The following is a 69,259-nucleotide window of genomic DNA, read 5'->3' as shown; positions in this document are numbered from 1 at the left end:
GGTGACTTCCGAGCTGTAGGAGTGGGGGGACAGGCCACACCTGCGCCAAGTATAGTAGCCCTGAGAGCACCTCACACCTGATGACCAGGTTCTTGCCTGTTATCGACAGGGAGCGCCCTCCCCATGGTCCCAGTTTTTGTTTCACCTTGGCAGTCCGCTCCTGCCAGTTCTTATTGCATGCCTTAGCCCCTCCAAACCAGATCCCCAACACCTTCATGTGGTCAGACCTGATGGTGAAGGGGACACTGGATCAGTCGGGCCAGTTGCCGAAGAGCATGGCTTCGCTCTTCGTGCGGTTGACCCTGGCCCTTGACGGCAGCTCAAACTGGTCGCAGATGCCAATCAATCTGCGAACTGACCTCGGATCAGAGCAGAAGATGGTGACATTGTCCATGTACGGGGAGGTTTTCAATTGGGTCCCTCCACTGCCTGGCAGCATCACCCCTCTTATGTCCTCATCCTTCCTGATGGCTTCGGCAAACAGTTCAATGCAGCACACAAACAGGATAGGGGAGAGGGGACAGCCCTGCCTGACTCCAGACCTGATGGGGAAGCTGTCTGTTTCCCACCCGTTGACCTGAACTGCACTACAGATGTCTGTGTAGAGCAGTCTGATCCAATTCCGGATTCCCTCCCCAAATCCCATTTTGGAGAGCACGTCCGCCATGTACGTGTGCGATATCCTGGTGAAGGCTTTCTCCTGGTCCAAGCTGACCAGGCAGGCGTCCACCCCCCTGTCCTGCACGTAGGCGATGGTGTCCCTCAGCAGCGCGAGGCTGTCTGAGATCTTCCTGCCCGGTAGAGCGCAGGTTTGGTTCAGGTGGATCACCTGTCCCAGAGCAGACCTGACCCTGTTGGCGATAGCCTTGGACAGGATCTTGTAGTTGACGTTAAGGAGTGATATGGGCCTTCAATTCCTAATGTCCTCCTTTTCCTCCTTCTGCTTGTAGATAAAGATGATGATGCCCTTCCTCATGGATTCTGACATGCTGCCGCTAGAAGCATACAGAAGTACACTTCCAGTAGGTCTGGGCCCATCCAGTTCCACAGAGCCGAATACAACCCAGTCGGTAAGCTGTCACTTCCAGGAGTCTTACTCGACCCAAAGGAATGGATGGAGCCTGTCAGTTCGTCCAGGGTCAGAGCCTGGTCAATGAAGAGGTAATGCTGGAAAACTGGAGCAACACACTGAAAATCTGGGGTGGCATGTTAGTGTAATGACTAGCACAACACTGTACAGTACCAGCGACCCAGGTTCAAATCCCACCACTACCTAGAAGGAGTTTGTAAATTTTCCCCATGACTGCATGGGTTTCCTCCAGGTGCTCAAGTTTCCTCCCACATTCCGAAGATGTACCAGTTGGTAGGTTAATTGGTCATTGTAAATTGGCCCATTGATTAGACAAGGATTAACTCGGAAGATTTTCTGGACGGCATGGCTCAAAGGGCTGGAAGGGGCTATTCTATGCTGTATCTCAATAAATAAATGGGGGAACAGCTTGACAGTTCAGGCAGCATCTGCGGAGGGAAATAAACAATTGACAATTCAGGCTGAGACCCTTAGTCAGGGATGGAAAGGAAGAGCACAGAAGACATAAAAAATAGGTAGAAAGGGAGGAGCACAAGCTGGCAGGTAATAGGTAAGTCCAGGTGAGGGGCAAGATGGCCGGGTGGAGTCAGGGTAGAAAGGGGTGAGAAACTTGGAGCTGATAGATGAAAGAGTAGTAGGTCTGAAGAAGAAAGAATCTGATAGGAGAGGACAGTGGAATAAAGGGAAGGGTGAGTGGAACCAGAGAGAGGTGATGGACAGGTCATGAGGGCAGGGGATTGGAAAGGGAAGGGTTGCCACAGACAAGTTAAAGGGGGAAATAGAAAACTGATGGGAATGATTACTGTACGTTAGAAAAATCAATATCAGTGCTACAGGATTGAGACTTCCATAGAGTTTTAGTCCATCTAGCCCATATCACACTAACCATGCCATACTATTTTCCCTAATCCCATAAGCCTGCACCTGGACCATAGCCCTCCATACTCCTCCCATCCATGTACTTTTTGAAACTTCTCTTAAATGTTTCGACCAAACCTGCATTCACTACTTTCACTGGCGGCTTATTCCACATTCATACCACCCTCTGAGTGAAGAAGTTCCCCTTCAGGATCCCCATAACCTGTAACTTCTGGTTACGGTCACACTAAACCTCTGTGGGGGAAATGCTGCTTGTATTTACCTTACCAATACCCTTCATTTTTATATAATTTGGTATTCATCTATCAAATCTCATCTCATTCATCTACATTCCATGGAATAAAGTCCTAACTTATTCCACCTTTTCTTGTAGCAGAGGTCCATAAGTTCCAAATACATCCATCTAAATTTTCTCTGTACTCTTTGAATATTATTGATATATTTCATGTAGGTACACAATTCTCCAAATTTGATCTCATCAATATCTTATACAACTTCAACATAACATCCCATTTTCTGTACTCATACTTTGATTTATGAAGGGCAATATGCGAGAAGTGCTCTTCATAAAGTTATCTACCTATGATGCCACTTTCAAGGAATTATAAATCTGTGTTCCCAGATCCCTCTGACCTACCATACTCCTCAGTGTCCTAGTATTCATTGTGTTAGTCTATTCCGATCTGTCCTCCCAAAGTGCAATACTTCACATTTGTCTGCATTAAATTCCATCTGTCATTTTTCCATCTGGTCCAGACCCCACTGCATGCTTTGACAGCCTTCCTCACTTTCCACTACACCCACAATCTTGGTGTCATCCTCAATTTTTTTTCACCCAGTTTACCATATTATCATCCAGGATCACTTTTGAATGCCTCTCACTTACCAAGCATTCTTTTCCCTGAAAGCAACCTATCCCATTTCACACTTGCCAGGTACTTCCTGATGCCATCAGAACAGGGCTTTTTCCTATTTAGAATCTCAGCCCCAGGACCAGACCTATCTTTCTCCACAATTATTTTGAAACTAATGGCATTAATATCACTGGATGTAAAGTGTTCCCCTACACAAACTTCTGTTACCTGTCCTGTCTCATTCCCTAATAGTAGATCCAGTATTGCACTCTCCTTAACTGGGTGAACTGGTTAAGCAAAGTTTCTCAAACACATTTGATAAACTCTATCCCATCCAGCCCTTTTACAGTATGGGAGTCCCAGTCAATATATGGAAAGTTAAAATCACCTATTTCACAACTTTAGTTTACTTGCAACTGTCCGCTATCTCACTACAAGTTTCTTCCTCTAAATTGACTGATTGTTGGGTGGTCTGTCAGATAATTCTATTAACATGGTCCTCAGTTCCACCCATACAGCCTCAGTAGAGGAGCCTTCCTATCCGGCCTGATTGAGTTTTGCTGTGACATTTTCCCTGGCTAGTAATGCTACCCCTCCTCATTTAATACCTCACCCCCTATCACATCTAACTCAACTAAATCCCAGAACATTGAGCTGTCAGGCTTTCCTTTCTCTCTTTTTGTATTTGCACAGTTTATTGTTTTTGCAACAAACTCTCACTAATAGCTAAGATGTCAAAATTTCATGTGTTGACATGAAAATTCAGATGATTTAAGCTCATCTGCCACCCCTACAATTCTCCTCCATTGAAATAGATGCCACTCAGAACAATATTCCTCCCCTCCCCCATGCTCAACCTTTCAATTCCTGTCTTTGTATGTAGGCTCAACAACATCTTTTCCCGCAACCACTCCACTATCTGCCCTGGCACTCTGGTTCCCATCCCTCCTGCAACTCTGCTTCCTTTTCATTACTGCTCACCTCTTCTTCCCCCTCTCCATCCCTTCTGAATCACAGAACCAGGCTTAGTGTCAGAGACCTGACCGCGGAGCCTTACCTCTGCTAGGATGTACACCCCACCCCCAACAATATCCAGAGCAGTGTAATTGTTACTGAGGGAAACAGTCATAGGATACGCTCTACTGGCAGTTATCCCCCTTCCTTCTCCCAACAGTCACCCAGTTACCCATGTCCTGCACCTTAGATGCAACTAAGCATCCATCAACAGAGACGCCCACCATTCAGGCCATATCTTCTTCTCACTGCTGCCAACAGGAAGAGGGTACAGGAGCCCCAGGACTCACACCACCAGGTTTAGGAACAGTTACTACCCCTCAACCAACAGGCTTTTGAACTAGAGAGGGTAATTTCACTCACCCCACCACTGAACTTGATTCACTTTAAAAGGCTTTGTCTCATGTTATTGATACTTGTTTATTTATATATTATTGGTATTTTTTATCTCTGTCCCTTTCTTTTTGTATTTGCGCAGTTTATTGGTTGTTGGCCTGTTAGGTGTGGTCTTTCATTGATTCTATTGTGTTTCTTGTATTTACTGTGATTGCCGGCAAGAAATTTAATCTCAGAATTGTATCATCTCTCAGTTAACTCCACAGCCTCCTGAATGATCTGCAGTTCATCCCACTCCAGTTCCGGTTCCCTTACACAGTCTATGAGAAGCTGAAATTTGTACATTAAGTTGCCAGAGATACCAGAGGGACCAAGACAGAATATGTGGAGTTACTCCTCCAACCTGCATCTGGCCTCAGCATGGCAGTATATGCCATGGATGGGTATAATGCCATTTTTCAAGTGGGAAGCAGAATTGAAAATGGTAGCTACCAGGAGATCCTGCCTGTTGCTGCAGATGGAGCAAAGGTTTTTGACAAAGCAGTCCCCCAATCTATGTTGGACCTCACTAATGTAGAGGAGGCTGCACTAGAGCACCAGATGCAGGAAATGATCCCGATAGACTCACAGGTGAGTGTTCCCTCACCCAGAAGGTCTGTTTAGGGCCTCGAATGGTGGTGAAGGAGGAGGAATAGGGGCAGGTGTAATACATAGCATAGTTGCAGGGATAAATTCCTGAAGGGAGATTGGTGGGAGGGCTGAGTGGAGAGGGAATCACGGAGAGGGTATGGGAGGTGAAGATGTGTCTGATGGTCCAATAGGATTAACACTGATTTCTCCAACTTCTGGTAACCACTCACCAAGGTTTTCAATTCCCCCCTTTTGTTTCTCCCCTTTCATGTGAACCGTCTTCTCTTCCCCTCTCCTGCCCTCAAGATCTGCCCATCAGCTGCCTTCACTTTCAGATTCCTTCTTCTTCAGCCCTTTGCCTCTTCCACCTATCACCTCCCATCATTCCCTTTTAACCCCCTTACCCACCCTTGTGCCTTCTCCCCCTCACCTATTTCCTGCTAGCTTATGCTGTTCCCCTTCCCCCAACATTTTATTCTGGTTTCTGCCTCCTTCCTTTCCAGTATGAAAGTTTATTTCTCCCCATAGGTGCTGACTGCTTGCTAAATTCACCCAGCTTCTTGTGGGAGTTGTTGGATGTTACATACTTGGATTTTTAGAAGGTCTTTGACAAAGTGCTCCACTAAAGGCTGCTGAAGGAGAGCCCATGGTGTTAGAGGCAAGGTGCTAGTGCATGGATAGAAGATTGGCTGATTAGCAAAGAGCAGAGAGAGGAAATAAAAGGGTCCCTTTCAGGATGTTGTTCCACAAGGGTCAGTTTTGGGACCATCACTTTTATTCATTAATAATGTTTATAAAGGAAGTGATGCCATTGTGACCAAGTTTGCAGATGATACAAAGATAGGTAGAGAGGCAGGTAACATTACAGAGGCAGAAAACTTGGACAGGTTGGGAGAGTCGGTACAATTTTGGCAGATGAAATGCAGAGTAGGGAAGTGTGGATTTGTACACTTTGGTAGGAAAACTAAAGGTGTATTTTTTTTTAATTGGGAGAGCATTCAGAAAACAGAGGTGCAGAAGGACTTGGGAGTCCTAGTTCAAGATTCCATCAAGATTAACTTGCAGGTAGATTCAATAGTAAGGAAGGCGAATACAATGTTAGCATACATTTTGAGTGGACAAGAATATAAAAGCAAGGATGTACGACTGAGGTTTATAAAGTATTCATCGGGCCTCATTTGGAATACTGTGATATTTTGGGCCCCATATCTAAAGAAAGATGTGCTGGCCGTGGAGAGGGTCCAGGGGAAGTTTGCAAGAATGATCCCAAGGATGAAAAACTTAGCACGTGAGGACTATGAGGAGCATTTGATGTCTCTCGGCCTGCACTCAATGATGTTCAGAAGAATGGTGGTGGGGTGGGGTGGTGCGCAGGGATAGTGGAAACTCATTCAGATCTGCCAGATACTGAAAGACCTGGAGAGGCTGGCCATAGAGATTTATTAGGACAGCTTAGTATTTGAGGATACTGTTTCAGAATAAAGGACTGTCCCCTTAGAACTGAGATGATGAAGAAATTTATCATCCAGATGATTGTGAATCTGTGGAATTTCCTCCCACGGAGACTTGAGGTATTCATGGCAGAGATTGATAGGTACTTATTGGTAAAGAAGTTGATACTTACAGAGAGAAGGTAGAAGAGTGAGTATGAGGGGAAAGAAGCAGCCATAATAATAGAAGGGCAGGTAGTTTTGAAAAAGCAGGGAGTCTGCAGAAGGATTTAAACAGATTAGGTGAATGGGCACGGAAGTGGCAGATGGAATATAATGTAGGGAAGTGTATGGTGCTGTACTTTGATAGAAGGAATAAAAATGTAGACTATTTTCTAAATGGGGAGAAAATTTTAAAAATCAGAGGTGCAAAGGGACTTGGGAGTCCTTGTACAGGATTCTCTAAAGGTTAACTTGCATGTTGAGTTGGTGGTAAGGATGGCAAATGCAATGTTAGCATTCATTTCAAGAGGGCTAGAATATAAATGCAATGACATATTGCTGATTCTTTATAAGGCAATGGTTGGGCAGCACTTGGAGTATTATGAGCTGTTTTAGGCCCCTTATCTAAGAAAAGATGTGCACCATTCAGAGGATGTTTATAAGAATGATTCCAGGAATGAAAGGGTTAATGTATGAGGAGCATTTGATAGGTCTGAGCCTGTACTTACTGGAGTTTAGAAGAATGGGGGTGAGGGGAGGGAGTCTCATTGAAACCTATCAAATATTGAAAGGCTTACACAGATTGGATGTTGAGAAGTTGTTTCCTTCAGTTAGTCCTGACGAAGGGTCTCGGCCTGAAACGTCGACTGCACCTCTTCCTACAGATGCTGCCTGGCCTGCTGCGTTCACCAGCAACTTTGATGTGAGTTGTTTCCTGTACTGGGGCACTCTAAGACCAGCGGACACAGCCTCACAATACAAGAATATCCCTTTAGGATGGAGATGAGGAGGAATTTCTTTAGCCAGAGGATGGTGAATCAGTGAAATTCATTGCCACAGAAGGTTATGGAGGTCAAGTCATTGGATATATTTACAACAGAGGTGGAAAGGTTCTTCATTAGTCAGGACATCAAAGATGAAGGCAGGAGAATGGAGTTGAGAGGGATAATAAATCAGTCATGAAGGAATGCCAGAACAAACTCGATGGGCTGAATGGTCTAATTCTGTTCCTATGTCTTATGATCTTATGATATCTCTGCTTCAGAACCTTGTAGAAATTCCTCTATACACCGAGCACCCTCCTAGGTGGCACATGCTGATGAAGTACTCTGGAGGGGTGGCTGCCTTCATGATCTGCAGGGGTTGCCTACTGTCTACTTGTTGTTGAGTGCCGTCGAGATTCCGTTGGTCGACTCATGGCAACCCTATGGATAGTGCAGTTGTCCATAGGGTTTTTGTAGCATATTGGGGTCTACTGAAAACATGGTTGCCTCGCTGGGACCTGGCTGACGGAACAACCAACCTCATCGGGTATTGGTTCGGATCAGACGTGTGGAGCAATTCCGCTGAGTCAGAATTACTTATCGGACCCAGGCCCCGAAATCTTACTTCAGAGCTGGTACCACACAACTTGAGCCATATCTCATCAACACCCACAATGCCATTCCAAGGTGCAGTTAGGAAATACCTATAGGGGTTACCACTTCGTACCCTTCATTTCTTTGCCCACTTCCCCCCCTTCACAGTCCATACATACCATAAATACTTTCAGTATTTTCACCTGGGAGTGAGTGAGTTCCCAGTGGATATTCTGGTGTCCTTCCCTTGTACATTGGAGTCCTGGAGTGGAGGCTGCTACACAGAGTGGAGCTCTGTAATAATTTTATAAGCTTGTACACGGAGTGGCGAGGCTGCGACCCCTATTTGCCTATCTTCAGGTGCACTTAGCCTTCTCATTGCATTTTAGCCCCACCTTCTTTATATTTGTCATCCAGTCTAGAAGGGGCGGAACAAGAGGAGGATGTCCTGGTAAACTTGCTCCTGGGGATGGCCAAATTAGCAATCTGTGGGTCCTGGAGGTATGTACCGAAGGGGACCGCCCAAACTGACGGGCAATTTTCCAGGGAATACACTTGCACCCATCTATAGCTGGAGAAAGAACACGTCATATCGACGGCAACCATGGAGGTGTTCCGGGACAGTTGGGCACCGAAAAGGTATAAATGGTACCCTGGATGATGGGAATATTTTAATTTGGTGTTAGTTATTATTATAGTTTATAGTGTTTCTGTTGTAGTGTTGGCACACTGGAAATACACTTTTTCAGTAAGGAAACGTTGATAAGAGGACGAGGATCGTGACTGACAGAAAAATGGAACGAGGTCGGTTTATGCAGGACAGGCACGTTGGGGATCTGGGCTGGTCAGATTTAACTCCGGGCAGTGATCTAGTGTAAGAAACTGCCTGGCCATATACCCTGCACCCACTGTTCAGCTGCGACGCCAAGATGTCTACACCCCCGCCCCCACGTTGCAGTCCCAACGTTGTTTCGCCGAGAGGGGTTTACTTCCCCCGGTGTAATTGTTTCAGACAACAGGAGAACAATTATCCCGGTATAAACTCTCTAATTGCGATCTCGGTGTGAGTCAGGACCCGCTCAGTCACAGCCCTCGAACTGGCGTGAATTGAAGGTCGCGATATGTGAGTTAAAGCTTCGGCTTCCAACTGCGGACATTGTGTCCACTGGTGGGCGGGAAGCGGCTGAACACACTTCCGTTTCTAGGCAGGAGATATTAGATCATAAGTCCATAAACAGAATTAGGCTATTCTGGAGCAGAATTAGGCAATTGGCCCATTGAGTCTGTTCCATTATTTCATCACAGCTGATCCGAATTTCCTCAGTCCCAATCTTCTGCCTTCTCCCCATATAGCTTCATGCCATGACCAATCAAGAATCTTTCAAGCACTGTCTTAAATATACATAAAGACGTGGTCTCTACAGCTGCCTGTAGCAAAGAATTCCACAGATTCCAAACAAGGGAAAAACTGCAGATGCTAGAAATCCAAGCAACACACACATTTTGGAGGAACTCAATAAGCCAGGCAGCATCTATGCAAAAAGATCCCTTTTATGGGATCCTTCTATGGCTGAGAATCTTCATCAGGTTCCACAGACTCGCCGCTCTCTGGCTAAAGATATTCCTCCTCATCTCCGTTCTAAAAGGACACCCCTCTATTCTGAGGATGTGTTAGGGTCACACAAACCATTCCCCACCCCCCGGGTCCCCTTATTCTCTGTCCAACTCTGGAGCCATCAACTGGGACCCTGCTTGGGGAACGATCGCCTATCACTGACCCGGGATTAAACAACGCGGTACAACAAACAGACGAACAGACACAGGTTACTGAAGTCAAGTATTTATTGCTGCAGGAATGGCTTCAGTTGGGTTGTACCCGTTGGATTCGTGGAGTAAATGCTAGTCTCACAAGTGGGCTGAGATGAACCGCTAGGTGGAGGCAGACGCTGGGCGGGCCCTGGACTGTTAATCTGGAGGAAGAAAGAGAGGTTAATAAGGACATATCTCACAGAGGATAATTTACATCGGGAGCCTAATTCATACTGATATCAAGAGGATGTTGTTGGGCCTCAAGATCATACTAGAACCTGGCAACTCATTGCAAGCTGCTGTCAGCAGATTTATTCATTATCATGATGTCGGAAAACATAGAGGAGGCTTGACACAAACATGGAACAGAGGAGACAATTTAGCATGAGTATTGTGTGCAATTCTGGTCACTACATTACAGAAGGACGTGAAGACTTTAAAGAGGGTATAGAAGAGTTTCACAAACTGGTTGGCTGGATTAGGGAGTATTAATCATAACAAGAGGTTGAATGATCCTGGCAACACACACAAAATGCTGGAGGAACTCAGCAGGTTAGGCAGCATCCAAGGGAAAGAGTACAGTTGACCTTTTCGGGCCAAGATCCTTCAGTAGGACTGGAGAAAAAACAGATGAAGAGTCAGAGTTAAAAGTTGGGGGGAGGGGAGGGTGAAACACAGGGTAATAGGTTAAACTAGGAGAGGGGTGAAGTAAAGAGCTGGGAAGTTGATTGGTGAAAGAGATAAAAGGCTGGAGATGGGGAAATCTGATAGGAGAGGACAGAAGGCCATGGAAGAAAAAAAGGGGGAGGAGAAACAGAAGGAGGCTATGGGCAGGCAAGGAGATAAGGTGAGAGAGGGAAAAGGGAATGGGGAATGGTGAAGGAGAGGGGAGGGTCATTACCGGAAGTTCGAGAAATTGATGTTCATGCCATCAGGTTGGAGACAACCCAGACAGAATATAAGGATTTGTTCCTCCAACCTGAGTGTTGCCTCATCACAACAGTAGAGGAGGCCATGGATTGACATGTTGGAATTGGAATGGGAAATGAAGTTAACATGGGCAGTCACTGGGGGATCCTGGTTCCTGATCCTGGTCAAAGGCAAATCATTCTGATTGTATTCATTGAGGAGATAACAAAATTTATTGATAAGGACAGTGCAGTGACCGTGGTGGATGCAGTGTATGGTACTTGACAAGGTCCCCCATAGGACACTGGTCCAGAAGGCTAGGGCCCATGGAATGCAGAGCAAAGGGGCAAATTGGATCCAAACTTGACTTGGCAATAGGAGACCGAGGGTGATGGTAGTGGGCTTTTGTGAATTATTGCCTCTTAGAGGGCTGTGTGCTGAGCTTATGCAAGACTACACAGCCACCCCGAGCAATCCCATTGTCAGGTTCACCAATGACATGACAGTGATGAGGCTCATCACCAACAATATTATAGTCATAGTCATAGTCATACTTTATTGATCCCGGGGGAAATTGGTTTTCGTTACAGTTGCACCATAAATAATAAATAGTAATAGAACCATAAATAGTTAAATAGTAATATGTAAATTATGCCAGTAAATTATGAAATAAGTCCAGGACCAGCCTATTGGCTCAGGGTGTCTGACCCTCCAAGGGAGGAGTTTTAAAGTTTGATAGCCACAGGCAGGAATGACTTCCTATGATGCTCTGTGTTGCATCTCAGTGGAATGAGTCTCTGGCTGAATGTACTCCTGTGCCCACCCAGTACATTATGTAGTGGATGGGAGACATTGACCAAGATGGCATGCAACTTGGACAGCATCCTCTTTTCAGACACCACCGTCAGAGAGTCCAGTTCCATCCCCACAATATCACTGGCCTTACAAATGAGTTTGTTGATTCTGTTGGTGTCTGCTACCCTCAGCCTGCTGCCCCAGCACACAACAGCAAACATGATAGCACTGGCCACCACAGACTCATAGAACATCCTCAGCATCGTCCAGCAGATGTTAAAGGACCTCAGTCTCCTCAGGAAATAGAGACGGCCCTGACCCTTCTTGTAGACAGCCTCAGTGTTCCTTGACCAGTCCAGTTTATTGTCAATTCGTATCCCCAGGTATTTGTAATCCTCCACCATGTCCACACTGACCTCCTGGATGGAAATAGGGGTCACCGGTACCTTAACGTTGAGATGGCCTTGTAGAGAGGAGGTAGAAGCTCTAAACCTGGTTTCAGGCAAATAACTTTTTCCTCAATGCCAACAAGACAAAGGAGATGGTTATGGACTTCAGGAAAATCTGCACCACTCACATCCCTCTTCATATCAGTGGCACAGTGGTGGAAATTGCAAGCGGTTTCAATCTCCTGGGAGTGCACATCTTGAATCATCTCTCATCGTCCAAGAACACTTCCTGTACAGTCAGGAAAGTTCACAAATGCCTGTATTTTCTAAAGATGCAGAAGAGAGCATAACTACGCACATCAACACTCAAGACCTTCTACAGATGCAAAGTTGAGAACATGCTAACATGTTCCATCACCGTGTGATATGGAAACTGTACTGCAGCAGACAGGAAGGCTCTATGATGGGTAACTGAAACTGCCCAATACATCACTGGCACCAGCCTACCCATCATCAAGGACATATATAGAGAATGGTGCTGGGAAAAGGCCAGCAATATCATGAAGGATCCCACCCACCGTAGTTATGGACTGTTTGTCCCTCTCCCATCAGAGAAGAGGCTAGCAGTCATGCAGGGAACACTAGACTGAAAAACAGTCCCTTCTCCACAGGCAGATCAATACCTCCACCTATTAACCCACCCTGCCACCACCACTACTACATCTACATCTACATCACTCCACTTCACAGCCCTTCAGCACCCTTCATTCCCCCCATGCAATGCTTACACTCCACACCTCAGACCTACATAGACACAGTGACTGTCCTACTCTGTCTTCATATACCCTGCTGCTACCTAGGAGAGTTCCTCTTGCTAAAACTATGGGGAATGGTGAAGGAGAGGGGGGTGAGGGGCATTACCAGAAGTTTGAGAAATCGATGTTCATCCAATCAGGTTGGAGGCTACCCAAATTGGATAAACTGTCTCCAGAGATAGAGAAAGAGAGATCGCAAAAGGGGATGGAGGTGTCAGAAACAGACCAGGTAAATTTGAGGGCTGGTTGGAAGTTGGAGGCAAAGCGGATGAAGTCGATGAGCTCGGCATGGGTGCAGGAAGCGTTAATGTAGCATAGGAAAAGTGGGGGACGGCCACCAGTGTAGACTTGGAACATAGACTGTTCCACACAGCCGACAAACAACCAGGCATTGCTGAGACCCATGCAAGTGCCCATGGCTACCTCTTTTGTTTGAAGGAAGTGGGAAGAGCCAAAGGAGAAATTATTGAGAGTGAGGACAAGTTCCACTAGATGGAAGAGAGTGGTGGTGGAGGGGAACTGGTTAGGCCTGGTGTCCAGAAAAAAAGAGAGCTTTAAGGCCTTCCTGGTGGAGGATGCAGGTGTATAGGGACTGGACATCCATAGTAAAAATAAGATGAAGGGGGCCAGGGAACCTGAAATCACTGAAAAGATCAAGAATGTGTGAGGTGTCACAAATGTAGGTGGGATAAAACAGAATTGAGGAATGCCCATTTGAGTTTATTGTTACAAGCTGAAACAATGGGTCCACCTTGTCAAGTGGGTTTGTGGATCTTGGGTAGGAGGTATAAACAGGAGGTGCGGGCTGCAGGAACTATGAAGTTGGTGGCGGTGGATGGGAGATCCCCAGAGTCAATAAGGTTGGTGATGGTGTGGGAGACAATGGCTTGGTGTTCCTTAGTGGGGTCCTGTTCAAGGGGTAAGTAAGAGGAGGTGTCTCAGAATTGATGCTGAGCCTCAGCGAGATAGAGGTCAGTACACCAGACTACTACAGCGCCTCCCTTATCTGCGGGTTTGTTGGTGAGGTTAGGGTTAGTGCGGAGGGAGTGGAGAACAGAACGTTCGGAAGGAGTGAAGTTGGAAGGAGTGACTTGTGTCGAAGTCTAGACGGTTAATAGCAGTTGGCAGTTGGCAACGAAAAAGTCCAGAGCAGGCAGAAGACCAGGGCTGGGTGTCTAGGAAGAGGAGAATGGTTGAAGACGGAATAAGGGGTCATCGGTGCAGAGTGGAGATTCCTTGCCAAAGAAATAGGCTTGAAGATGGAGGCAGTGGAAGAAGAGCTCAGCGTCATGGCGGGTGCAGAACTCACTGAGGTGTGGGCGCGGAGAGACAAAGGTGAGGCCCTTACTAAGCACAGAATGTTCTGCTTCAGAGAGGGGAAGGTCAGAGGGAATAGTGAAAACCTGGCACGGATGAAAGCTGGGATTGGAGGTTGGTAGTGTCTGAGGAGAAGGGAGGTTTGGGGTGTTCAGGGATGGTGGGGTGAGAGGAAGATGGAGTCTCCATAGACCCAGGAACTGGCAGTGGGACCTGCGAGACATGGGATTGTGGAGTGGCGGTGGGAGAAGGGGACTTAGTCCTGTACCTATTGTCACTTTATGTACATATAATTAGTCTATGCATATAAACTAATCTTATGCATATACAGCCACACTTGTGAATTGTGCTTTATAGGCTTGCCTTTATATTTTTATTTATTATGATTTTTATGCTTATTCTGTGTTTTAAATACTGCATTGCATTCAGAGTAACAACCATTTATTCTCCTTTACATTCGTGTACTGGGGAATGACATTTCAGGCCCTGTAACTCTTACAAGTGTAAAGAACTGGTGCTGGGACCTCTGTTATTTGTGATGGAAATGTAGATGGGTAGATTAGGTGGTACCAAGGTTGGTGGAGTTGTGGACAGTGTAAAGAGCTATCAAAGAATACAGCAAGTTATAGATCAGTTACAGATATGGGCAAAGAAGTGCCAGAGTTTAATTAAAGATGAAGCCACACTCAGGTTGGAGGAACAACATCTTATGTTCCGTCTGGGTAGCCTCCAACCTGATGGCATGAACATTGACTTCTCTAACTTCCGCTAATGCCCCACTTCCCCCTCGTACCCCATCCGTTATTTATTTTTATATACACATTCTTTCTCTCACTCTCCTTTTTCTCCCTCTGTCCCTCTGACTATACCCCTTGCCCATCCTCTGGGTTCTCCCCCCCCCCCCGCCTTTGTCTTTCTCCCTGGGTCTCCTGTCCCATGATCCTCTCATATCCCTTTTGCCAATCACCTGTCCAGCTCTTGGCTCCATCCCTCCTCCTCCTGTCTTCTCCTATCATTTTGGATCTCCCCCTCCCACTTTCAAATCTCTTACTAACTCTTCCTTCAGTTAGTCCTGACGAAGGGTCTCAGCCCAAAACGTCGACTGTACCTCTTCCTAGAGATGCTGCCTGGCCTGCTGCGTTCACCAGCAACATTGTTGTGTGTTGCTTTCTCCACCTACTCGGCTCCTGCTCTCCAGTAAGAGAAGCACACGGTATTGGGGGTAAGGTATTGGTGTGGGTGGAGAGTTGGTTAGCAGACAGGAAGCAAAGAGTGGGAATAAACGGGACCTTTTCAGAATGGCAGGCGGTGACTAGTGGGGTACCGCAAGGCTCAGTGCTGGGACCCCAGTTGTTTACAATATATATTAATGACTTGGATGAGGGAATTAAATGCAGCATCTCCAAGTTTGCGGATGACACGAAGCTGGGTGGCAGTGTTAGCTGTGAGGAGGATGCTAAGAGGATGCAGGGTGACTTGGATAGGTTGGGTGAGTGGGCAAATTCATGGCAGATGCAATTTAATGTGGATAAATGTGAAGTTATCCACTTTGGTGGCAAAAATAGGAAAACAGATTATTATCTGAATGGTGGCCGATTAGGAAAAGGGAAGGTGCAACGAGACCTGGGTGTCATTATACACCAGTCATTGAAAGTGGGCATGCAGGTACAGCAGGCGGTGAAAAAGGTGAATGGTATGCTGGCATTTATAGCGAGAGGATTCGAGTACAGGAGCAGGGAGGTACTACTGCAGTTGTACAAGGCCTTGGTGAGACCACACCTGGAGTATTGTGTGCAGTTTTGGTCCCCTAATCTGAGGAAAGACATCCTTGCCATAGAGGGAGTACAAAGAAGGTTCACCAGATTGATTCCTGGGATGGCAGGACTTTCATATGAAGAAAGACTGGATGAACTGGGCTTGTACTCGTTGGAATTTAGAAGATTGAGGGGGGATCTGATTGAAACGTATAAAATCCTAAAGGGATTGGACAGGCTAGATGCAGGAAGATTGTTCCCGATGTTGGGGAAGTCCAGAACGAGGGGTCACAGTTTGAGGATAGAGGGGAAGCCTTTTAGGACCGAGATTAGGAAAAACTTCTTCACACAGAGAGTGGTAAATCTGTGGAATTCTCTGCCACAGGAAACAGTTGAGGCCAGTTCATTGGCTATATTTAAGAGGGAATTAGATATGGCCCTTGTGGCTACGGGGGTCAGGGGGTATGGAGGGAAGGCTGGAGCGGTGTTCTGAGTTGGATAATCAGCCATGATCATAATAAATGGCGGTGCAGGCTCGAAGGGCCGAATGGCCTACTCCTGCACCTATTTTCTATGTTTCTATGTTTCTATATATTAACCTTTTCATTTCTGAGATCATTCTTGCAAACTTCCTCTTGGCCCTCTGCAATGCTCACACATCTCTTTTTTAGATCCAAAACTTCTCACAATACTGTAACTGTGGTCTGACCAAAGCCTCAACGTTATATACGTGACTTCATATTCTAGTCCTTTTGAAATGAATGCTACCAGTTCATTTACTTTCGTTACTAGTGAATCAACCTGCAAGTTAACCTCTGAGAAATTCCCTGGCACTTCTGATTTCTGAATTTGAACCCTACTGGTGTCTCTTTTCAATTGACTTTGTCCAGCTCCTCTGTTATGCCATTGTGGTTCCCTTTCCTCCAGTGTAATACTGATACTTCTGATGATAGCTTCTCCCTCTCAAACTTCAGGGTGAATTCTATCACATTAGGATCACTGCCTCCTTTACTTTAAATTCCTTAAGGAAATCCAGTTCATTATACAACACCAAATCCAGAATTGCCTTTTCCCTTGTAGGCTCAACCACAAGCTGCTCTAAAAAGCCATCTCGAGGAAATCTGCGGAAGCTGGAAATTCAAGCAACACACACAAATAATGCTGGTGAACACAGCAGGCCAGGCAGCATCTCTAGGAAGAGGTACAGTTGAGATAGTCAGAGATTTGAAAGGGGGAGGGGGAGGGAGAGATCCGAAATGATGGAAGAAGACAGGAGAGGGAGGGATGGAGCTAAGAACTGGAAAGTTGATTGGCAAAAGGAATATGAGGCTGGAGAAGGGAGAGGATCATGGGATGGGAAGCCCGGGGAGAAAGATAGAAGCGGGGAGGGGAGCCCAGAGGATGGAGAACAGACAAGGAGTCAGAGGGAGAAAAAAAGAGAGAGAGAAAAAGGTGGGGGGGGGGAGAGAGAATGAAAATAAATAAATAAATAGATAAATAACGGATGGGGTACGAGGGGGAGGTGGGGCATTAGCGGAAGTTAGAGAAGTCAATGTTCATGCCATCAGGTTGGAGGCTACCCAGACGGAATATAAGGTGTTGTTCCTCCAACCTGAGTGTGCCTTCATCCTGACAGTAGAGGAGGCCGTGGATAGAAACATCAGCCATAATCCTCTCCCTTCTCCAGCCTTGTATCCCTTTTGCCAATCAACTTTCCAGCTCTTAGCTCCATCCCTCCCCCTCCTGTCTTCTCCTATCATTTCAGATCTCCCCCTCCCCCTCCCACTTTCAAATCTCTTACTATCTCTTCTTTCAGTTAGTCCTGACGAAGGGTCTCGGCCTGAAACGTCGACTGTACCTCTTCCTAGAGATGCTGCCTGGCCTGCTGCGTTCACCGGCATTTTTTGTGTATGTTGCTAAAAAGCCATTTCATAGCCATTCTATAAATTCCTTCTCTTCGGATCCAGCACTAACCTGATTTTCCCAGTCTATCTGCATATTGAAATCCCCCATGACTTTTGTAACATTGCCTTTTATTACACGCCATTTCTACCTCTTTGCATCGCCAATGTCCCATCCCCTTGAACAGCTCATTCTTGCTGGTCCTCACCCAGCAGTCCTCTGGAGCACAAAGTCTCCATCCATCAATGAATGTGGGAAGCGGCAAAGCTTCACCTTGTCCACACCTGTGCCTTGCAGCAGGTGGCAGACAGTGGGAGGTGCAGTGATTACTTGAAAACATACCAAAACTGAGATACTAAGTGAGGGAATCAACATTGTATGACATGCTTCCAAATAACTGAGTTCCAAATCGAAAAAAGTACATTCAAACCTTTATTAAAAAACCAGCAAAGATGAACTATCTAATATAGAGATAAAAAACTACCAAAATTAGTGTAGCAATAGTAAAATAAGCAAAGTTAACAATCAACAAAATAAATCCATGACCCTACTAATTCTCTCTCTAACTTAAACTAAATACACAAAGTGTGAATACATGGTTATACTCATTTGCTTCTACCATGCCCCAACCCACATGACAAATCACCATAACCCATAATAAAACCATGCAACACAAAATACAATACAGACAGACAGAAAATAGATACATGGTTCCTACAACCCTGCTCCTAATTATTACACTATGATAATTACAACTACATGCTACAAAAATAGGAGCTGAAATCTTCAAGGACGGCATCTTAACTGTTATGCAAGTATCTGCTTTCTTCTTCAAGCCTAACCATGTAACAATCATCTAGGCCAGAGGTTACCAGCACTTAGCCCTGTAAGAGTGACTTGAGTCAGTAACTCAAGTGAAAGTCATGAAGCCAATCAATATGAAGTGAAGCTTCTAGAACTGTATTTCATCAAACTTCTGCCTCCTGTAGCAGACAGATATTGGTTATAGACCTGTCCAGACAGCTGGTGAACATATCAGCTTCTGTCTGGGAAGACTTGAATGACTCTTCCTAAGATCCATAAGTCGCAAGTTACTGTGTCATCAACTATAAACACAACATCTCCTGGGAGGAAATTGTGCTTTATACCTGAACATCTTTGATGTACTGGAACTATGTTAAGTACTCTTGACCCACCATTTCAAAAACCAGTTTGACATGTTTTGGACCTGCTTCCACCTACAACAAGCATTGATGACTTCCTTTTGGAACTCCCCTAGTGGTAATGATGGTGAGGTCTTCAGAAGGAACATATAGTTGAGTGTTAATGCTTCCAAATCATAGGGATCAGAGGATGCCTTAGTAATTGGATGACCATTGATAATAGCCTCTACTTCATAAAGGACTGTGTGGAAACCCTCTTTGAAAAGATTCTGTACTTGCATGGTGGAATTGAGGACCTTTGACATAAACCTGATCAACCTCTCCCATGTTCCTCCATGATGTGAGTCAACCAGAAGGTTAAAAATCTGCTTGATTACTTTCTGGAGAAGGACAACACCGATCTGTGAATGGATCCACTTCTCAATGGCTTCTCTCAATTTATGCTCAGCACCAACAAAGTTTGTTGCATTATCAGAGCACAGTTCACAAACCTGTCCTTGTCTTGCTGTAAAGCATCGAAGTGCATGAACAAAGGAGTCTGTGTCCAAAAAAGATGCCACGTCAATGTGAACAGCTCGTATAGCTAGACAGGTAAATATTACCCCATACCTCTTCACTGTACTTCTGCTCTTCACTGCAAAAGTTCCAATGTAGCCCACACCTACACATGTAAATGGAGGACCGTCAAGAGAGAGTCCATCCAGAGGTAGATCTGCCATCTGCTGGCATCCTGGAGCTGTGTTCATCTATCAACAGACAACACACAGACAGGATTCTTCTTATAGCTGTTCTAATGCTAGGAACCATGTAAGTTTGGTGCAACCGGGACAACACGTGGTTACGGCCACCATGTCCCACCTCTTGCTATGCATGCCTCAGAATGATGTCTGAGATATGAAGATCCTTTGCCAGTTAAACAAGATATACAGACTCTTCAGGCATAGCTATCCTACTAAGCTGTCCACCAAGATACTACCTTCAAGTACGGGATTAAGCTTGAAAATATGGCTGTTCATTTTCACGCTTTCTCCCCTTTGAAAACTTGAGAATTCATCAGCAAATCCCTCTCTTTGACAAAACCAACTGATCTCTATTTCATCTTTTCTGAGCTCCTCCATCAAGAGACAATCTCGGCGATCTGACCACTGGCCGCCTCAATCTCTCTCGCCAAAAATATCATTGTTACACTCATCCAAGCCAAACCGAGCAAGAGCAATGTTCAATGTTCAATTGCTTCCTCTTCCAACTAAGAAACAAGAGCAAGTTCTTAAATTCAAAATCAAGTCCAATGTCTTCCTCAAATGGGTCCTAGATGAGAAGTAATAGATTATACATATTACCAGGTCCACCTCCTCTTCAATCTGCACAGCGTTGATTGTAACATTACTCTTGACTTCCGGATCATGTGGCAGGAGTTCTCCAGAACAACTGAGATTTCAGGCAGAAGAAGATATTGAGGCCCTGACACCCATGCTTCATTCTTCAGCGATGCTTTCACCTTCAACCCACTAGAGGCCACATCAGCTGGGTTGCTTTAAGTGTTTACATACTTCCATTTAGATGCCTGTGAAACCTTAAAAATTTCTGTTTTTTAATGAAGATTCAGAACCTGGAAGTTTCGTTCTTGATATACGTCTGTACACAGGTACTATCAGTCCATAAACTGAATCATGAAGCTGTATGTGCCTTCCTCCACAATGTGTCCATACAGCTTGCCATTGTAGCAGCAGTGAGCTCCTTATGGGGGATGAAAACTGACTTCAGTGGAGCTATCCTAGACTTCCCATGAACAAGGCACTTTGCACCAGAGAGCACATGTTGTGCAACAATAGGCAGGTCTCTCCTCCATTGCCTTCTTCACTTGTGTATGTAGAGTGGTGTAACTGCAGCAATAACTTCACCAAAATCCAGGAGCTTCACATATTTAACAACTTTGAAATCTTCCAATCGTCAGAGTTCTTCCAGCCAGCTTGTCCACTCATGAGCAACTGATGTTGGTATAATGTCATCCCAGACAAGTTCTTTCTTACATAGACCTTACAGGATCTTCTTAGCAGATAGCACCTCCAAGCTCAAGATTCCTAAAGGATCATAGATGAAACTAACTGTGGAGAGGATCCCCCTTCTAGTGAGTGATCGATCTTGGATCATGATCTTAAACTAGCAAAGTATGTTTGTTGCTATCTACTTTGTGTGTTGAAAGCTACCTTTAGCACAAATGGATACCAGGTCATGATAGAGAAACATCACTTCTTCCTCAGAGAACACTGACACAAGGCAGTCATCAACACAGAAGCAATGCAAAACCTTACCCACTGTCTCACAACTGAACTGTTCTGCATTGTCTTCTGTGCATTTCTTCAGGGCAAAGTTGGCACAGCTCAATGTAAATTCAATCTCCTGTCTATAGTACACCATATCTTGGCTGAGGTCACCATCAGGCCACCAGAGAAACCTCAGTAGATCTGCATATTCTGCTGGTGAAACTTTGATCCAATATCAGTCATGATCACCACTGGTTAGTTTCCGAATATGGCTATGACCCCAATCAGTGAGCTAGTAAGATCTTGTCCCTGTAAAATCTGAGCATTAAGTGGCATTCCCTGAAAAGTCATTCCACTGTCAAACACAACATGAAGTTTTCCTTTTCTGGGGTGGTAAACACCATGATGTGAAATATACCAGACTTTCCCATCACTGTGTTCCAGATCCTCTGCTGACACTCTTTTGGCATAACCTTTGGAGATTACATCCTCATGAAATCTGTGTAGTCAGTGAGAAATGACAAATCCTTCCTAAACCTCTGAGATTTAGAGCACACTGTTCTGCAATCTAATTGTTATTTGGCATGTTAACCGTTTTTCTGGTAATGGCCATCCACCAGTTTTGCAGAATTTGCAACTTGCTCCATGAACGTGATCTTCTCTTGACGAACCAAGTTGTTCATCTTGACTGCATTCAGGGAAGTCTGCCTTGAAATGCCACTGGCAAACCTTATCCAAGTTCAAAGCTGAGATCGTGTTAACTGTCAGCTCAGGCTGTGCAGAGTCTTTCCTATCACCATCGTCTCCACTCACAGTCCAGCCCAACATTGTTCTAATTGCATAAGGTCCATTATTAACACTGTGAATCACTTGCAACAGCTCCAATGCTTCATGCACATTTGTCCCTATCAGCAGCTCAATCTCTGAATCTATCTCTGGCAAATGGACATGTTTCAGGTGAGAATATCCCTGGAGATCCCTCCTACGTGGAGTTTTCCCTCTGTGGACACGTATACTTTCCAGGTAGTTTACAATAGCTTTCACCATCTAAGCCAGCCACTTCTAATCCTGAAACAATGTAGCTACTCATTACATTCTCTTGACCCATTTTGTAAAAGAATGCATGTCCTTTTTCCTGTGAGGTTGAGCTTGGTCATGAGGTCCACTGTGGAGAAAACTGTTGTACTATCTTGATCTAGGAAAGCATAAGTAGCCACTGTCTCATTACCCTTTTTAGACTTCACTTGTACTGGAACTATGGGAAGTTTATAATCATGATTGCCAGCCCCTGCAAGGCCATTAGATACCAGGGCACTACTCACTGCTGCGTCTGATTCTTTCACAGCTTGTTTGGATTCTAAACCCTTTTCATCAGAGTGAATACGAAGTATGCTGGGATGCTTGCCACTGCATACCCTGTATGAACTATGCTTCCTGCAATCCTTGCTGATGTGTCCTGTACACAAACAGACAAAGCAGACTCCTGTTGAAGGGTCTTGGCCCGAAACATTGACTGTACTCTTTTCCATAGATGCTACCTGGCCTGCTGAGTTCCTCCAGCACTCTGTGTGTGTGTGTGTGTGTGTGTGTGTTGCAAAACAGACATCATTTTTCTTTAGGAAGGCAATCTTCTCACTCTGAACCCTTTTCTCCATGAGGGCACAAATCCAATGTAAGTTCAACCTCACAGAACAGACAGCCCCCTTAGACTGATGAAATCATTTCCCTTCCATTAGTTCCAGGTTCAATTTTAGTTTTACTTCTCATAGTGGCCACAGTCATGGCAAGACTGCTTCCTTTAGCCTTAGAACGAAATTGTGACTTTTTCTAGTTCACGCCTTTGTTTACTGTAGGTGATGGAGCATCTGTAAATTCTCAGATAACAGGTCTGTTATGATCTTTACCTGCCTTTCAATAAAAGCAACAATGTCAGTGAAATGCAAACACGAGGAATTCTGCAGATGCTGGAAATTCAAGCAACACACATCAAAGTTGCTGGTGAACTCAGCAGGCCAGGCAGCATCTATAGGAACAGGTACAGTCGAAGTTTCATCAGGACGAAGGGTCTTGGCCCGAAACATTGACTGTACCTCTTCCTATAGATGCTGCCTGGCCTGCTGCGTTCACCAGCAACTTTGATGAATGTCAGTGAAAGGAGACTTACAGTTGTGCCCTTCCTGCATTTTCCAGACCACTGTTCCCCATTTATCCCCAACATATAGGGCAATTTCTTTATAACTATCGACATATTGGCAGACATGTCCATCCAACTCATGTACTTCACTTCTTCCATAGCATTGCAACAGTCTCTCAAGAAAAAGACTGCAGTCTTGAATAGCCTTCATGTTTTCAGCTTTAATAAGTACCAAAGAAAGAACCTTTTGCATGTAGGCAGATGCAATTTTGTTCATTACCAAATGTCCCCTGTAGTAAAACCTTAGCTTTGACCTATCCTTTCTTAGGGGTGTCATGCTAGTAACTTCTGACAAGTTCTCTAGGGCAACCCCTAATGTACTGGTCAAGGAAACAGAGGCAGTCACTTTGGCTGTCAGTCTTTCCTTCAACACTGTTTTCAAAAGCCTTTATGAATGTTTGAACACAGTATGAATCAACAAAAGGTCGCAGATAATCCTACCACAAGCTGCTCCAGTTTCACCAACGGGTCTGCGGCAATCCTTCACTGTAGAGTGGTGTTCATTTGGTATAACTTTTTTTTTTGTTGACAAAGTGCAGTGGTTACTTGAAAAACAAGCCAAAACCACAGAGACATTGAGTGAGGGATTCGACATTGTATGATACTCTTCCAAATACAGTAACTGAGTTCCAAGCTGAAAAATGTATGTGTGACCCTTTATTACGAAAACAGCAAAGAGGTACGATCTTGTATAGCGATTAAAAAAACTAACAAAACTAACATAGTGATAGTGAAATAAGCGAAACAAGCCAGGTAAGTGAAGTTAGCGGTCAACAAAAAATATCCATGTCCCCGACTAAGTTTCTCTCTAACTCAAACTAACAACACAAAGTGTGAATATGTGATTATACTCATATTCTTCTACCACGCCCCAACCCATGTGACAAATTGCCATAACCCATTATATAACTGCACAACACAAATACAGTACAGACAGACAGATAATAGATACATGGCTCCTATGGAGTTCTCTGACTGAGGATTTCTTCCAAGGGCAGAACCCCATACACAAACCGGGAGTCCTCACTGGGCCCAACACTCACCCCTAGATGCCCTGCTGCTGAGCCTGCAGACGCTGCCTCTCTTTGATCAGTAGGATGATTCCAACCACGGCACTGATGATTCCCAGGGAGAGTCCCAGTGCACAGATCACGGTTCCTGGGCCGGAAGCTTCCTCAGGTACCTCAGGTTCTAGGGAGAGACAACTGAAGGGTGAGAGCTCACAGTGAAACATACAGTGGACACACAGTGAGTGTTCATTCACCAAACTTACCTTGCTGAAGGAGAGCATGGCCCAACACTAACACCCCTCCCCAACACTGGCAAACCCCTGTCCACACACATCAGTGAGCCTGTGGTCTATGGTCTACTCAAGGCCCGCAGCTGGAATGATACGAGATATTGGTAGACCCATACTTGCGGTAGTGTGTAAATATTGTAGAAAAGATGTTAAAGGGACAGAGATCACACAGTTCCGCTCCCTAAGATATCAAAAGAGACAGAACTGGTTAAGCGAAAGACTCACAGATACAAAATAGTAAACACTTAGCATTCCTATTGTCTCAGCAAGTGGAAAGTAGTACTCTGCATGTCCCACACCCTTCCTCTTCAATCATCTGTATAGTTAGCTCAAAAATTATTCAAACTGTTTCCAGCTTCCAATCCCATCCTGATACAGAACTCCTTATATAAGACCATAGATATAGGTGCAGAATTAGTCCATTTGGCCCATCTAGTCAGCTCCAACATTTCATCATAGCTGATCCAATTTTCCTCTCAGCCCAAATCTCCTGCCTTCTCCCGTGATCCCTTCAACCCGGATCAATCAAGAATCTATCAACCTCTGCCTTAAATATGCATAATGACTAGGCCTCCACAGCTGCCTGTGGCAAAGAATTCCACAGATCACCACTCTCTTGCTGAAGAAATTCCTTCTCAAATTCCGTTCTAAATGGATGCCCCTCTATTCTGAAGCTGTGTCCGCTGGTCTTAGACTCTCCTACCAGAGGAAACATCCTCTTCACATCCTCTCTATCAAGGCATTTCACCATTTGATAGGTTTCAATGAGGTCATGCTTCATTCTTCTGAATTCTGGTGAAAACAGGCCCAGAGCCATCAAATACTCTTCATATGACAAGCCATTCAATCCTGGAAGCAATTTCATGAAACCCTTTGAACCCTCTCCAGTTTCAGCACATCCTTTCAAAGATAAAGAGCCCAAAACTGCTCATAATACTCCTAGTGAGGCCTCACCAGTGCTTTATAAAGTCTCAACATTACATTCCTGCTTTTATATTCTAGTCCTCTTGAAATGAATGCTCACATTGCATTTGCTTTCCTCACCACAGACTCAACCTGCAAATTAACCTTTAGGGAACCCAGCACAAGGACTCCGAAGTCCTTTTGCACCTCAGTTTTATGTATCTTCTCTCCATTTAGAAAATAGTCAGCCCTTTGATTTCTTCTACGAAAGTGCATGACCACACACTTCCTAACACTGAATTCCGTCTGCCATTTCTTTGTCCAATCTTCTAATCTGTCTAAGTCCTCTGTAGCCTCTCTACTCCCTGAAAACTACTTGCCCTCTAACTACCTTCATATCATCTGCAAATTTTGCAACAAAGCCATCAATTCTATCATCCAAATCATTGACTATCACATGAAAAGAATCGGTCCCAACACAGACCTCTGTGGAACACCACTAGTCACCGGCAGCCAGCCAGAAAAGGCTCCCTTTATTCTCACTCTTTGCCTCCTGCCAATCAGCCACTGCTTTATCCATGCTAGAATTTTTCCTGTAATACCATGTAATACCTTCATAGCTTATAGCAGCCTCATGTGCGGCACCTTGTCAAAGGCCATCTGAAAATCCAAGTACACAACATCAATTGATTTTCCTTTGTCTATCCTGCTTGTTATTTCTTCAAAGAATCCCAACAGATTTGTCAGGCAAGATTTTCCCTTGAAGAAACCCTGCTGACTACAGCATATTTTATCATGTATCTCCAAGTACCCTGAGATCTCATCCTTAACAATCGACTCCAACATCTTTCCAACCACTGAGGTCAGACTAATTAGCCTATAATTTCCTTTCTTCTGCCTCTCTCCCTTCTTGAAGAGTAGAGTGACATTTGCAATTTTCCATTCTTCCGGAATCATTCCAGAATCTAGTGAATCTTGAAAGATCATTAGTAATGCCTCAACAATCTCTTCAGCCACCTCTTTCAGAACTCTGGGGTGACTTCCATCCAGTTCAGGTGATCTAACCACCTTCAGACTTTTAAGCTTCCCAAGAACGTTCTCTCTAGTTATGGCAACTTCACACACTTCATGCCCCCTTATACCTGGAACTCCCAGCATACTGCTAGTGTCTTCTACAGTGAAACTGATGCAAAATACATATTCAGTGCACCCACTATTTCATTGTCCCCCAGTACTACCTCTCCAGCATTATTTTCCAGCAGTCCAATATCCACTCTCGCCTCCCTTTTACACTATATAAATCTGAAGAAACTTTTGGTATCCTCTTTAACATTATTAGCTAGCTTACTTTCTTATTCCATCTTTACCTTCTTAATGTATTTTTAGTTGCCTTCTGTTGGTTTTTAGAAGCTTCCCAATCTTCTAACTTCCCAAGAATCTTTGCTCTATTATATGCTCTCTCTTTGGCTTTTATGTTGGCTTTGACTTTTCTTGTTAGCCATGGTTGTATCATGGCCGGTGTTGCGACTGCTGCTTTTTACGATGTATGTCAATGATTTGAACTACAGTATTAATGGATTTGTGGCTAAATTTGCCAATGATACAAAGACAGGTGGAGGAGCGGGTAATGTTGAGGAAACAGAAAGGCTGCAGAGAGACTTAGATAGTTTAGGGGAATCGGCAAAGAAGTGGCAAATGAAGTACAATGTTGGAAAGTGTTTGGTCATGCACTTTGGTGGAAGAAATAAATAGGCAGACTATTATTTAGATGGGGAGAGAATTCAAAATGCAGAAATGCAAAGAGACTTGGAATCTTTGTGCAAGATACACCAAAGGTTAACCTCCAGGTTGAGTCGGTTGTGAAGAAGGTGAATGCAATGTTGGCATTCATTTCTAGAGGTATAGAATATAAGAGTAGGGATGTGATGTTGAGGCTCTTATAAGGCACTTGTGAGACCACACTTGGAGTATTGTGTGCAGTTTTTGGCTCCTTATTTTAGCAAGGATATACTGATTCTAGAGAGGGTTCAGAGAAGATTCACAAAAATGATTCTAGGAATGAGTCTGTGGTGGCCAGTGCGATCATGTTTGCTGTTGTGTGCTAGGGCAACAGGCTGAGGGTAGCAGACACCAACAGAATCAACAAACTCATTCGGAAGGCCAGTGATGTTGTGGGGATGGAACTGGACTCTCTGATGGTGGTGTCTGAAAAGAGGATGCTGTCCAAGTTGCATGCCATCTTGGTCAATGTCTCCCATCCACCACATAATGTACTGGTTGGGCACAGGAGTACATTCAGCCACAGACTCATTCCACCGAGATGCAACACGGAGCGTCATAGGAAGTCATTCCTGTCTGTGGCCATCAAACTTTACAACTCCTCCCTTGGAGGGTTAGACACCCTGAGCCAATAGGCTGGTCCTGGACTTATTTCATAATTTACTGGCATAATTTACATATTACCATTTAATTATTTATGGTTTTATTACTATTTATTTATTTATTGTGCAACTGTAACAAAAACCAATTTCCCTCGGGATCAATAAAGTATGACTATGACTATGAAAGGGTTACCGTATGAGGAACATCTGGCAGCTCATGGGCTGTATTCCCTGGTGGTCAGGAGAATGAGGGGGGGATCTCATAGAAACATTCTGAATGTTAAAAGGCCTGAAAAGAATAGATATGGCAAAGTTATTTCCCAGGGTATGGGATCCTAGGACAAGAGGGCATGACTTCAGGATTGAGGGATGTCCTTTTAGAACTGAGATGTGGAGAAATTACTTTAGTTAGACGGTGGTAAGTCTGTGGAATTTGTTGCCATGAGCAGCTGTGGAGGCCAAGTCATTGGGTGTATTTAAGGCAGAGACAGACAGGTTCTTGATTAGCCAGGGCATCAAAGGGTATGGGGTGAAAGCATGGGAGTGGGGATGACTGGAAGAATCGGATCAGCCCATGATTGAATGGTGGAGCAGACTCGATGGGCTGAATGGCCTACTTCTGCTCCTATATCTAATGGTCTTATGGTCTTATTTTCTTCAGAGTACTTAGAACATGGAACATAGAAAACCTAAAGCACAATACAGGCCCTATGGCCCACAAAGCTGTGCTGAACATGTCCTTACCTTAGAAATTACCTAGGCTTACCCATAGCCTTCTATTTTTCTAAGCTTCATGTACCTATTCAGGAGTCTCTTAAAAGGCTCTATCGTTTCCGTCTCCACCACCGCCAGTAGCCCATTCCACGCACTCACCACTCTCTGCGTAAAAAACCTACCCCTACATCTCCTCTGTACCTACTTCCAAGCACCTTAAAACTGTGCCCTCTCATGTTAGCCATTTCAGCCCTGGAGAAAAGCCTCTGACTATCCACAAGATTAATGCCTCTCATCATCTTGTACACCTACTTCTTCCTCTTTGGGATTTATATATCCTGTGCCTTCTGAACTACTTCCAGGAATTACAGCCATTGCTGCTCTGACATCATCCTTGCCAGTGTTCTTTTCCAATCAACTCTGGCCAACCCCTCTCTCATGTCTCTGTAATTCCCTTTACCCCATTGTAATACTGATACATCTGATTTTAGCTTCTCCTTCTCAAATTTCAGGGTGAATTTGATCATACAAGGGGTGATTGATAAGTTCGTGGCCTAAGGTAGAAGGAAATGAGTTATACAGCTCTGATTACATGCTCATGCAGGTCAACCCTTTGAGTGATTATGGAGAAAGTTTGAAGTTAATAACTCACCTCCTTCTACCTTAGGCCACGAACCTATCAATCACCCCTGATGAGTTATTAGCTTCAAACTTTCTGCATAATCACTCAAAGAGTTGACTTGCATGTGCATGTAACAAGAGCTCCTGTCTTCTCCTATCATTTTGGATCTCCCCCTCCCCCTCCCACTTTCAAATCTCTTACTCACTCTTCCTTCAGTTAGTCCTGACGAAGGGTCTCGGCCTGAAACGTCGACTGCACCTCTTCCTAGAGATGCTGCCTGGCCTGCTGCGTTCACCAGCAACTTTGATGTGTGTTGCTTGAATTTCCAGCATCTGCAGAATTCCTGTGGTTAACACATCTCCTTCTACCTTAGGCCACGAACTTATCAGTCTCCCCTGCTGTGAACCCTTTCTGGAGGTCCAAGATCCATATGCTCCACGACCGCTGGACTAAGTGTGCAAATGTAAGAGGGGACGATGTTGAAAAATAAATGTGCTAGGTTCTCTAAAATTGACTCCTTCTACCTTAGGCCACGAACTTATCAATCACCCTTCATATTATGATCTCTTTCCTCAAGGGTTCTTTTACCTTAGGCTCTGTAATCAATTTTGGTTCATTGCACAATACCCAATCCAGAATAACTGATCCTGTAGGGAGCCCAACCACATGATGCTCTAAAATTCCATCCCTAGGCACTCTAGAAACTCCCACTCCTGGAATGCAGCACCAACCTGATTTTCCCAATCTATCTGCATATTGAAATCCCCCATGACTATTCTAACATTGCCCTTTTGACATGCATTTTCTGTCTCCCATTGTAATTTGTAGGCCACATCCTTACTACTGTTTGGGGGTCTGTATACAACTCCCTTTGCAGTTCCTTAGCTCTATCCACAATGATTCAACAACTTCCCACCCTCTGTCATCTCTTTCTAATCATTTGATTTCATTTTTTAGCAACATAGCAACACCACCCGCTCTGCCTTCCTGCCTAACCTTTTGATACAATGTGTATCCTTGGACATTAAGCTCCCAGCTACAGTATACAGTAATCTTTCAGCCACGATTCAGTGATGCCTACAACATCATTCCTGCCAATCTGCAACTGTGCTACAAGTTTATCTACCATATTCCATATACTGCACGCAATCAGATACAACACCTTCAGTCCTGAATTCACCCTTTTCGCTTTTGTCCGCCTTTTACATTGTAACTCATCCTGTTGACTGCAATTTTGCCCTATCAACAGCCCCTCCTCACTACACATCGCCTCTGTTTGTAAACCAGCTATCTCATCTTCAGCACTATTATCCACCTTTCCTACGGAACTTCTTGCATTGAAATATAGGGAGCCCAGGGCACTTGTCAAACTGTGCTCAACCTTTTTATCCCTGACTTTGCCTGAGGTCTTACCAACATCTGCCTTCACAAACTCTCCGCTAACTGTTCTGGCACTCTGGTCCCCATCCCCTGCAACTCTAGATTAAACCCCACCATGCAACATTAACAAACCTTCCCGCTAGGATATTAGTCCCCTCCAGTTCAGGTGCAAACCGTCCATTCCGTACAGATCCCACCTTCCCTGGAAGAGAGCCCAATGATCCAAAAATCTTATGCCCTTCCTCCTACACCAACTCCTTAGCCACATATTAAACTGTATAATCTTTCTAGTTCTAGATTCATTAGCACATGGCATGGGTAGCAATCCTGAGATCACAACTTTGGAGGTCCTGCCCTTTAATTTATCACCTATCTCCCTGAAATCCCTATGCGGAACCTCATCACTTGTTCTATCCAGGTCATTGGTACCTACATGGACCAGGATTTCTGGCTGTTCACCCTCCCACTTAAGAATGCTGAGGACTCAGTCCAAAATATCCCGGACCCTGAAACCCCAGAGGCAACATATCATACAGGAATCTCGTTCTCACCCACAGAACGGCCCGTCCATTCCCCTGAATAATGAATCCCCTATCACATCATTGTGCCTCTTCTCACTCCTTCTCTTCAGAGTCACAGAGACAGACTCAGTGCCAGAGACCCGATCACTGTGTCTTTCCTCTGTTAGGTCATCTGCCCTGACAGTATGAAAAGTGATATTGCTGTTATTGAGGGGGATGACCACAGGGGTACTCTGCATTGGAACCTTTACCCCTTTCCCCTTGCTAACTGTCGCTCAGTTTCCTGCATCCTGCACCTTGGGTGTAACTACCTCTCTCTGTGTCCTATCTATCACCCTTCATTCTCCCGAATGATCTGGAGTTCTTCCAATCCCAACTCCGGATTGTTAGAAGCTGCAGCTGGATGCACTTCTCACAGTTGTAGTCATCAGGGATACTGGCGATCTCCATTCCTTCCCACATCCCGCAAGAGGAGCGTCTCACTATCCTGCCTGGCATCCCTATTGTCACAGCTGAGCAGATATAAAGAAGAGAATGAAAAAAAAATTGAGCTTTTCTTTCCTTTCCTTTCTCTGAGTGAAGCCTCGAAGAGCTAAAGCCTTGAGATCACCACTCTGACTATGCTCACTCAGACCACAGCCACTGTGTTTGCCCCTGCCTTCCTTTAATTTGCTCTTACTAATGAGCCCCAAATGCTGATTGGCTGCCGATCAAAGCTCTATTACACTCTTGTAAACTACTTCTGCCTTTTATCCTTCGGCAGTGGACCTGATTGAAGTCCCCCCTCTTCAAATTACCTGTCCTCAGCCCTTGCTGCCCTCAGAAAGTACATCTGACTTCACACTCCAAGCGGCTGAAGGCACTCAAGTACCAGTACTGTGGTGTGAAACCAACTGTACCATCACCCAAGGCCACTGACACTATATTCCCAGTCCAGGTGAATAACATAAGGTTTTCATTTTATATACAATGGATTCTGCAGATGCTGGAAATTTAGAGTAACTGTCACACCTCCCCCTCCTTCCCTCCACTCAGCCTCACTGTCCTTCCCACCCTCAGTCCTCAGAGGGAATGTTGTTAAGAAGGCTCATCAACCAGAGGATTGAGTTCAAGAGCCGTGAGGTAATGTCACAGTTATATAAGACTTTGGGCAAACCCCACTTGGAGTACTGTGTTCAGATCTCGTCACCTCATTACAGGAAGGATTTAGGAGATTTACAAGGATGTTGCCTGGATTGGGGAGCATGCCTTATGAGAATAGGTTGAGTGAACTCGGCCCTTTCTCCTTGGAGTGACGGAGGATGAGAGGTGACCTGATAGAGGTGTATAAGATGATGAGAGTCATTGATCGTGTGGATAGTCAGAGGCTTTTTCCCAGGGCTGAAATGGTTGCCACAAGAGGGCACAGGCTTAAGGTGCTTGGAAGTCGGTACAAGGGGGATATTAGAGGTAAATTTTTCATACAGAGGGTGGTGGGTGCGTGGAATGCACTGCCAGCGATGGTAGTGGAAGCGGATACAACAGGGTCTTTTAAGAGTCTCTTAGGTAGGTACACGGAGCTTAGAAAACTAGAAGGCTATGTAGTAGGGAAATTCTAGACAGTTTCTAGAGTAAGTTACATGAACAGCACGACAGTGTGGGCCGAAGGGTCTGTAATGCGCTGTGGATTTCTATGTTCTATGTTCTCCCAAAGACGGCTGATAAGTTGTCCTGTAAGCCCACCATCCCACTCTGCTATCTAGGTCTTTCTCTGATAGTGAGTAACCATTTGCCCCACAGGCCAGGTGGAGACTTCGTTCTCTGACCCTCGCTCTGATTTGATGCCTGTCCTAAATTGGTGCCTCTGGACAGTTTGCAGATCCCAAACTCCGGTGCTGTAGGTGCGGTGTTTCTGTATTCTCCCTGTGACTGTGGATTTCCCCGTGAAGGTCCATTTTCTTCCCACATCCCTAAGACTGCTGTAGTGTCTATGACTCTTTGGCTGTGAGAGGGAATGAGATCAGGGTTACTGGATTTCCTCTGCTGGGAGCTGGCAGTGACCTGATAGACTGATGGCCTCTTCCCGTGTTGTGAAAATTAGGTTCAGTAGGTCTTTACCTGCTCCTGAGGTTCCTAAGGTAGTCATAGCCGGGGTGGTAGTGGGGATAAGCTCCCACTACCTATAAAGTGCTCCAAATGGCGTGCGACTCTAACAGCCTCTGACAACCGAATCCAACCCTTGGCCTTCACGTGTGGCATAGCTACTAGACCCAACAGAACTGTTTCTACTGACAAGAGAAGAGGCAAAGGCAGACCACTGACACCTCAAAACCAGTTGTTTCAGGCAGGTAGGGCTCATCAGCCTTGGACGGCAGCCCACCTAAGAGAAGGAAAACTCAGATTTTAACCCTCCACTGCCTTGCGGCCATACCCACTCATGGGAAAGGCTTCAGGAGTAAACCTGGAGGAAGAAATCTGGAGCTGGGGTCCCTAAGGCAGTTTGATGTTGTTTACAACTTCACTCTGGCAACCTCTGTGACGACACTGGTGACAAGCTCTATCAATGCTTGCCCTTCCCTTGGACTACATCAGTGATGTGGAGAGATGGAACTCACTGCATGGGCAACAGCCGGTTCTTCAAATCTTCCCACCCAGGCTTGCGCCCTGGAGAGGACACCATCCACGACACATGCAAACCCATGATTAGATACAGTGGAGATGTCAGGGTAAGTTTTTTACGCAGAGAGTGGTGAGTGTGTGGAATGGGCTGCTGGCGGCGGTGGTGGAGACGGAAACGATAGGGTCTTTTAAGAGACTCCTGGATAGGTACATGGAGCTTAGAAAAATAGAGGGCTATGGGTAAGCCTCGGTAATTTCTAAGGCAAGGACATGTTTGGCACAGCTTTGTGGGCCGAAGGGCCTGTATTGTGCTGTAGGTTTTCTATGTCTCTATGTTCTGTTTTTTATGATCCCCTGGGATTGACGACTGCCTCCTATGACCTATTCCTAAACCTTATGATTTTACATTGGAGAAGCCAAACACAGTCTGGCTGACTATTGTACAGAAAATCTCTTTCAGTCCATAGGGTGGCCCAAATCCTCCAATTACTTTAATTTTCCATTCCACTCCCACTCTGATTTCCCACACTGATCCACTGAAGCCTCAGCGTAAAAATCTAAGTCACATTGCTGCTATCATCACTCAGCAATTAATTCAGCTATTCCAGACAACCAGCATTCCTCTTCATTCTGATGCAAGACCACTAACTGGCAAAGATAACTCAGTTCCTCTTCACAGGCCCTGCTTGAGTCTCAGATTTCAGATCTACAGTATTTCAGTTCTCTATCTCATAGTTTCAGTATTTTGTTTCTTTCTTCTGCCCTCCTTCCTGCCCATCTGTTCACACTTCATCAGATAGATTACCTATGATTCACCAACATTCTTTCATTATAGGGTGCGATGAGTTACTGTATCACCTGGACCAGGAGCTTCCCCTGGTCACACCATCCTGCCCCATCTCTGCAACTTAACATTCTTCTTTTCTCACTTCCCAAGTTCTGATGAAGGGTTTCTCTCCCACAGATGCCACCTGACCTGCTGAGTGATTCCAGCATTCCCTGATCTTTCAGATTTCCAGCATCATGGAATTTATTTTCTTTTCCAGTCAACACAGTACGCACCTGTACTCACCCCATGCCCCAAATACCCAGAGTACATGGTATTTACACAGGATCACCTGCTTATGGCTGGAACAGAAAGCTAAGGCCTTTCTAATAGAGCAGGTGACCTTAGAACTACCTTGGAATCAGCTCCCACCTCCCGTTGGTAACCTGGTCCATACTAACCCCAGAAGACAACCCTTGGCTCCTTCATAGCCTCATGCTCCACATGGCAGGAGTACATATCTCCAGGACTTGGCACAAAGCTCAGGTAGGAGAATCTCTGGAAGGAGGAGTCGCTCTTCAGGTAGTACTCTGTGGTGTTGACTCCACCGGTCACAGGATTCTTGTTCCGTTTCCACGTCATCCTGATGCTCGGAGGATAGAATCCATCAGCCAGACAGATCAAAGTGTTGGGTTGACCCCACTCCACGGGTTCCTCGGGGTACATGGCAGTCTGAGGGGGAACTGTGGGCAGACAGCGTGAATACAGGTTAACCAAGGTGAAAGGGCACAGAAAATCTAATGTGTGGGGGTGGGAGTGTAGGACGGAGAGACCCAGACCAGCCCACACCCAATGGGAACCCAGCGGGGACAACAAAAATGTGTTTTCAGATTTCCAACCAAACATTGGGTGAGATAATGAAATGGTTGGTTTATCTTGGCCACAGCATCTGGTCTCAGGTGTTTGCCAGCAGTGACTTGCATTAGTAAAATCTACACCATCACCCCCCCAACACACACTTCCCCAGACCCTGTCACCCCCTCACACTCCCCCCATCTCCTCACAGCTCATCACCTATTCACACTCCTCCACCAACCTCATCGACCTCAAGATTAAAGGATCTCGATCTGAAATGTTAATTGTCCATTTCCCCCCACAGATGCTGCCTGGCTCCATATCTGAGGACTTACTTTCAGGGACTCTGCGTTTCATGGTCTGTGTGCTATTGTGCCAAGATGAGGCCACCCTCAGGGTGGAGGGCAGCTCCTTATATTCCATCTTGAGTAGCCTCCGACCTGATGACATGAATATCAATTTCTCCTCCAGTAAACAAATTTCCCCCTTCCCTTCTTCCTCTGTTCCCCACTCTGAGCTTTTCCCTCTTTTCACCTGCCTGTTACTTCCCCCGGGACCCTCCTCCTTCCCTTTCTCCTCTGGTCCACTCTCCTCTCCTATCAAATTCCTTACTCTCCGGCCCTCGACCTTTCCCTCCCACCTGGGTTCACCTATCACCTTCCAGCTAGCCTCCTTCCCCTCCCCCCAGCTCTTTATTCCGGCAGCTTCTCCCTTCTTTCTCAGTCCTGATGAAGGGTCTTGGCCCAAAACAGTGACTATTAACTCTTTGCCATAGATGCTGCCTGACCAGCTGAGTTCCTCCAGCGTTTTGTGTGTGCTGTTTTGTGTTATTTGTTTATTTTTTACTCTTTGCACAATTTGTTCTTTTCTCGCACACTGGGTGTTGATATTCTTTGTAGTGTAGATTTTTTTAAATGGGCTCTATTGTGTTTCTTTATTTTGTGGCTGCTTGAAAGAGACAAATCTCAAGGATGTACATAGCCTATGTACTTTGAACTTTAACCCACTGAGTTCCTCCAGCAGGTTATTTGTTTCTCCAGAACCCAAGAGGTATTGGCCCTGAGTGAGTGAACTGTGGAAGGGCCCAGACTAGTGGGGTGTTGCAGTGTTTCCCAGGATTGGGGAATGCGAGGGTTAAAGGAGAGCAGCTGGATTGTGTGAAGGACCAGCCAGGAGCCGAGGCTAAGGAGGGGTTGAAGTGGCACTCAGTCCCAGGCTGGTTCCCGGACTGACCCGCATTACCCCGGGCTCAGTGACACCACCCCCATACCCTACTCTCTCACCTTTAGGTTCTGGGATCCCTTGTGACAGGTTCTTGTAAACATTTAAACTCCGTTTCAAGATTGCGATATTAGCCGAGATCCCTGCCTCTCCTTCCCGCATATAATGGCTCGCAAACTCGGGGATCCGTGGCACCTCCTTCTTCAGATTGAAGTCCATGTACAAAATCTCATCGCCATCAAACAAAACATCGAACTGTTTGTCAGGACTGCGGTCCTGGACAACAAAGGCCATGAGGTTCTCATGTAGGTCTGTGAGAGAAGAAACGTGATCAGCTGAGAGCAAGGAGAGAGCTAAGTGGTGGGGAATAGCGGGGGAGCCTGAGGAAATGCCAGACAATGGGAGGGAGTGAACCCAGGGGCCAGCAGGGAGCAGATGGAGAGAGGGGAGCCCGGGATGCAGCTGGGATCAATGTCAAAGCAGAGTAAAGGCAGTGACACAAAATTTATTGTGTGTTCAGGCACATGTCACCCATGAATGAACAGCACAGAGCCCAGATGGCAGACTCAAATACACCAAATAACCAGATGTTAAATGGTAAATGATTTATTACTGTTGCTAAATGAACCAATATACTGAACCATAATCTTGAAATTTAACCAAGTGCTGCAAAAGTGATAAATCCTGATTTAAACTCTGATCCCAACATCAGATCACCATGAACTGATCACCATTTTGAACAGACCTGAAAAACTGTAACACTGTCTCAGACTATATTTATTTTCCTCTCTCTCAACTTGCACTGGTGTAGTTATGCTTGTTGCACAAGTTATGTATAATTTATGTTACTTTTAGTCTATGTTTGGCATATCTATAATGTACTGTGCTGGAGGAAAATACTAATTTTCATGGCATTTATACCCTGGGTATGCCTGACAATAAATTTGCTATTAAGCAGAACTAAATCTCTAACTCAAGATAAAATTGGTCAGCAATAAATAAGAGCAATAACAGCTAGGGGTGGTGGTTAAGGCTGATCCATTTGGGACATTTAAGAGATTCTTGGATAAGCACATGGATGTAAGAAAACTGGAGAGCTATAAGCTGCGCAGGATGAAAGGGTGAGATTGATCATGGAGTAGGGTAAAAGGTTGACACAATATAGTGTGCTGTACTGTTCTGTGTTTTAACTCCTGACATAACAAACCTCTTAACTGAAGTAACTCCAAATATTAAACCAAAATGAATACGATTTAATACAAAAAAACTGAGATACTGATTAGACCCCCAAAAATTAAACAATAAACCAACTTATCAAATAATAACCCCTGATCTGATATATCAATAATCCACCAATAAATCACAGTAAATATATGCAATACATCACAGTAAATCTGAGATAAACTCAAATATGAAACTATATTCCAAAAAATAAACAACATTAAAATCATTACATTATTCAGAATAAAGCTCAATATTAAACTGTGATAAAATCACACTGTCAAACATTTTCTGTGTTGACTGCTTTCCAAGTGGTCATAGTGAGGTACTGGCAAGGTCTTCAATGAGCATTAACTGGGCCTTGGGTAAACCTCAGTGGCTTTGTCCTGACACCTTCTGTGCCCCAGTCAGTAATTCGCTCAGATTCTGATGAGTCTAATGCAATCACTAATAAATTAGTTCCTTAAAATCTGACAAGTGAAAACTTTGCCATTGTACTAAACTGTAGACACAGGTTGCAGTAATCTGGTTTATATAATTAGTTATTTTAGATTGTGCACTTTCACAGGGTTATTTCAGAATATAAGCAATTATAAAGGAATCACAATTATTTTTATGCTTATTTGTAATGTTTCTGTTTTTTTCATTTTACTGTGTGAGAGTAATGGACTCATCACTCAGAATGCTCACTGATAACTGAGGAGTTAAATGGTTCCAGAATGTGGTGACTCTTTGAGGGTTGTCCCCAGCAGATTCCCTCATTATAGTCATTCTCTTTTAAATCTCAATTCTAAGACTGTAAGAATTACTTAAACTGTTCTCTTAAATCTCCCGAACCCAAGTGGACCCAATCGGTGAGGCTGAAAATGGTCCCGAATTACTGGAGTGCTCAGCTAGTGAGAACTTACTGCTAGCGCTGGAAATGCAGTCTCCAATGTTTGGATAGATGAGTGACCTACCAGACTTTTGAAGGCTTGACCCAGACATGAACATTGACCGGTGGGAGTGGCCTATCTCACAATCCCATCCCGGGCACAACTGAACGAAAGGCCTGATAATGTGGAATGCCCATACCATGACCTGATACTAAAGACCAAATGTCCAGAACACCCAACACTGTGAACTGATTCCTGGACTTCACCTGATACCTTCGTCTATCTTCTGGATCAGTGATTCCACACTCCAACTGCTGTGCCGACCATAGTCACTCTCCCAGGAAATGTGGGAGGAGGGCTGGGCTGCAGTGAGCCTGAAACAACACAGGTTCAAATCCCCCCACCCCAGTATAAACCTGGCACAAGTCCAGGCCATTGTAAACAAACGGGATGAAATTAAAGCTACGCTCGTGTATTAAAAGGAACTCAGGGACTGCTGTGTAATCTGTCTCACTGAAATGTGACTCACGCTGGCTTCACCTGACTGTGCCCCTCAGCCTAAGAACTTCTCAATTCACCAAATGGACCAGGTGGCATCCTCGGGCAAAGCAACATCTTTTCCCTCAATGTCAACAAAACAAAAGAGCTAGTCATTGACTTCACGGTGGATGGGGCCCATGTTCCTGTCTGTATCAATGGTGCTGAGGTGGAGACGGCTGACAACTTCAAGTTCCCAGGTGTAATTTTCACCAATAGCTTGTCCTGGTCCAACCACATTGACACTATGGCAAAGAAGGTCCACCAATGCCTCGATTTCTCAGAAGGCTAAGGAAATTTGGCATATCCATGATGACTCTTTCCTGTTTTTACAAATACGCCATAGAGAGCATCCTTTCCAGATACAACACATCTTGGTATGGCAGTTGCTCTGCCCAAGACCACAGGATATTGCAAAGTTTTGACCACTGTCAAGCCTATCACACATAAACTCTCTATATTTCTTGCTGTCTCAGTCATGCAAACAGCTTGATCAAAGGCCAGGCTCAAGGATAGCTTCTACAGCACTGTTGTAAGACTATTGAATTGCTCCTTGGTACAGTGAGATTGCTGTTTGACCTCACAATCTACCTCTTTATTATCTTGCTCCTCATTGTCTGCCTCTGTGGAAGTTGCAGAAAGGTAAGGGCTAAGACATCTCCAGGCAAGGATGGTTAGTGTGCAGTCAACCCAGGCAAAAAATGTCTGAAGAGCCTAGCTTCTCTTTGTACAGTTGGGGACTGGAGCCATTTACATAGGGAGACAAAGTAAGGATGTAGCAGAAGGGACACACAAACTAAGGGACAATAACTTTGTTATTTTCAAAGTTTCATTCATTGTTAGCTTATAATTTCTATTGATTTTAACACCTGTACTGTGAATAGTGATTGATCATGCAAGTAAGGAATTTGAACATAGAGTTTACCAAATGGTCAATGTCCGTATATGCTAGTCAACTAAGTATAAAAATGACATTCCTCTGTTATGAATTCAGAACAGCCTGGGTGACATAGGCCATGCCGTTCTCATTATATACAAGTAAATGTAATAGAGGAATGAATGTGAGTTTTCAGTCCTGCTGAAGGGCCTCGCCCGAAACGTCGACGGTACTCTTTTCCATAGATGCTGCCTGGCCTGCTGAGTTCCTCCAGTAATTTGTGTGCGTTGCTGCGAGTTTTCAGAGACCAGTTACACTGCTGCACTGCACTTTCTCTGTACCTGTAACACTTTATTTCACATTGTTTTTATTTTTATTACCTTTATGTATTTATGCATTGCAGGATCTTTCATGATGGCACTCGAACACTGAATCTTAGTACACCGCAAGCAATCACTGATTGCAAAGCTGGATGTTGTTCCCTGTGGGCTGGGAGTATCCACGTGACTGGCAGTGGGCCAAAGGGTTTCGGACCAAAACATCGACTGTACTCTTTTCCTTGATGCTGACTGGCCTGCTGAGTTCCTCCAGCATTTTGTATTTGTTGCTCGGTAATTTCCAGCATCTGCAGATACTCTATTGTTTGTGATTGGCGGTCGGTCACCGTGCGCCCTCTAGCGGCCGAGTCTGCGTTCTCGTGAAGTGACACCTGATGACTGACAGCATCAGTGGTCGGGACAGGGTAAATCCTGGTCGCAGACATCAGATGCTTTTCTCGACAACTCTCTGACTGCCGGGGTTACCGGGCTAGCAAATTCAGGACGGACTGAGTATCCCCGGCAGGGAGATGGAGACGTACAGCTGGTGTATTCACAATGCAAACCAGTTAAGTTGTTGCAATATTCACCTTTCAGAGAAATTAACACGTTGACCCTTGACGTTGCTGGATGAAGGTTTCAGGGTCAGGGGTCAATGTGGTTCAAAACAGATAGGAAACCTGTCTTTCGACCCAACTTTTTCACCAGGACAAAGACGTCTCTGAGCTAGTCCCATTTGCTTGTATTGGCTCATGTTATTCTGGCTTTTTCTAGCCATGTGCCTTCTGAATGTCATTTAAACATTGTACTTTTATTATGAATAAAGTTTATTTTGTTAAAAAAATAAACATTGTAATTGTAACCGTGTCTCTCTACGTGGAGAAGTTGCTCCTCAGGTCTCTTTTAAATCTTCCCCTCTCATGTTAAGTCTATGCTGTCGAGTTTTAGACACCCTGAACCTGGGGAGAAGACTGTAACCGTTAACATCGTCTATTTCCCTCATGATTTTATATTTTTCTTTAAGAGCATCCCTCAACATCCTATGCTCCAGGGGTACAAGTCCCAGCCTCTCCTTAACATTTTTGTGAATCTTTACTGCACTCTTTCCAGCATAATGACTTCCTTCCCTTTGCTGGGGGAATCAAAACTGTACGCAGTACTCAAAGTGTGATCTAATCGATGTCTTCTATAATGATGTCAGATTCCTGTACTCAATGCTTCAACTGATGAAGGCCAGCATGTAAAACGTCTTCTTCACCACCCTGTCTACCTGTGCTGCCAATTTCAGAGAACCATGTACCTGTACCCCCAGGTCTTTCTGTCTGCAACAGTCCCCAGGGCTCTGCCATCATCGTATAAGTCTTGCCATGGTTCAATTGACCAAAATGAATCACTTCACATTTGTCAAAGTTACATTTCTTCACTATCCACTACACCACCAATTTAGTTGTCAGATGCAGACTTACTGCTCATGTTAACTGTCTTGTCAACATGGATCTGGTGGGGTCTGAAGCATCTTTCTGTGCTGCACAATTATAACAAATGTGATCCAGTGCCATTAACCTTCACAGCAGTGAAAGTAATCGGGGACCAAGTGGTGGTAGAGAAAGATTCAAGACTGGTGAGTGAGATCAAATCAGAGTATGAGGATTCCCAGTTTGTGAGTGAGAGACATTGGGGGAGGGATCTGCATGTCCCAGTCCCAGTGCTGCACCATGCTGGCAGACTGGGGACTCCAACATCCACAATATCGCCCCATTAAGTTCTGTCATTTCAAGTTCAGAGTTTAATGTAAAGTTACCATCAATGTATATACACGTCACCATATACCACTTTGAGATTAGTTTTCTTGCAGACCTTCACAGCGGAACAAAGAAATATAATAGAATCAATGCAAAGTTACACACAAACAAAGACTGAAGAACAACCATTGTGCAAAAGAAAATAAACAGTGCAATTATAATAATAATAAATAAATAGATAAATAGCAATCAACAATGCTGGGCACATGAGTTGCAGAGTGTTTGAAAGTGAGACCATAGGTTGTGTTCAGTCATCAGTTCAGAGCTGAGCTCATTCAGGAGCCTGATGGTTGAAGGGTAATAGCTGTCCCTGAACCTGGTGATGTGGGACCTAAGGCTCCCATGCCTCCTTCCTGATTGCAGCAGTGAGAAGAGAACATGGCCTGGATGGTGGGTGTCCTTGATGATGGATGCTGCTTTATGTGACAGTGCTCCTTGTAGATGTCATCAATGGTGGGATGAACTTTTCCTGTGATGGATGGGGCTATATCCAACAAATTTTGTAGGCATTTCTGTTCTTGGGTATTGGTGTTTCCATACCAGGCCATGATGCAACCAGTCAGGATACTCTCCACTGTGCATCTGTAGAAGTTGGTCAAAGTTTCAGATGACATGCTGAATCTACACAAACCAGCAGGTTTAGATAGAGATCTGAGGAAAAACTTTCATCCAAGAGGGTGACTGAAATCAGGAACTTGAGAGGGTGATGAAGATGGAGACTCTCACAACATTTGAAAAGCATTGGGCTGATCACTGGATTCATTAAGGCAGAGAAGGCTCTGCACTAAGTGCTGATCAATAGAATGAATATACATAAGTATGTGTTAGCCTGCATGGACATGATGGGCCGAAGGGCCTGTTTCTGTGATGAATGACCCTATGACTGAAGCAATTTAAGTGCGAGTTCCTTGTTGGTCATTTTGGTCACTCTGCTATAGGAAAGATGTTACTAAACTAGAAAGAATGCAGAACAGATTTGCCAGCACATTGCCTGGATTTAGGGGCCTGAGTTACAAGGAAAGGTTGCACTGACTAGTACTTTATTCCATAGAATGTAGGTGATTGAGAGGTTACCTGATAAAGGTATATAAGATCATGAGGGCTCAGACAGCATGAAAGCTTATAGTCTTTTTCACAGGGAAAGAGTGCTAAAAGCAAGAGAGTAGAGGTTTAAGATTAGAGATGACAATTTAAAAGGAACATTTGGGGTAGGTTCTTCACACAGATGGTGGTGCGTATTTGGGAAGAAGAATCTGGCCTATAGTAGGGATCTGCTGAGCCAGCTCTGGCCTTGCCATGTCTGTGGGCTCCTCCCTGCCTTCTCCATAACTAATAGATGGGAGTGAGGTAAGGTGAGCGATGACCCAAAGCTCCACATCCTACAGGACCCGCATGTTGGACATAGCACAGGTCCCAGTGAGGTCACCCTTCAACAGACCCACCTGACAGAGCTTTTGACAGCAGCTGATGAAGTGACCACCCTCTGACCTCAGGAGAGGAGACTCAACTTCAACTCAGCTCTCAGCTTCACCCACAGACAGAAAAGTTGTGTAACTACTGGCTTTGCTGTCAGTGTTGGTTCATTATTCACAATCCCTTGACCACACCCAGGGCTGGTGAAGACACCAGATGTCAGGTTAACCAGAGAAAAGATAGAGCAATTCCAATGTAATATCCCACTGCTACCAGGACCTGTTCACACCCCAGTGTCCCAGACCGAGGCAATACATTTACACTGGCCAATTCATCCAACTCCATACCATCCACTTCCACCCCGGCACAGAGAGAGGGAAAACACAGAAACAGGCCATTCGGCCCTCTGTTTCCAGATAAGTCAGAACATTTTCTAACTCAAATTTCGCAACAGATTGGTGTTCGAGCTATTTTAACCCAATGAGTGAACACACCAAGCCTATGGGTAGGTGAGGTGGATAGAGTTAGGATTAACGTCAACACTGGGCCTGCTTCCTGCCGCTCCTCTCGGTCTCACCCTCTCTCTTGTCTCTCTCTGGAAACGTATTTGTCACCTTTCACATTCTAAGTCTTGAGAGATAAATGATTCAAAGAGGAAAGGTTCTCTCTCAATCTCGCTCTTTCCCCTTTGCTCTCTCAGTGTGTGTGTGTGTGTGTGTGAGAGAGAGAGAGAGAACGAGAGAACACATTTGGGTTACTTTATCTATTTCCGAGGAACAAGAGTTGCTCCAGGACATGCCCCCTTCTCATTTCTACCATCGAGGAGGAGGTACAGGAGCCTAAAGACACACACTCAATGTTTTAAAAACAACGTCTTCCCCTCCGCCGTCAGATTTCTGAATGAACAATGAACCATGAACACCACCTCACTACCTCCATTGTTCTGTCTCTTTTTGCACTATTTGTTTAATTTATGGACGAACAAGACACCATCAATCAGAATTGACTAGGTGCAGGTTAATGAGACTGGGCAGATTAACAGTTCAGCGAGGACTAGTTGGGCCGAAGGGCCTATTTCTGTACTGTAGTACTCCATGACTCTGTCAGATTAAAATCTCACATAAATAACCACTCGAGGAAGAGAGTTCCAATATTGCCACACTCTGGTGCGGGAACTGATTCCCAACTTCATCCCGAAGGACCTGCTCTAATTCTGTGATTCTGGACTTCCCAACTAGTGGGATAATTCCCTCACACCTCAACAGGTGAAGCTCTCTTCTCTCCTCCGAATCCCCTTCTCCCATCACGTTCATTCACGCACCCCTCGTCCTCCTTCCCATTTCTCTGTTTGACCCCGAGCCGGGCTCCAACTCCAATCCAGGCCGCGGCTTCACCACACTGACCTCCCTCCCTCTGACGCTGAGCGGCCAGACTTCAGCAGAGCCTCGCCTTGCCAAGGGGCATCGGCCGGTCTGCGCAGGCATTGCCTGGCGTCTATGAGGACTGCTAAAATCTGGAAACCTGTCCCTCCGGTCGGGAGATGTCTCCGCTGGCGGAGGGACGCCCCCACCCCCCTGTCCTGTCTTATCGGAGGTCGGTGTGACTCAGGTGTGTGGAGGGACTCGGGATGGGCTCATAACTGCTCATTCGGAGTTATGAATCCCACAGAATTTGTTCCATACCTCATTGCCACTTCCAGTGTCATTCAGAGATGCGGGTAGAAAATGAATGTATCGGTTTCTACCCCATACCCTCTAATTCCTAGCCCTTGTCACCGTCCTGACACGAATGGCCGTCGGTGTTTCCCCATCTGTGAGCGCTAGGGTATCCAATGGGACTCTCTTTACGAAGATGTCCTTCCCTGGTACGGGTGAACTTGGGGTGAAGATGGGGGGTTTCTGCATTGAGCGGTGCCCTGTAGAAGTTAGTGAGTGCACACGGATCTCTCAGCCACTTGTCACTTCTACGGGCTGGAAGAGATTGTGTACCGGATGTACATGGAGTACACGAGGCTGCAGTCCTATTCGCACATCTGGGGTGGGGACAAGGGGAAGGGACTGGTCCTCGCCTTCTGGTTGCATTTTACCTCTACCCGCCTCATAGTGTGGTCATCCAGTACGGAGGTAGGCAAGGAGGGAGCGGGATATCCTGGGACTGGGAAAAAATGTAGCTATCCGTAGGACCAGGAAGCGGGCAGCGGAGGGTTCCGTCTGGGATGACAACCAGGCGATGTTCCGGGAGAGTTGGGTATCGGTGCCCGGGGAACCGTGGAGAAGGAACACGCGGTGTTCACGGGTGCAATGGAGGTGTTAACGGTAAATGTCCTCGACAGGGATTGGAACGTTTTAATTTACATTGTGTTAGTCACTGTTATTGTCTCTGTGTATGTTGTGTATGTTGTAGTGTTGTAGAATGTGATTTACAATAAATGGATTTTGTGTTTCTGTACTTCGGTACCCCTGCACCTGTACAGGGACGTGAAAAAAAAATTACTGCCCCGATAATTCCCTCTACACCGTATATCCTAAAGGAAACATATCAAACACCCCTCGCCTTTAAACCCCAGTGAGGAACTGTCTGAACTGTGTAATCCAGCTGCTGTTGTGAGAATGCAGACCACACTCCCTCCCTCACTGGCCAGTATGTCCCCCACCCCTTCCACCGCAGTGTCCGATCTCCTACTGGACTGAAACTCCAGTTTTGGGGCACTAACTCCACCAGCCGTGTTCAGGACCTCCGAGTCCGCGTGGTCACCTGAGTGGCCCTGTACACAGACCTTGATCACTGCCTCAATTCACACACGTTACTATTCCGTCCGTCTGGCTCCGGCCGGGATATCAGTGCGTGGGCTGAACCCATCACTCGGTTCCCCACTCCCTTTATTGTTCTAACGCCGCCACGCAGAGAACTCCCGCTCTGGGCCATCATGGACCCCAGAACCCCATCGACAGGCTGTAATCAGAGCCCGGGACAGTTGGACCTTCACACCTGTCCAGCCGAGTGGCTGGCCATTATTGGCCATTATCCCGATTTCTCGCCTCCTGCCAACACTCCCCTTCATCTCCATGAGCTCCGGTCAACAGCAATTCCCTTCCTGAAGTTGATATAAAAACAGGCAGACCTGTCCTGTCCGCTACCTCAGTCCCCACTTCAGATATTCCTCCAGGTTTGTGAGCGGACCCACTCTTTACAAACCCGTGATGTTTCTCCCCAACTAACTCACAGTTTCAACCTGCTGTCACTCTGATCAGATGGCAGACCTCTCTCCAGGAAGGATCAAGGTCCAACGTCTCAAATTCCCTGATTTTGAGACATAAAATATAAACTTGGTTCCCAGTTTGTCAATATAGACGGGCAGTGGGTTTAGGATTATTGATACATTCCGAAGATAGGTTGTCACAGACTATATTTTCTGTTAAAACAAGTTAAAGTTATCGTAACATTGTAAGGTTAAGAACATATATAGACATAAATACATACTCTATTATAACGCCAAATGGTTTCAGGGAGTTCAAATAGTAAATTATTTAAAATGTTATTATCAGATAACTCACATTTTGTAGCCTGTGCTCCACATATTAAAGCCGTCGCTAACACAGAGAAGTAAACCCCAGCTCCCATTCTTAATCTCCCAGGTCTCACAAGCGCGACCGTTCTTCGTCCAGCACTAGTTCCGCTCAATCTGCCACCAGTTTCTCCCACCGATTAAACCAAACTTCAGTCGTTCACTCTAGTGCAGTCTGTTATTGATATGCGCCTGAGGGCAGCTGAACCAATCAGACGCCGAGATTCTCACTCGTCATCTGTTTCCAGGTGGAATACATACCAACTTGCTCCGAATTACACCAAACTGAGTTTGCTTTAGTTGAGGAAGAGATGCTCCAACAAGAGGCGCTTTCTTCAAAAGAAACATTTAGGAGAGACTTTTGACCTACGTTGAATTGAACAGTCTACGCAGATAATTTTACTTCACCCTCTCACCGCGGAGTTGAAGGAGAGGACGGATCCACTCTGTTCAGTGAGTCAGACCACACCAATAAGTGAGAAACTGGGTTAATTTCGCAAACACGAGGAAATCTGCAGATGCTGGAATTTCAAGCAACACACATAAAAGTTGCTGGTGAACGCAGCAGGCCAGGCAGCATCTCTAGGAAGAGGTACAGTCGACGTTTCGAGACCCGAAATGTCGACTGTACCTCTTCCTAGAGATGCAGCCTGGCCTGCTGCGTTCACCAGCAACTTTTACCTGTTAACTGGGTTAATTTATCAGGTTTGAGGCTTTTCATCAGGTCTGGCAAACCTTTACCCTTCCCTCTGCTGTACCTGACCCTCCCCTATCTTTGCTATTGAAAACTTTGACTATAGGTTTTGGACTCTTGATCTCTCCACTGAGAACCAGAACAGCACAGCACAGGAAAAGGCCTTTCAGCCTTCCATGTCTGTACTGATCGTGATGTCAATTTAAACTGAACCCATCTGCCCACACATGGTCTGTATCCCTCCATTTGCTGACTAAATCCCTCTTAAACACTGCTACAATTCACTCTGGGAAAAACTCTCTATCTACCCTCTCCCCAACCTATCTCTGTAAAACTGCTCTTCCTTTTTCTCATTTCCTTCACCTCCATTGCATCTGTTCTCAGGATGTGGCTTTCCTTTCCAGGACATCTGAAATGCCCTCCTTCTTAAAGAATGGGATTTCCATCCCTCCACTATTGATACTGCGCTCACCTGCATCTCGACATTTCCTGAAAATCTCTGCTCACCCCAGCTTCCCAGCACCTTAACAGTAATAGAGTTCCCCTTGTCCTTACCTAACATCCCATGAGCCACCGCATCTGACACACCATCATCCACAACCTCTGCCATCTCCAAAGGGATCGTATCACTGAATATATCTTTATTTCTCCACCCCCTTGGATCGCTCCCTATGCGATTCCCTTTTCCATTCATCCCTCCCTCCCGGCACTTATCCCTGCATGTGGCCAAAGTGCTACACCTACCCAATCACCTCATCCCTCATCTCCATTCAAAGCCCCGAGCAGTCCTTCCAGGTGAGGCAACACTTCACCTGTGAATCTGCGGGGGGGTGGGGGGGGGCAACCATTGTGTCTGGTGCTCCCAATCTGGCCTCCTCTACATTGGTGAGACATGTCATAAATTGGGGGACTGCTTCATCAAGCACCATTTGCCAAAAGTGGAATTTCCCGGTGGCCAAACATTTTAATTCCAATTCTATTTCCCGTTCCAACACGTCAGTCCATGGCCTCCTTCTTTGCCAAGAGGAGGCCACCCTCAGGGTGGAGGAGCAACAACTTTTATTCCATCTGGGTAGCCTCCAACCTGATGGCATGAATATCGATTTCTCCTTCCAGTTAAAAAAATTCCCTCCACCTCTCCTCTTCCTCTATTCCCCACTGTGGCCTTTTACCTCTTCTCTCCTTCCTATCACTTCCCCCTGTGTCCCCTCCTCCTTCCCTTTCTCCTACAGTCCTCTCTCCTCTCCTATCAGAGTCCTTCTTCACCAGCCCTTCACCTTTTCCACCCACCTGGCTTCACCTTTCACCTTCTAGCTAGCCTCCTCCCCATCCTTCCACCTTTTTATTCTGACATCTTCTGCCTTCCTTCTCAGTCCTGAAGAAGGGTCTCAGCCTGAAACGTTGATTGTTTATCATTTCCATAGATGCTATCTGACCTGCTGAATTCCCTCAGCATTTTGTGTGTGTGTGTGTGTGTGTGTGTGTGTGTGTGTGTGTTGCTTCCTGTCTAACCTCTCTACACCTCTCATAATTCTATAAACTTCTATCTGGTCTCCCCTGAGCCTCTGAGACTCCAGAGAAAACAATTCAAGTTTGTCCACTTTCCCTTTATAGCTAACTTGATCAAATCCAGGCAACATCTTAATAAACACCTTCAGGCCCCACATCCTTCTAGTAATGTGGCAACCAGAGCTGCACATAATTCTCTAAATGTGGCCAAAGTTCTATACAGCTGCAACATGACTGCCTGACTTCCACACTCAATGCCCCAACTAATAAAGGCAAATTACGATGCTCACCTTCTTTATCACCCTATCACTTGTTCCACTTTCAGTGAGCTGTGGACTGTACCTCAGGACTGATATCAATGTTCCAAAGACCCTTCCATTTACTATTATTGTCCTTTGCATTTGATCTCTCAAAATGCAACATCTTACATTTGCCTGGATTAAACGCTATCTACATTTTCACCTGTATCATTTATATATATATCACAAACAACAGAGTCACCACCACACCGCCCCCTCCACCCAGTGCCCAGCACTGCTCCCTGCAGAACAGATGGACACAGTTCATAGAATCATACGATTCAGAAACAAGCTTATTGGGCTAAATGATCCATGCCAGTAAAGGTTCCCATCTACGCCAGTCCCATTTGCCCACATTGCTTTCTAAACCTTACTATCCATGTACCTGACCAAGTGTCTTTTAAATGTCTGTTCTGCTATCTCCCGCTGGCTATTGGAGGGTTTTTAGTTTTATACTGGTTTCAGCTTTCCTGTTTCTGAGATAAACCATCCAGGTTGTTCTTTCTAGGTGCTGCTGTGACATTCTCTCTGATTAATATTGCAAATCCCCCATCTCTTTTACATCACTCTCTAAAGTATCTAAACCCTGGAACTGCCAGCTGCCAGCCCTGCCCTTCCTTCAACCACGTTTCTGTAATGGCCACAACATCATAGTTCCACACACTAATCCAGATTCTAAATTAATTTGCCTTTCCTGTAATAATCCTTGCATTAAGATAAAAAATAAGACTTCAGACTGTAAACTCCACAGTGTTCATTAACTTAGCTCCTCTGCCCGTCCTTCCTATTAGACTTACCTAATCGAATTCCTCCCTTTCCCTCAATCCCTCTTCTTGCTGACCTATTGTTCTGGTCCTTATCTCCTGCCATTGTTGCTGTGAGCAACTGGAGCAGACCCATGTGCAGGACACAGACACAGAGATCGGGTTGGATGATTATGCGGACGTGAACGTTGGACTACAAACTGGAGGAGTCTGGACTTGGAGTTGGCCTTGGACTACGAGCTTGGATTTAGACACGACTTGGACCACGGAGACGACAACACCATACAAAGACAGATGATTCATACCTTGGCTCGGAGGAGCGGCAAACGGCCAGCAATAGTCAGCCAGACACGAGACGGAAAAACCAACAATGACAGTCCATTCGTATCTCGACTCCAGGCAGTACTTTAAGCGGCAAACAGCCGGCAAAACTCAGCTGGATGGCAGACTCTCGACTCGACCCAGGAACTGAGAATGGATGGCTCCCGATTCAACTCATTCTCGGCGGCTTGGTACGAGCATAGCCGCATCACTGAGATGACGAACCAGCGGCAAGTAGACAAGAGCCAGAGTCTTTATGCTGCCGGTTCGAATGAGGATCAGGTGCCCTAATCAAGGAGCCCAGTGGAACATGGGGAAAAGGAAATGAACTGAAGTGATGAGTCAACGGACAGGACCATGACAGCCATACTAGTACAGTATAAACATTCCCGAGCAGTGTGAACAAATTTTCCTGTTTCAAAACTCATTCCCCTCCATTTTATCTGCAACCTATCCTTCTTGTAGAGGTCCCATCTGCCCTGACAGACACCAATGCTATGTATCTGAAATCCTCCCTTCTACAGCAGATCCTTATCCAGGCATTAGAACTTTCCTATTCCTACTGTAACTTACACGTGGCACAAGGAATAATCTTGAGATTACAACTGTACAGGTCCTTTTTTTTTCAATTTCAGCTGATTTCCTAAATTCACTTTGCAGAATGTCATCTCTCTTCCTGTCTATGTACCAATGTGGACCATTAGTACCAACATGGACCACCACTTTCAAAATGTCCTACACTCACTCAGAAGTTGTTGCCCCTGGAAATAGGGATGCAATATACCTGATATAGGGTATTGACCCAAAACATTGGCAATTCCTTTCATCCCACAGATGCTGCTGAACCCACTGATTTAGCCCAGCAGATTTTTTGGAGCTCCAGATTCCTGCATCTCTGCATCTGCAGTCCCTTATATCTCCAGGCAGCATCCTTCCCTGGAAGCCCCTTGACTACAGAGTCCCCAATCAAACATAAAGGAACATGTACAATAAAGTACATGTTCAGTCCAATAAAGGAACATGTTCTTCAAACCATGATGCTGTGCTAAACTAATCAAAATAGTAACTTAACTCCAAACTAAACTAATCCCTCTACCTTTGTTCAGGACAGGAAAAAAGAAAATCCCGGTAATTATAGGCAGTGAGCCTCATGTCAGAAGTTGAGGCCTCTGTTGTTTATGGATTATATCAATGATCTGGATGAAAATGTACAGTAGACAGGTGGATAACACCAAGATAAGTGGAGTTGTGGACAATGTAAAGCTCATCAAAGAATACTGTGAGATACAGACCATTTACAGATATGGCCAGAGAAGTGGCAGATGGAGATCATTCCGGGCAAGTGTGAGATGTTACACATTGGGAAGTCAATAGTATACAGGAGATAGTATACAGTTAATTGGACACCTCTTAATAGTATCAGAATATAGAGGGATCTTGGGGTTGTCATGGTCTGGATCGGGGTCTCTTTAAAATTACTTTGTTTATGTTATGATCCGGACCGTTGACTCCCTGTTTCCCTTTGGTTCCCTGTTTTCCCGTGTCCCTTGGCCTTGGTGATTAGAGGCAATTTACCCTTGGCTGAGCCGGTAGTTTATAGTCTCCGGCTTTCAGCTGTTTGGGGTGGAAGCGTCTGCAAAGTCACCAAAGGTACGGCGTGCCAATGTCACCTGGCCGGAGCAAGCCTAGTCTCCACCTGAAGTGAGTGCCAGTAATTTGCCTTTCCTCACCAGAGCAACCCTGTCAAGTTACCTCGCCAAAGCAAGCCTGCAAAGTTTCCTCACCGAGGTGGGTCTGTCAGTTCACCCGCCGGAGGGAATCAAGAACTGCTGTCTACTGCTCCCAGGCTGATTCAAGAGCTTGCCACTACCCAGAGGCTCCAAGTCAAGTGCTGGCTCCGGGGGACATCCAAGTACCCAGTCAAGTCCTCGCCCTGGCAGCATCCAAGTTCTGACTCAAGTCCTGGCCCTGGCAGCTTCCAAGTTCCGAGTCAAGTCCTGGCTCTGGTGGTCTGTGATTCCTGTCCTACCCCCCTGTCTGAATCCCTTCTCTCCTCCTCTCACCTCTAGCCCTCGTCTGCAGCCCTCGCCTGTACTTTGGTCTAGTTCTATCGCCGGAGCTAGATAGGTACTGTCTGGTGTTCTTTTGTGTTGGTCTTGTCTTGTCCTCGCCTCCGTGGGGTAAGTCAGGCCGTCTTGCTGTTGCCCCGCGGGGGGTCATGAGTCCCGGCCCTATGTCCTGTACCCAAGGAGGGGTCCCGGCTCTGTTCTGTGTGTGAGTCCTGGCCCTGTGTCCTGTACCCAAGGAGGGGTCCCGACTCTGTGTTCTGTGTATGTGTCCATGGTTCCATGTACCTGCTCTCCCGAGACCGAGGCTCTGTTTTTCCATGTTCCTCCTCTCCCTAGCCCATGTCATGTCCATGCCTGGTTCTGGGGTCTGGGCCCAGGGCAAGACCCAGGTGCTGGGTCCTTGCCCAGTCTCTGGCTCGTAATCCATACCCTAGCCTCTTCACGTCGCCTCCAGTTTTGGGATCTGATTCCGAGTCCTAGCCCAGACCCTTAGTCCCAGCCTAGTCGTAGTCATGAGTCCTTGTCCAGTTCGCTATTCCTGCTCCTGCTTTGCTCTCCTGGTATCGAACAATTATCTAAATCTAATTAACCTCACTAGATGTGTCTTGCATTTGGGTCCACCCTTGATCCCAATGCCCTCCCCACTGTGACAGAGGTCTAGCCATAATTCACTGAAAGTGGCTACACAAGTGGATAAGTGGTAAAGAGGGTGTACAGAATGTTTTCCTTCATTGGTAGGGTGTCCAGTATAACAGTAAGAAAGTTATAATACAGCTATATAAAACTTTAGACAAGCTGCACTTGGAGTATTGCATGTGGTTCTGGTCGTCCCTCTAAAGGAAGGATGTGGAAACTGTAGAGAGGGTGCAGAAGAGGTTTACGAGGATGCTGCTTGAATTAGAGTTATGAGCTAAAAGGAAAGGTTAGACGACTTGAGCTGTCCTTCCTGGAATGTTGGATGCTTAAGGGAGACTTGATAGACAATTTTAAAATTAGGAGGGGCATAGATAGGGTGGATATTCAGAACCTTTTCCCCAGGGTAGAAATATAAATGCCAAAGGACATGCTTTTAAGGTTTTAGTGTTGAAGTTTAACTGTGATATGAGGGCCTAGTCTTTTACACAGAGATAGGAAGCAGATGAGCTTAGAGCGTGGTTCAGTACTTGGAGATATGATGCGGTGGCCATTACAGAGACTTGGATGGCTCAGGGACAGGAATGGTTACTTTAAGTGCCGGGTTTTAGATGTTTCAGGAAGGACAGGGAGGGAGGCAAAAGAGGTGGGGCCATGGCACTGTTGATCAGAGATAGTGTCACTGCCGTAGAAAAGGTGGACGCCATGGAGGGATTGTCTACAGAGTCTCTGTGGGTGGAGATTAGGAACAGGAAGGGGCCAATAACTTTACTGGATGTTTTTTATAGGCCACCCAATAGTAACAGGGATATTGAGGAGCAGATAGGGAAACAGATCCTGGAAAGGTGTAATAATAACAGAGTTGTTGTGGTGGGAGATTTTAATTTCCCAAATATCGATTGGCATCTCCCTAGAGCAAGGGGTTTAGATGAGGTGGAGTTTGTTAGGTGTGTTCAGGAAGGCTTCTTGACACAATATGTAGATAAGCCTACAAGAGGAGAGGCTGTACTTGATTTGGTATTGGCAAATGAACCTGGTCAGGGGTCAGATCTCACAGTGGGAAAGCATTTTGGAGACAGTGATTATAATTCTATCTTCTTTTCAATAGCATTGGAGAGAGATAGGAACAGACAAGTTAGAAAAGTGTTTAATTGGAGTAAGGGGAACTATGAGGCTATCAGACAGGAAATTGGAAGCTTAAATTGGAAACAGATGTTCTCAGGGAAAAGTACGGAAGAAATGTGGCAAATGTTCAGGGAATATTTGTGTGGAGTTCTGCATACGTACATTCCAATGAGACAGGGAAGTTACGGTAGGGTACAGGAACCGTGGTGTACAAAAGCTGTAATAAATCTAGTCAAGAAGAAAAGCTTACAAAAGGTTCAGAGAGCTCAGTAATGTTAGAGATCTAGAAGATTATAAGCCGAACAGGAAGGAGCTTAAGAAGGGAATTAGGAGAGCCAGAAGGGGCCATGAGAAGGCCTTGGTGGGCAGGATTAAGGAAAACTCCAAGGCATTCTACAAGTATATGAAAAGCAAAAGGATAAGATGTGAAAGAATGGGAAAGAGTGTATGGAACTGGAGGAAATAGCAGAAGTACTTAATGAGTACTTTGCTTCAGTATTCACTATGGAAAAGGATCTTGGCGATTGTAGTGATGATTTTCAGCAGACTGAAAAGCTTGAGCATGTAGATATTAAGAAAGAGGATGTGCTGGAGCTTTTCGAAAGCATCAAGTTGGATAAGTTGCCGGGACTGGATGAAGTGTACCCCAGGCTACTGTGGGAGACGAGGGAGGAGATAGTTTAGCCTCTGGCGATGATCTTTGCATCATTAATGGGGACGGGAGAGGTTCGGAGGATTGGAGGGTTGTGAATGTTGTTTCTTTATTCAAGAAAGTGAGTAGAGCTAGTCCAGTCATAGACCAGTGAGTCTTACCTCAGTGGTTGGTAAGTTGATGGAGAAGATCCTGAGAGGCAGGAATTATGAAAATTTGGAGAGGCATAATATGATTAGGAATAGTCAGCATGGCTTTGTCAAGGGCAGGTCGTACCTTACGAGCCTGATTGAACTTTCTGAGGATTTGACTAAACACATTGATGAGGGAAGAGCAGTAGATGTAGTGTATATGGATTCCAGCAAGGCATTTGATAAGGTACCCCATGCAAGGCTTATTGATAATGTAAGGAGGCATGGGATCCAATGGCATTGCTTTGTGGATCCAGAACTGGCTTGCCCACAGAAGGCAAAGAGTGGTTATAGATGGGTCATATTCTGCATGGAGTTTGGTCACCAGTGGAGTGCCTCAGTGATCTGTTCTGGGACCCTTAGTCTTCGTGATTGGTATAAGTGACCTGGATGAGGAAGTGGAGGGATGCGTTAGTAAGTTTGCTGATGACACAAAGGTTGGGGGTGTTGTGGATAGTGTGGAGAGCTGTCAAAGGTTACAGTGGGACATTGATAGGATGCAAAACTGGGCTGAGAAGTGGCAGATGAAGTTCATCCCAGATAAGTGTGAAGTGGTTCATTTTGGTAGGTGAAATAAGATGGCAGAATATAGTATTAATAGTAAGACTCCTGGCAGTGTGGAGGATCAGAGGGATCTTGGGGTCTGAGTCCATAGGACGCTCAAAGCAGCTGCACAGGTTGACTCTATGGTTAAGAAGGAGTATGGTGTATTGGGCTTCATCAATCGCGGAATTGAAATTAGGAGTCGAGATGTAATGTTGCAGCTATATAGGACCCTGGTCAGACTCCACTTGGAGTACTGTGCTCAGTTTTGGTTGTCTCACTACAGGAAGGATGTGGAAGCCGTAGAAAGGGTGCATTGGGGAGCATGCTTTATGAGAATATGTTGAGTGAACTTGGCCTTTTCTCCTTGGTGTCATGGTCCGGTCCATGAATTCCGCATTCCGGTTCACGGTCCGGTCCATTGACCCTCGTTCCAGGTTTTCCTGTTTACCCCATTTCTGTTGAGCACTCTAATTGAGGCACATGATTCTAGTTTGGGCAGACTCATAAATAACTCCAGAGACCAGGACTTGGTTGCTGGATTGTTCTTGTCCAAACACCCTGTCTGAATCCCTTTCTTTCCTTCTGTTGCCTCGCCTCGTCTGTGACCCTCGCTTGCACCTTGTCAGTCTCGCCTTGGAGCAACCCACCGGTGGAAGGCTAATGCAGTCATTGAGATATGGATTTGGCTGTTCTGTAGCCTGCTGAGGTTACCGACTGCCTCGAGTCTTGGAGCCACCCTGGACCTAGCTCCCTTCCTGTCCCTTGCCTCTGTTGGGTAAGGCAGGCCGTTTGCTGTTACCCTGCAGTGAGTTCTGTCCCTTCTGGTCCCTTGCCTCCGTCGGGTTTGAGTCCTGCGTCCTGCCCAGGAGTCCCGCATCCTGCCCAGGAGTTGCCTCGCAGTACCCCAGCCTCGTCACGCCTTTGCCTGGTCGCCAGGGACCCCAGCCTCGTCACGCCTTTGCCTGGTCGCCAGGGACCCCAGCCTCGTCACGCCTTTGCCTGGTCGCCAGGGACCCCAGCCTCGTCACGCCTTTGCCTGGTCGCCAGGGACCCCAGCCTCAAGCCTCAAGACCCCAGTCATGTCCTGTCCAGTAGCCACGTCATGTCCTTGTCTGGTTTTGGGATCTGAGCCCAAGTCAAGACCCAGGTTCTGGGTCCTTGCCCAGTCTCTGGCTCGGAATCCACACCCAGGCTCCTAGTTCCTAGTTCCATGTCCTGGTTCCACTATCCTAGTCAAGTCCTAGCCCAGGCCCTGTATCCTAGTCTTGTCCTAGGTCTGTGTCATGTCCAGCATCCTTTCTTCTCCACTTCCCTAGTCCTGTTCCTAGTACGTCAGTGTCTGTGTCCTGCATTTGGGTCCGCCACCAATGCCCCCATTGTGACACTTGGAGCAACGGAGGATGAGTGGTGACCTAATAGAGGAGTATAAGATGATGAGAGGCATTGATCATGGGATAGTCAGAGGCTTTTTCCCAGGGCTGAAATGGTTGCCACAAGAGGACACAGGTTTAAGGTGCTGGCGAGTAGGTACAGAGGAGATGTCAGGGGTAAGTTTTTTTTTACTCAGAGTGGTGAGTGCGTGGAATGGACTTCTAGCAACGGTGGTGGAGGTGGATATGATAGGGTCTTTTAAGAGTCTTTTGGATAGGTACATGGAGCTTAGAAAAATAGAGGGCTATACGTAAGCCTGGTAATTTCTAAGTTAGGGACTTGCTCGGCACAACTTTGTGGGCCGAAGGGCCTGTATTGTGCTGTAGGTTTTCTATGTTTCTATGTTTAACCCGAAGTCCAGAGCAGGCCCATAGCCTCAGTGTCAGTTCATCACAGAACAGGGCAAATCACACAACATCAGAAGGAGCTCATGAATACACTGTGGATGAAGCAGAGCACAAATCCTCCCATTGCTCCTTCTCAGAGTCCCTGGAAGTGAAACCACATTGCTCAGCTCAGCACTCGAGGCAGAGAGAAGGAAGAACTCAGGGAGAAGTGAAACTTGCCTCGTGGTTTAACTGGGAAGTAGAAACTAGTCTAAAACAACAAACTGAATGATCAGAGAACTTTGACATTGGACTGGGAGATGCAGAACAGTGATTGTACACACTCCTGCTTTAGGAAACCCTGTCCCTGAAATGGACACATTAATCCCTAGTTCACACAATCCACAGAATGGAATCCCTGTGAAAGGCAGCAACCTTGGCCAGGGTGTCTGTCATCCCTGGCCCACTGGTGTCAGTGAGACTGTCACACGTTCAAGGTCTTGAGGCTTGAGTTCATCAGAGGTCTAGTCCCAGTGTAGGAAGCAAACAGCCTCACCAGCATATCCAAGATCAGCAGGTATATATCGAGGGTTATCAGCAGGTATATAGGTCAAGGAACAAGAACTTTAGAGGGAATCAGGGTAGCCCTTTTTTTTTTAAACCAAAAAGTGACTGGAATCACATTGAAATCTGTAACACACTTCCTGGTTGTTTGGTAGTGGGCTGAGGTGGAAGCAGAGAATTTCACAAAATTTATGAAATATATAGGCAAGCACTTGAATTGGCAGGACCTAAGTGGCTATGTGCCAAGTACTTGATGGTCACAGAACCTTCTGCACTGGGAAAAATTTCCTACTAACTACCATATTTATTCCTCATAATTTCCACATATCTCTTTCTGGTTTCAACTCCCTCCCAGCCCTCTCTGTTCCAAGCAAAGCAACCCCAGTTAATCCAGCCTATCTACATAATGGAGACATCCTGTGAATGATCTCTGCACCCTCTCCAGTGCAATCACACACTTCCTATTACATAACAACCCGAACAGTTCACAGTACTCCCGCTGTGAGCTCGCCATGTCATGATCCGGTCCGTGAATCCGCATTCTGGTTCACGGTCTGGTCCGTTGATTCACAATTCTGGGTTTTCCTGTTTTCTCTTGTTCCACTAGGTGCCTTAATTGAGGCACCTGATTCTCGTTTTGGGCTGGCACATAAATACCTCTCAAACCAAGGATTCCCTGTTGGACTGTTCCCTTCCCTTCTGCCTGAAACCTTGTCAGTATCCCCATCAAGTTCAACTGCCAGAGCGAGACTGGACCCTTGCCACACCAAGAGAAGGAACTATTTATCGTTGAGTTTGGAACTGTCTCTTTGTGTCCCTGTTTAGTGTCTGTGTTCTGTGTACAAGTCCCAGCTCTACGTCCTGTTCCAAAAGAGGGGTCCTGATTCTGTGTTCCTGTGCTCAAGTCCAAGGCTCTGTGTTCCAAGGCCAAGTCCAGCTGCCCGTGTTCCAGCCCTGTCCAAGTCTGAACTTCATGTCCACATCCAGTTCTGGTTCCTCGCCCAGCCTGGTGCTGGAGATTCCTTGTCCTGTGCTGGACCGTCCCCATCTGAAACCTCGGCAGTCATCCCGGCCCTGCGTCCTAGAAAGGGTCCCGGCCCTGCACTCCAAGGAGGAGTCTCGGCTCCGTAGCCAAGAGTCTAACCAAGCCGAGTCCAAGAGCCGAGCCAAAACCTAGCCCAGGAGTACCTCATTCTGTGCTGTAGCCACGTCCTGTCCTTGCCAAGATCCTAGTCCTGAGTTCTTGCTTAGACCCAGTTCCAGTTCCGAGTCAGGACCCAGGTTCCGGGTCCTTGTCCAGACTCTGGTTCTGGAGTTCTGAGTTCCCAGTTCAGGCTCCTTGTTCCTAGTTCCACGTCTGGGTCCCATGCTTCTAGCCCAAGCCCTAGCCCAGGCCCTGAATCCTAGTCTCGCTCAGGGCCTGTGTCAATGTCCAGTGTCATTTCCTCCCTTGCTCTCTTGACAGATCTAGTCCTGTTCCTAGTACTTCAGTGTCTATGTCTTGCATTTGGGTCCGCTCCCAGCGCCCGCCTTGTAACACTCCAATGTTTAATAAAGATATGGTATACCATAACCTCCATGCTCTTATATCTTATGCCCCAGGGAAAGAAAACCACCATCCTATACAGCACCTGTCCACCTTAGCTACGTTGACGGGATCTGCATCAATAATAATTAGATTGTAAAACTCTGGGATATCTCCAGTCAGCACAGCTGTGCAACCAGATCCTGAACTCCGGTGCTGTCCGTGTGGGCATTACATTCTCTCCCTGTTGGCCTCTGGGGTTGCCCCATGTGCTCTGGTTTCCTCCCACATCCCAATGACGTGTGGGTCAGTAGGGTAATGGCCACTGTGAATTGCCTTTATGGTGTGGGTGAGTGTTAGAATCCAGAAGGAATTGCTGGGAATGTGGAGAGAATTATACGGGGTGAGTATAAACGAGTGGTCAGTGGTTGGTACAGACTCAGTGGGCTTAAGGGTCTGTGGGACTTCTGACTGTCTAGGATTGGGTTTGATCCAAACTGACATTTCCCTCCCTGCCTGCGCCAGCTGAACTCAGGGACCAGGGGTTCATTAAATAAATGTATAACCAGTGAATGATTATACCTGCTCTAATGTGATGAGGTGAATTCCCTGGTGAAGGGGTGCCTGGAAGGGAAATCTGTGATAACACTGTGCTCTGGCTGTCAGCCCGCTGCTGTCTGCAGAATCCCCTCCACTGGAGTTTGGGTTCAGTCAGCAGCAGGGTACTGTTGCACACACTGTGTCCCATTTCCAGTGGAGATGGTGAATGTCTGCTCTCATAGTCAGTGTGCGTGATCTGTGACACAGAGGAGTTACTCCTGCAGACTCAGCCAATAATAGTTTCTGAAAGCAACTGGTCTGGGTGTGACAGCTTTGCTTGCTGGGACAGGGTCCTGATCATAACAAGAACAAGAACTGCAATGGGGGATTGTGAACGGAGCCAGCAAACTTTCTGCATACTGTGTGTATGTGAGACATTTGTTTTCTTTTGTCACTGTAATCCCTGCAAATGAGGGGACTGTGTCTTCTCTCCATGACTGTGTGCGTGTGTGTGTGTGTATACGTACTGTGTTACTCAATCTGACTGCATGGGAGGAGGTGTGGCAGCATCTGCTACCCATTTTAATCCAACCTACATTTTCAAGGTAGCTTATTGTTCAAGACTGATCCTCTACCTCCTTCCTTATCATCACTGAGGGCCCCAAACTGTCCATTCAGGGGTCATCTATTGTGCTCCAGGTGTGGCCTCCTCTACATTGGTTGGACCTGATGCAGGCTGGACTGCAGATTGAACACCTTTACCCTGTCCACTGCAATAGGCAGGATCTGCCATTTCAATTCAATTTCACATTCCCATTTTGACATGTCTGTCCACAGCCTCCTTTACTGCCATGCTGAGGGCAAACTTAGGTTTGAGGAACAGAACCTCATACTCTGTTTGCATAGCCACCAATCTGAATGCATATGAACATTGATTTTTCTAACATCTGGTCATCTCTCCCCTTCTCTCTTTTTCCATTCCCCATTCTGGTTACCATTCTTCTCTCACCTGGCCACCACCTCCTTCTGTTTCTCCATCTCTTTTCCTTTCCTTTCCTCCATTGTCATCTCTTATCAAACTGCTTCTTCAGCACTTTGCCTCTTCCAAATATCCTCTTCCAGCTTCTCCCACCTTCCCTCTCACTCGGTCTCACCTATCACCTACCAGCTTGTATGCCATCTCCTCTCTCCACCTTTTTATTGTTACCATCATTGCCATTTTCTCACTGTTACCATCAGGTAGGTGGTGCAAATACCTGAAGACACACACTCAGTGATTCAGGAACAGCTTCTTCCCCTCTGCCATCTGATTCCATGAACACTATCTCACTTTTTTAATATACTGTTTATTATTTCTGTTTTTGCACGGTTTTTAATCTATTCAACATATACTGTGTTTAATGTACTTATTTATTTATTTTTACTTTTTTTCTTCTATATTATGTATAGCATTGAAGTGCTGCAGCTAAATTATCTAATTTCACGACACATGCCGGTGATAACAAACCTGACTCTGATTCTCATTCCTCCACTTTCTTATTCTTGCTTCTTACCCCTACCTTTTCCAGTCTTGATCAAGGGTCTCAGCCCTTCCATAGATTCTACCTGATTTACTGAGATAATCCAGTTTTTTGTGTGTTCCTGGAAGGAAATCTTGGGGCCGGTTTCGATCTTCATGGTACAGTACCAAGGTTCCAGGCGCCCTCTAGAGGAGACAGGGCCAGCTGCACGTTAACATATCGCCAGTGAGTGGTGCACACAACGCAGCTCTGTCCAATGGTAAAATTAATCTGTGCTTCGTCATTGGTTGCCACGCAGAAATAGCAGTGAAACAATTGGTGGTGGGAGGGACCGGGAGGGACCCAAGGAGTACGAAACACACTGGAATTGAAATTCCTTTAGTATTACGAAAGAAGTTTTTATTTATTGTGTACAGGGAGAAATTTAAAAGAGACTTGAGGGGTAATCTCTTCTCAAAAAGGATAATACGAACATGGAATGAGCTACCAGAGGAAGTGTTGAGGCACTTCCAATGGGTCAACAGGTTGAGAAGGATATGGGCCAAACGTGGGGAAATGGCGGTAGTTTAGATGGGCTTGTTGGATGGAATAGGCCAAATGGGCTGAAGAGCCTGTCTCCGTGCTGTACAACTATATGAATATATGATTCAGAAAGGGGAAGGGGTGGCTGGAAAATCTCGACTACAATCAGAAAAACTGCAACCTCTCAAACCACACACATCAACGTTGCTGGTGAATGCAGCAGGCCAGGCTGCTGACGAAGCCTGAGTCCTGATGAAGGGTCTTGGCCTGAAACATCGACTGTATCTCTTCCTAGAGATGCTGCCTGGCCTGCTGCGTTCACCAGCAACTTTGATGTGTGTTGCTTGAATTTCCAGCATCTGCAGAATTCCTCGTGTTTGCGTTTTTAAGAACCTCTCAAACGGCAGTGACTAATGTGAGGAAGCAAGCCAATAGTCATAGTCATACTTTATTAATCCCGGGGAAAATTGGTTTTCGTTACAGTTGCTCCATAAATAATAAATAGTAATAGAACCATAAATAGTTAAATAGTAATATGTAAATTATGCCAGTAAATTATGAAATAAGTCCAGGACCAGCCTATTGGCTCAGGATGTCTGACCCTCCAAGGGAGGAGTTGTAAAGTTTGATGGCCACAGGCAGGAATGACTTCCTATGACGCTCAGTGCTGCATCTCGGTGGAATGAGTCTCTGGCTGAATGTACTCCTGTGCCCACCCAGTACATTATGTAGTGGTTGGGAGACATTGACCAAGATGGCATGCAACTTAGACAGCATCCTCTTTTCAGACACCACCGTGAGAGAGTCCAGTTCCATCCCCACAACATCACTGGCCTTACGAATGAGTTTGTTGATTCTGTTGGTGTCTGCTACCCTCAGCCTGCTGCCCCAGCACACAACAGCAAACATGATAGCACTGGCCACCACAGACTCGTAGAACATCCTCAGCATCGTCCGGCAGATGTTAAAGGTCCTCCGTCTCCTCAGGAAATAGAGACGGCTCTGACCCTTCTTGTAGACAGCCTCAGTGTTCTTTGACCAGTCCAGTTTATTGTCAATTCGTATCCCCAGGTATTTGTAATCCTCCACCATGTCCACACTGACCCCCTGGATGGAAACAGGGGTCACCGGTACCTTAGCTCTCCTCAGGTCTACCAGCAGCTCCTTAATCTTTTTCACATTAAGCTGCCCATAATTCTGCTCACACCATGTGACAAAGTTTCCTACCATAGCCCTGTACTCAGCCTCATCTCCCTTGCTGATGCATCCAACTATGGCAGAGTCAACCAAAAACTTCTGAAGATGACAAGATTCTGTGCAGTATCCTCACTCTGTGCCCCACCAGACAGACAGACAGACACGCACACACACATCTCCCTGGGATCCAGGGAGAGCGGGCTAATTGGATAGACAACTGAAATGGCACTGTAGAACAGAGAGTGATGGTGGAAAGTTGTTTCTCAGCCTGGAGGCTCATGACCAGTAGTGTTCCCCGGGAGTCAGTGGTGGGACCACCATTAATTGTCATCTGTATCAATGATTTAGATGAGAATGTACAGGCATGGTTAGTAAGTTTTTCAATGACACTAAAATAGGCGGTGTCATTAACAGTCTATAAGTTTATCAGCAATTATACAGGAATCACGATTAGCTGGGTGAATAGCAAATATTTTTTAATTCGGATTAGTGTGAGATATTGCATTTTGGAAAGTCAGGTGAGGGTAGGGCTTTCACGGTGAAAGTAGGTACCTGGGCAGTGTTGTAGAACAAAGGAACCCAGGAGTGCAGATACATGGTTCCTGCAAGTGACTCACAGGCAGACAGGGTGGTGAAGGCAGCTTTGGCACACTGGCCTTCATCAGCCACGGCTTTGAGTATAGGGGCTGGTGTTGTGTTGAAGCTGTACCAGACATTGGTGACACTGTATTTGGAGTATTGTGTTCAGGTTTAGCCACAAAAGACGCCAGTAAACTGGAAAGAGTTCCAGAGGCCCAGTCAGCGGCGGGAGCAGAGCACTTTGACAGGTCACTCACAGGTCGGCGAAGCTTGTGTAGAAGGAGAGCTTTGTGGGTGTTCGGCCGTTCCAGAGGAAGGAGCAGTGCACTGAAAATTAAATACAAGTACAGAAGGGACAATCGGGGAGGCCATTATCAGGGTGGCCATTGCTGGGAGAAGGCCAGCAGTGAGAGTAGGAACGTCAGGCTTCGAGTCAAGAGGCTTCGACGAGAAGAAGCTGAGGCCAAAGACACAGGTTAGAAGAGTTAGTTTTTCCTTTTTGTTATTGCTGATTTGGACTTGGTTGCCCATTGTACAGAGCAGGCAGGATGGCAGATATGGCAATGGAATGCTCCTCCTGTAGGGTGTGGTAACTCATGGAACCTGATGGTCTCCCTGGTGACCGCACCTGTGGGAAGTGCCGCCAACTCCAGCTTCTGAAAGACGCATTAAGGAGCTGGAACTGGAGTTGGCTGAACTAAGGATCATCCAGGAGGCAGAGAAATTGACCTTCAGCCAGATGGTTTGAGATCTGTCTATTTTAATGCAATGAGCATCATGAGCAAGGCGGATGAACTTAGAGCGTGGATTAATATGTGGAACTATGACGGTGTGACCATTATAGAGCCTTGGATGTCTCAGGAACAGGAATAGCTGCTGAGTGTGCCAGGCTTTAGATGTTTCAAGAAGGTCAGGGAGGGAGGCAAAAAAGGTGGGAGAGTGGCATCGTTAATCAGGGATAATATCATGGCTGCAGAAAAGGAAGAAGTCATGGAGGGATTGTCTACTGAGTCATTGTGGTTGGAAATCAAAAACAGGAAGGAGGCAATAACTACTGGGTGTTTCTTATAGATCCCCCCCCAATAGAAACAGAGACATTGAGGAGCAGATAGGGAGGGAGATTCTGGAACGATGCAATAATAATAGGGTTGTTGTGATGGGTGATTTTAACTTTCCTAATATTGACTGGCTATACCTGATCTGGTATTGGGAAATGAGCCTGATCAGGTGCCAGATCTCTCAGAAGAGCATTTTGAAGGTAGTGATCACAACTCTATCTCCTTTGCCATAGTGCTAGAGAGGGATAGGAGCAGAAAATTTGGTACCTCATTTAATTGAGGTAGGGGGAAATATAATGCCACCAGGCAGGAACTTGGGAGCATAAATTGGGAGCAGATGTTCTTAGGGAAATGCACAGCAGAAATGTGGCAAATGTTCAGGGAACATTTGCATTGCGTTCTGCATTCCATTGAGTCAGGGAAAGGATGGTAGGGTAAAAGAACCATGGTGCACAAAAGATGTAGAAAATCTAGTTAAGAAGAAAAGAAAAACTTACAAAAGGTTTAAAATCCTAGGTACTGTTGGAGCTCTAGAAAATTACGAGGGTGCCAGGAAGGAGCTCAAGAATGAAATTCGGAGAACTAGAAGGGACCATGAGAAGGCCTTGGTGAGCAGGATTAAGGAAAACCCCAAGGCATACAACAAGTATGTGAAGAGCAAGAGGATGTGCTGTATGAGTATAGGATCAATCCTGTGACAGTGGAAAAGTGTATATGGAGTCAGAGAAGGTAGCGGAGGTACTTAATGAATACTTTGCTTCAGTATTCACCAGTTTAAAGGACCTTGGCAATTGTGGGGATGACTTACAGCAAACTGAAACACTTGAACATATAGACGTTAAGAAAGAGGATATGCTGGAGCTTTTGAAAGGTATTAAGTTAGATAAGTCACTGGGACCGGACAGGATGTACCCCAGGCTACTGTGGGAGGCGAGGGAGGACATTGCTGAGCCTCTGGCAATGATCTTTGCATCATCAATAGGAACAGGAGAAGTACCAGAGGATTAGAGGCTTTCAAATGTTGTTATCTTGTTCAAGAAATGGAGTAGAGATAACCCAAGGAATTATAGACTAGTGAATCTTACTTCAGTGGTGGGCAAATTGTTGGAGAAGATCTTGAGAGGCAGGGTTTATGAACATTTGGATCTGATTAGGGATAGTCAGTACGGCTTTGCCAAGGGCAGGTCATGCCTTATGAGTCTGACTGAATTCTTTGAGGATGTAACAAAACACATTGATGAAGGTAGAGCAGTGGCTTATTCAGGAAGTAAAGAGGCATGGGATCCAAGGAGATTTTGCTTTGTGGATCCAGAATTGGCTTGGCCACAGGAGGCAAAGGGTGGTTGTCGATGGTTTGTGTTCAGCATGGTGGTCGGTGAACAGTGACGTTCCGCAGGGATCTGTTCTGGGACCCCTCCTCTTTGTGATTTTTATAAATGAGCTGGATGAGGATGTAGGAGGGTGGGTTAGTAAGTTTGCTGATGACACAAAAGTTGGTAGTGTTGTGGATTGTCTGGAGGGTTGTCAGAAATTACAGCGTGACATCGATAGGATGCAAAACTGGGCTTAGGATGCAGAACTGGGCTGAGAAGTGGCAGATGGACTTCAACCCAGTTAAGTGTGAAATGGTTCATTTTGGTAGGTCAAATTTGAAGACAGAATATAATAATAATGGTAAGACTCTTGTCAGTGTGAAGGATCAGCGAGATCTTGGGGTCCATGTCCATAGGACATCCAAAGCTGCTGCACAAGTTGACAGTGTTGTTAAGAAGGTGTATGGTGTGATGGCCTTCATCAACCATAGGATTGAGCTCAAGAGCCGCGAGGTAATGTTAAAGCTATATAAGAACTTAGACCCCATTTGGAGTACTGTGTTCAGTTCCAGTCACCTGACTACAGGAAGGATGTGGATACTATAGAGAGAGTGCAGAGGAGATTTACAAGGATGTTGCCTGGATTGAAGGGTGTACCTTATGAGAAAAGGTTGAGTGAACTCGGCCTTTTCTCCTTGGAGCGATGGAGGATGAGAGGTGACCTGATAGACGTGTATAAGATGAACGAGAGGAATTGATCTTGGGAAATAGCCAGAGGCTCTTTCCCAGGCCTGAAATGGCTAACATGAGTGGGAATAGTTTTAAGGTGCTTGGAAGTAGGGATGTCAGAGGTAAGTTTTTCACACAGAGTGGTGAGTGTGTGGAATGCACAGCCAGTGACGGTGGTGGAGGCGGATACAATAGGGTCTTTTAAGAGATTATTAGGTAGGTACATGCTCTTCAGAGATTGTTGGCCTGGCATCAGTGATCACATAACCAGGACTGGTGATATGCACCAACTGCTCATACGACCATCCACCAGCTGCTCCCATGGCTTCACGTGAGCCTGACCGGGGGGTGGGGGGGGTGCGAAGCAGCTGCTACACCTTGCCCAAGAGTGACCTCAGGTGAGCAGAGAGAAGGAGCCCTAACCCTTCATCTGATAGGGACATATCTCCATCTTATAGAGATGTATAAAATCAAAAGGGACATATATAGGGTGAATGTATGAATGTAAACAATCTTTTTACTATTGTAGGGAAATCAAGAACTAGAGGGCGTAGGTTTAGGGTAAGAGGGGAAAGTTTGAATATGAACCCAAAGGGAGACTTTTTTTACACAAAGGATGGTACTGTTTGAACAATTTAGTTATTTATCTGTTATTTGTTTCTTTATATTGTAACCAACAGTAATTTTTGTGTCTTACACTATAACTGCTGCCACAAAACAAGAAATTTCATGACATTTGTCACTGATAATAAACCTAATTCTGATATATGTGGAATCAGTTGCCAGAGGAAGTGGTTGAGGTACATGAACCACATTCACAAGGTGCTTGGACAGAAACATGGACAGGAAAGGTTTAGAGGGGAACAGGCAAATGGGAGCAGAGGAAGTGGTAGAGGTGTGTACGTTTTCAATGTTTAAAGATATTTGGACAGAGACAAGGACAGGAACGGTTTAGAGGGACATGGGCCAACGCAGGCGAATGGGAGTCATTTGGTTGGCACAAATAAGTTGGGCCAAAGGGCATTTTTCTGTGCTGTGTAACCTACGCAAACAAAAACTCTGTGGAAGAAACTCAGCAGGTTAAGCAGCATCTGTGGAGGGAAATGGACAGTCAATCTTTCAGGTCGAGACCCTTCACTGAGTCTCAAAATGTTGACTACTCATTTCCCTCTACAGTTGCTGCCTGGCCGGCTAGATTTCCTCCAGCATCTTTTATTTTGGTCCAAGTTCTAGTATCTGCAGTCTTTTATGTCTCTGTGTAACTCTATCAGTGTCCTGGGCAGTGAAAGGAGCGGATAAACCTGCCCGGGGGGACCTGCTGGAGGTGTGGTCATGTTGGAAACTCCCTGCTCCGCTTTCCTGGCATCGCACTGATCCTCGTCTCATCAGCAGCTTCAGGCGATGTGATTGGATCTGGGGAGGGGCTGCCGAACCTAAGACTCTGTTGGAAATCCCTGTCCCGTCAGGTCGGACTAGTTTCGGCCAGGGCTGAACTCACGGGTCAATGAGAAGTTTTGTTTGAAGCTCGGAGGAAGACAGAGTTGTTTATTGTTTGAGGCGAAGCATCATATTTGTCACCAGAGACATTCTGAGAAACACCAGACTCTGTGAAACCGGTCCGTCAGTTCTGTACAATAATGACTGTCCCCTGGTCAGCTCTTAAACAGAATCAGAGGGTTACGACTGACAAACTCAGCATAGACTATGACCAGCCTCACAAAATATGGTTGAACTATAAACATGAGAAAGTCTGCAATGCTGAAATTCAAAGCAACACACACAAAATGGTGGAGGAACTAAGCAGGTCAGGCAGCATCTATGGAATTGAATAAACAGTCGGTGTTTTGGGCCAACACCCTTCTTCAGAAAGGTGGGAGGACCTCCAGCTAGTCACTTTCCCCTCGATCCACCCTTTTGTTCTGATGTCTTCCCCCTTTCTTCTCAGTCTTGAGAAAGTGCCTCAGCCCAAGGTGTTTATTGACCGTTTATTCATTTCCACAGTTGCTGCCTGACCTGCTGAGTTCCTCCAGCGTTTTGTGTGCGTTGCTGTGGCTAAACTATATTCCAGGTACATGAGACACAGGGACAACATCAAGCTATTGGCAATTGGAAATAAATCATGTATATTTAAAATCAGGCAAAGAAGGACAAATGTGTTTA

The 69,259-nt window shown here is 45.7% G+C and overlaps 1 protein-coding gene across 1 annotated transcript; it reads right to left on the bottom strand.

The window, feature by feature from the left end:
• Positions 1–9,637: 9,637 nt before the first annotated feature.
• LOC140198066 (H-2 class II histocompatibility antigen, A-U alpha chain-like) lies at positions 9,638–47,153 on the bottom strand. Its single transcript, XM_072258933.1, has 5 exons — positions 46,982–47,153; positions 36,448–36,696; positions 34,771–35,052; positions 24,168–24,315; positions 9,638–9,783 (listed from the first exon to the last, which is right to left on the bottom strand). The coding sequence occupies exons 1-4, from the start codon at positions 47,046–47,048 to the stop codon at positions 24,170–24,172; spliced, it is 744 nt and encodes a 247-aa protein (XP_072115034.1). The 5' UTR covers positions 47,049–47,153; the 3' UTR covers positions 9,638–9,783; positions 24,168–24,169.
• Between the last annotated feature and the right edge of the window lie 22,106 nt (positions 47,154–69,259).

Source organism: Mobula birostris, chromosome 5, assembly GCF_030028105.1.
Source record: "Mobula birostris isolate sMobBir1 chromosome 5, sMobBir1.hap1, whole genome shotgun sequence".
NCBI classification, from domain to species: Eukaryota; Metazoa; Chordata; class Chondrichthyes; order Myliobatiformes; family Myliobatidae; genus Mobula; species Mobula birostris.
The sequence above is the reverse complement of the archived record's forward strand: the minus strand, read 5'-3'. Positions and strand labels throughout refer to the sequence as shown.

What these genes read in the sequence shown, in the direction of transcription:
- LOC140198066 (XM_072258933.1), bottom strand. Translation starts at nt 47,048, where the DNA reads ATGGGAGCTGGGGTTTACTTCTCTGTGTTAGCGACGGCTTTAATATGT. An exon ending in AGGGATCCCAGAACCTAAAG is followed by an intron (nt 35,053 to 36,447) that starts GTGAGAGAGTAG and finishes GTCTGCCCACAG; the next exon opens with TTCCCCCTCAGACTGCCATG. An exon ending in GCCAAGGGTTGTCTTCTGGG is followed by an intron (nt 24,316 to 34,770) that starts GTTAGTATGGAC and finishes GTCTCTCCCTAG; the next exon opens with AACCTGAGGTACCTGAGGAA.